Source organism: Lathyrus oleraceus, chromosome 1, assembly GCF_024323335.1.
Source record: "Lathyrus oleraceus cultivar Zhongwan6 chromosome 1, CAAS_Psat_ZW6_1.0, whole genome shotgun sequence".
NCBI classification, from domain to species: domain Eukaryota; kingdom Viridiplantae; phylum Streptophyta; class Magnoliopsida; order Fabales; family Fabaceae; genus Lathyrus; species Lathyrus oleraceus.
In genome coordinates this window covers 225,131,027-225,203,115 of record NC_066579.1, presented here as the reverse complement: position 1 = coordinate 225,203,115, position 72,089 = coordinate 225,131,027, and the positions used below count along the sequence as shown (strand labels likewise).

Below are 72,089 nucleotides of genomic sequence, written 5' to 3'. Positions count from 1 at the left end.
ACTTCTGAATGTTATTTCCTCCCCATGGACTTTCTCCATGTGGGGAAATGACATGATTGTCATGATAGAGCCACAAGTGTCCAACGGTCACAGGTTTATTCTCGTAGCAATTGATTACATCACCAAGTGGGTTGAAGCGGCGTCATATGCAAACGTGACCAGGCAGGTGGTTATGAAGTTTATCAAGAATCAACTCATATGCCTTTATGGTGTTCCAGACAAGATCATTACTGATAATGGATCTAACTTGAACAACAAGATGATGAAAGAGTTGTGTAGTGTGTTCAAGATTGCACATCATAATTCTTCTCCTTATAGACCCAAGATGAATGGGGTTGTTGAAGCTGCTAATAAGAATATTAAGAAGATTATCCAGAAGATGGTTGTTATGTACAAAGATTGGCATGAGATGCTGCCATTTGCCTTGCAGTGTTATCGTACATCCATTCGCACTTCAACAGGGGCAACTCCTTTCTCCCTTGTTTATGGCATGGAGGTTGTGCTCCCCGTGGAGGTTGAGATCCCATCAATGAGAGTCTTGATGGAAGCCAAGTTGGCTGAGGCTGAATGGGTTCAGAATCGTTATGACCAGTTGAATTTAATTGAAGAGAAGAGATTAACTGCCATGTGCCATGGTCAGTTGTATCAGCAAAGGATGAAGAAAGCCTTTGATAAGAAGGTCAAGCCTCGTGTGTTCAGAGAAGGTGACCTTGTGCTCAAGAAAGTTTTGTCTTTCGCGCCCGATTCCAAGGGCAAGTGGACTCCAAAATATGAAGGTCCATATGTTGTTAAGAGAGCCTTTTCAGGCGGTGCTTTGATATTTACAACTATGGATGCCGGGATTTCCTGCTCACTCTGCGGGAGATATCCCGCTAGATTGAGTACCTCACCCTGGGGCAATCTAGGCAAAAATTATGGATTTGGCAAGTAACTGCATCCTGACAAGACTGTGCTTTTCAGCTATCATCTATCAAAGAATCTCGCTCAGTCATCGTCAACTGAAGCTTCAAATACATCGGATTCAGAGTTGGTGGAGAAATGGTCATTATGTTCAATGTAGCCCTTTTCCAATATATATCACCAATTTCAAACTTGTAAAGATCAATGAAGTCTTGCCATTTGCAGACTACCATTCGATCAAATAAATTTGAGCCTTTATCCAATTCTTTGCACTCTTATTTGTTTCTATTCAAAAAATGTTTGCATGTTTTAATTGATAAATATCATTGTTTTAAATAAATAAAGTTTTTTTTATAAACTGTTTTTTTAAACAAAGTGAACATTCACAAGGACTGAAAGGATAATTGGGACATCTTCAGTGCTCTCCCAAGGATAGTATGATCTCCAAAAGGGTAAGACATTTGTTCATGTCCCTGGCATATTTGTATCCTCTTCATTATCTTTCAGGTTGTCTCCTTCGCGAGCGCAGAAGAAGGTTAAGCATCACCAAATTCCCCAGAGAGTCTGGAGTTTTGGTCCTGATTTGTTTAGAGAAGTATATCTCTAACCCCACCAGATCCCCTAAGATTCTGGAGTTTGACCTTAGTCTTCTAGCTCCCTAACGAGTCTGGATCTAGCATCTGTGTTATCAATTATATGGTTGTCATCCCTTGTGTGGATTGACCTAAAATCCCTTATAGATTGATAAATTGGCATGCTATCTCTTTTGAGGAAGTTGATTTTCCCGCATTCAGATTGGAAATCTCCCGCAGAGTGAGCAGGAAATCCCGGCATGAGTGAAATTTTCAACAAGTTTATTTGTAGCCTATCCCAGCGGATTCGCATACATTGATACCCAGCAGGTTTGCTTCCCATCCATCCTCAGCATGGTTGTTCATATTAGACTTCCCCAATTTGGTCGCCAGCAGGTTATCTCCAGCTGATCGCCTTTAGGTTGTCCCCAGTTTGATCACCAATAGTCTTCCCCCAGGAGAGTTGCCTGATCGGAGCCTGATTGTTGTTGCTTCCTCCTTCTCGGATGTTTTTCCCTCCTAGCAGAGCGGGTGATGAAAATGTTTACTTTTTGTCCCCAATGGAGTGTTGTTTCTCTTCCCCTCGGCAGAGTTTGTTTCTCCAGCATTAGGAGGAATTGTGTTGAAACTTCTGTCTGGTGGTTGTTCCCCACAGAGTTTCCTATCTTGTCCCGATAGATCCCCCAGTAGAGTTACTTCTACAATGGAATCTTATCCGTGTGGTTCCCCTAGCTGAGACTCTGCTTAATCCTAATTTGGCATTGAAACTTCTGAGGAAGATGTTTTCTCTCCTTCCCCAATGGAGTGACTGGTTCTCCTTCTCCACAGCAGAGACATTCCTTCTGTGATTAGGAGTGGATGATTTGTTTGATGTGCTTTTGTTTGGTGGTTGTTCCCCACAGAATTCCACATCACCTTCTGATAAGATTCCCCAGTAGATGACCCCTATGACTGATCTTATCCTTGTCTCTACGTACTATTGGAAGATCCCCGACTTTGGTGATTGTGATCCCTTGGCTTATTCCCAACAGCAGTCTCTGATTCTCGGTGATCCTGCTTGTTCCCCTAGCAGTGATCTTTATCCCTTTCAACGACTTCGCTCGTTTCTCAGCATTTGTCTCTTTTCCCCTACAGAGATTGGTGTTTCCTGGTATTGGTTGCTCCCCACCAGTTTGGATTTTCTCCTGTGGGCCTGGCTTTCTCTTTTGAGATGTAGTATCGGATGTCTGTCCATTGATTCTTGGACCTGGTTGTGTTAGATATGTCTGTTTGTCAGCATTAGTCATACATAAACCATGCATATACATGCATAATTATAACATTCAGATATTCATGTTGCATTCTTTGCCATATATCTTTATTTGTTGTCTCCTGCTATTTGGTGATATATATTTCCCCAAGCAGATGTTTGCGTCTGATCTCTCCATATAGAGTCAGCCCCATAGGCAGAAAGCGTCTATCCTTTCTTTCATATCCCCCACTGAGTTATGTCCTCGTGGATAATTGTTGCTTTAGTTCCCTCCCAGAACATGTACTGGGATGGAATTTCTCCCCTGAGTTTGTATCCTCATTGGGTTGAGTCTTGTTTCATTGTGTCTCTCTAGTTTGTTCCTAGATTTACTAACTCTTGTTATTTCCCCTGCACTTCCCCGTAGTTTAGATGAATGATTTCTCAGTAACCAGTAATTGTCCATCTTTTCCCCGACGGAGTTTCATGGCCTTCTACCCAATAACCGGTAGTTGTAAGTCCTATTTCTATGGTTTTCTACCCAGTAACCGGTAGTTGTAAACCCTATTTTATCCCCTTGCAGAGTTAACCCTTGATTTTGTTCATCCTAACCGATAACGGTTACTCTCTTCCATGGTTTTATACCCAGTAACCGGTAGATGTAATCCCCTCTTTGTTGGTTATCTTTATCCAATATTCGGTATCGATATTCCTTCGTTTTGAGTATACCACCCAGTAACCGGTGATATATCTCTTGGATAATTGCTCTGATCAAGCAATTTATCCCCAGCGAGTCATCTTTCATTTAGCCTTGTTTGGTAATGATTGTTTCTCCCCCCTTTTGATTGGTCATCATTTTATACCCAGTAGACGGTATCCCGATGTCCTTTCTTTTTGGTCGATTTATCCTTTATTAACCCAGTAACCGGTTGTGGATAATCTTCCATGCGAGTATGTTATCTACGTTCTGACGGTAATAGATAATATATCTCATGCGCTCTTCGGTCGAAGTCTTTTTCTTTCCCAGTCGAGTAAGATTCGTATCTCCTTATGGAATCGAATGCCCATCCTATAATCGAGTTTTCTTTTTCAGCCCTCCTTTCGGATGATGAGTGTCTTGGAAATATTCCCCAATTCACGCCTGGTTGGTCACCTATTATATGCCCAATAACCGGTATCCCTGTTGTTCCTTCCTTTTGCTCCCTATTATGACTTTTTGTCCCTTATGGAGTCAGATTTTCCTGAGTTGAAATATACCTCTTTAGGTGTTCCTCAGATGTTTTGGATGATTGATATCTCTCGCCCTTATACTGGTCTTAGATATTCTCTCTCCCCGAGCGTGTTGTTCTCTCACCCTTATACTGGTGTCTTTATCACATGTCTCTTTGAGCTTATTACCCAGTAACCGATAATACCTCATTTGTTTCTTCCTTCCTCAGCTGAGTCCTTTGTGGATGTTCCCAGCCTGAGTCCCTTGATGGATCTTCCCCATCTGAGTCTGGATTTTTATCCGAAGTATCCTTTATGGATAGTTTTGTTGTATTGGCATATTCCCTAATACATGCATCTTTGCGTCAGCTCGAGTCTTTCCATTGATTTATTTTCATGGAATCCCTTTGTGTCTCTCCGCAAATTTCAAGTCGCGACCTGCTCACGCATTTTATCTCCTTTCTTCCCCAGTAAAGTCCCTGGAGTCTCTGTCCCATTTATGAGTGTATTACTCATATGGATTTTCAGTTTCTCCTGATTTATTTTTCCTTTATGGACATATATCCCCACAGAGTATTAACTTTTGCATACATACATTTGCGTCATGAGGTCTCTTAGGGACCAAAATTCGACTCTTTGTTATTATTTAAGCCCATTCTACCTCGTCGAGACGAAGATTTTAACCTTCATATCTCCAGCTAGAATGACCTTAAATAGGGGCATTTGTAAGACCCTAATTTTGACCCTAAGATCCTTCATGGCATCATATCATTGCTCATTTGCATTTGCCTCAAGGATCATAGCATCTTGGCTCCTTAACCCTTGGGTGGGACTTGTGTGAGTTAGTTTGAGACCACCAAGCATGCTTGAATTGTATATTATTTCTTTTCTTATTTTTGTTTACTAACTAAAAGCACAAAAATATGTCACTAACTTGTTTGTTTTGTAGCTTGAGCAATTATAAGATCCAAGGCTCCTAGGAGGCCCCTATGCTCATTGATGTGGCTAGATGAAGTTAAAATCAAGCATGAAAATAGTTCACAAAGCTCTCAATCATCATATATGCCTCCCAAGTATCTTAATTTGTCAATTTGATCAAGATAAACCAAAGGGTTTGAGGATTGTTTCCCAACGAAACCCTAATTCAACTGTGCATTGACTGTGCCTTGCTCATGAAGCAACCTCAACCCATGATCAAATACAATCAAGGGAAGTTATTTCGTTCATCATTTTATGCATATTTGAGCCTATGTGAGTGTCCTCAATCATCAATTCATCAAGATTTGAAGTTTGGACTTGAGAAGTTGATCAGTCAATTCATCTGACTATTTTGAAATCCACTGAGACCTAACTTTTGATGTGTTTGTCAAATGAATATGACCCCAAGATAAACAATGTTCTTAAGACCCATATAAACAACATTCATGTTCATCAAAAATTTATTTGAAGCTTGGAAGTTCATCATTCATTTCAAAATATTATAGGTCATTTTGACTGAAACCCTAATTTTGGGTCAACTTCCCAAGGACCTAACTCCTTCATTTTTTATGCTTTTGAGGTGGGATCAAGTGAATTGGAAATTTTAAGATGTATACTTCAATTGTTATGTTGGACAAAATTTTATAATCCTAAAATAAATACATGTGATAATACAAAACAGTATAGGTCACTTTGGACCAAAGTCATTGAAATGTGAAAAAGTCCAACTTCAAGTGCCCATAACTTTCTCATCAAAAATCCAAATGATGAAACAGTTAAGTCCAAATTTATTTTCTTGAAAATATCTACAACTTTTATGTTGAAGGTTTTTGTCATTTGAGGCTTGCATCATTGAAACAGAAGGGCTTGAAGTTTGTCCATTTTGGCAAAATTTCCATATACATGTTTTGTACATTGAACTTCATGGCCAGTTTTCATAAATTTCCCAACTCCAAATAGATTTTTGTTCAACATACATTTGTTCCTCATTTCAAGACCTTTCCAACCATTACCCACATGGCTATGTTTCATTTTGGCAAAGTGCATTTTCGAAGAGGAGAAGATTTATGTTCATTTATGCATAACATGTTGAAACTTAGTGCACACTCCATTGCAATGCCATGTACACGTCCAAAACACTCCAATTACACTTCAGCTTGCATTTGCAATTGAGTTTGGGCCTCACATGCGCCTGTACAGGCCCATGCATGGAGGATCCAAACTCATGCACACATGATTTTTCCATTTGCTTGCATCAGCTTTCACTATAAATACATATGTCTGGATTCATTCAATTTCAACCTTAAGGCGCCTAACACTCTGCAGAATTGAAATCCTAACCTCCATTAAAAGGAATTTTGAGTTTTCTTCTTCAATTTTTCAGTTCATTTTTCAACTTCCTTGGTTGATCATTGAGCTTCAATTCCTAAGCCTAGCTACTTTGCCATCTCAAGATCACACTGCACCAAAGAATTGGAAGAGATCGTGCCTTGTAAAGCTGCACTTCAAAGGATGTTGTTCAAACTATTTTTGATTTGAAACTCCCTGGATCTTGGTCATTTCTTGTGTTTGTTGGTTCCTCTGAAGTCCTCATGTAAGAGGCAATTGATTTGTGCATTTAATTTCATGAATTGAGCAAACTCAGATTGAACTCCATAATTTTCTATCTCAGATTTATCCTTCTATGAGAGTCTAGAGTAGAAACCAATGGCACAGGGGTGATGTACATCACCCTAGCTTTCCAGTGATATGAGGATCGTGCGTTTTGGTGAGGTTTTCAAAACCTGCAACTCTGGCCGAAGCTGGCTTGCTCGCCGGATAAGACGGTGGTGTACACCACCGTCCCCCACGCGTGGATGCATCTGGACCATTGGATGTTGTTTCCAATTTGAATCCTAGCCTATGGATGTTATGACTTTATTAAATGCAACGTGTTTTCCTTTTGACTCTAGTCCATCGTGCGCGCGCGTCTCTCCACCATCTGATGTGCCATATCATTTAATATAAATCAGATCCAACGTGCCAGGATTTTTGCAATTTCTGGTTTATTTCATTTTATTTCAAAAAATTCATAACTCTTTCATTTTTAATCCAAAAAAAATGGGACCAATTGCATTATTTCCCTTTTTAATTCTAGTTTCTGAAAATTATTTTTAATATTTTTTATGAGCATTTAATATTTTTTTGTGAATTTTCTCTTTTCTGGTTATTTTTAATTCATTTTAAATAGTTTCCAATATTCAAAAAATGCAAAAATATTTTCTTAACATATTTGAATGATGATGAATCTATGAAAAATATTCTCATCAATTTCTTAATTGATTTGAGATTTATTTGAGATTTTAGTTCAATTATGTTATTTTTCTTCATTTTTAATTATTTAAAATTAGTTTCTGTTTTCAAAAAATGATGAAATTTTTTGTTAAACCTTGTTTGACCATATTGAACTTAGGGTGATCCATTTGGACTTTTCCAAGTTGATTTGAAATGGATTTGAAGTTTGACCTTTTTTTGTTTATTTTAATTTAAGTATTATTTTAATTCTCAAAAATACCAAAAATATTCTATTTGTTTCTTGACTTCTAAGCTTCATCTCACTTTTGTTTACCATTGATTGATGTTGATTCATTTCATGTTTGATCAATGTGTGTTGGCTATTTCATTTGAATTCCATTTATGTACATTATTATTCTTCTTCTTCATCATCTTTTTTCTTCTTGATCAATGAGTTAAAGATTGGTGGTTATCCATGACATATGAGAGGCTTAACCTTCCTTGGTTCAAATCAAATTCATCTGGATCAAAGATCAAGTGAATTGCTTTGCATTAAGGATAAGTTGCTTCTTGGTCAAGCAAAAAACCTAAATCAATACAAGATCATTCTTCTTTTCTTTTGGCATGGCAAGTTGTAGGAGTTTGGCTTACTAGTCATGGTCTCTAACTTGTGTTTGTTGCCTATAGTTTTAATGACCGACCTCAGATAGGTGTGACTACTATATTAGTCCACTTACGATTGCTTAACATAGCGCTAAATTACCTAATGGCACACTAACACTAACAACTAATGACTAACTTTTAATTCAAGTATTTAATTCTTGCAATTTACTTTTATGCAATTTAATTTCTTGCATATTAATTCATTTGTTTTTGCCCTTTGCTCACTTGAGCTCGTGTTTATGTTAATGCAATTTGCCTTTTGCTCACTTGAGCACATTATTGTGTATATACTATTGTGCTTGTTTTGTTTTGTTTATGTGAACCCAATGCAAATGGAGAAAGGACTTAGATTTTAGGACCTTATCTATGCTAATGGAGTTTGAGGGGAAAATAGGCCTCATGCCTTTAGAGTGCTAAAATTGTCAAAGAGCAACTAGGCCTCATGCCTTTAGAATGCTTAATCTGAAGATGAACATTGAAAGGATCCTAATTCTAAACTCACTCTTGTCCATTCTTTATTTGTATTGTGGAACTTTTTGATTTGTGTGTTCTTGTGTGCTAGGGATCCTAACTTGAGCCAATTAGAAGAACCATTGCCATGAGCATCCAAAGTGAGAGATACAAAAACCAATTGGAAGATTCCTAGGAGCTTGATTGTTATTTGCTTATTGCTTGCTAATTCCAAAGGATGGGAGCAACTTGGATCATCTTTATGATCTCAAGAAGGAAACTCCAATATGGTTTTATTTCTCTTCCTTCATCTTTGCATGTTTAGGACCTAGCCATTCTCTTCTTCTCTCCACTCTAAACCAAGCCAAACTTTTGTGCAAACATTAACATTGTCTTCAAAATTAGAAACCTAAGCACTATGCTTTTGATTTTCCAAACTCTTTTCATAACACTTATTTTGAATTGAATCCTTAAGTCAACTTTGACCTTATTTTGTGAATACTTTTCATTTGTAAATACAACTCACTCAATTGCTTTTATGGTTCCAATGACCATTTGTGTTAAGTCTTTTCATAAACATTAGTTATTAAGTTTGAGTTATCCTAGAGGTTGATATAATACTCACCTATATCCTTAGTGATGGACTATAAGACTTCCATGCTTATTATAGGGTTTGAAGGTGAGAAAAACAAGAAAGGGGGGGTTTGAATTGTTTGAAAAATAAGCGCTTTTGCAAAATGAAATCACACAATGATTTTATACTGGTTCGCTTATAACACAAAGCTACTCCAGTCCACCCGGCCAAGGTGATTTCGCCTTCAACAAGGACTTAATCCACTAATCTTGAAAGATTACAAACAACCCCTAAGAGAGAAGAAAATCTCTTAGTCCTCTCAAGTCTACAGACTACAAAGAGTCACTTGAGGAAATCAAATAAAAATTAGATACAAGATGTGTAATCTAGAGTGCTTCTAAGAAAGCAAATATTACAAACTTAAGAACAAATTTTTCACTTGATAAGCAAAAGCTTAGTGAAAATCTTTGAAGAACAAAGATGTTTTTCTTGAGCGTGATATGATTTCAGTATAGTTTTGGCTAGTGTTTTCATTGCTTTACTGAATGAGATTTCTTCTCTATTTATAGGAGTTGAAGTAGAGTTGAAGTAGCGTTGAATCTGTTGGATATTGAGATGTAGTTACGCCATTCCATTAATAGCTTCTGCAGTAGACTTTTTCTCTTAGAAGTGACTACTTACCACAATTAGTATCTTCTCTCTTGGAAGTGGAGATTAACGTCTCTTTCTAATTGAGGAAATCCATTTGCAGAACTTTAACTTGGCTTAAACGTTACTTCATCATGATTAACAATTCTGATTAGAGTCTTTGTGTATCTGGAGAAATCTGGCTTCTGATGTTATCTCTTGAAAGTTCAGATGGTGCTGAATAACTTCAGAATTTACAGAAGGCATTTGTTCAGAGTCAGAGCTTCTAGACTTTACTTCATGTTCAGATGCTTCTGATACTTTGTAGTTTTGTCCAGAGTCAGAGCTTCTTGAAACGAGATTCCACTTTAGATGCTTCTGATACTTGAGATTTTGCATCTGATCTTGTTTTGCACCTGATGACATCATCAGATTTATTTCTTCTTTCTTTAGAACCCTGCACACTTAGAAACTTTTCGTTAGGGTGCCATTTTTGGTTTCATCCTTTGTTATCATCAAAATCATGGAATCTGTTGTAGAACAATTTTTGTTCTTACAATCTCCCCCTTTTTGATGATGACAAAACAAATAAAATTATCAGATGAAACATGAAAAATATTAGATCAGATAGACAAAAGCTCCCCCTGAGTTAGTACTAGGGAGTTCAGACGTTCTTACCAGAGCTTTCCAAGCAATGAGATCTGAAAACATTCTGCAATTTCTTAATTTTAATGTTAGAGTTTTTAATCAAAGCTATTTATATCAGAGCTATTTTTACAATTGTTGCAGAATGCTTAAGGTTTTAGACATAATTTTCATCAGAGCTATTTAATAATTTCTCCCCCTTTTTGGCATAATCAAAAAGGCATAAAAATAAAAAGAATAATAAAGAGAAAAACACTTCATTAAAAAGCACAAAGGCAAACAACAGTCAAAACATTAGATTCAACAGAATATCAGAGCTAAAAAGAAAGACAGAAGCAAAAACACTTAGGCAAACAAACAAAAAATAAAACCTAAGTGCCTAAGGGTTTGGAGGTTGAGGAAGTCTCTGAAGCAACATGGCAAACATGTTCTGGATGTTTTCATTCAAAGCATCTTGTTTGTCCATCCTGGCACGAAGCTCATTCTGATCTTTCTTGATCTCTTGCTGATCTTGCTTGATCTCCTTCAGAGTGTTAAGAATCAGAGGGATCGCAGAGGAAGACTCCCCCTGAATCAGAGCTTGCTGAGCTTCAGCTTCAGCTGCAGCTTGGGCTTCTGCATCTGCCTTAGCCTTGGCTTCAGCTTCCTGAATCCTTAGAAGTTCTGCTTCCTTTGCCAGGCGTTCTTCTTCCAACCTCTTTGCTTCTTCTTCAGCTTCCCTGGCCAACCTTTCTTCCTCTAATCTCTTAGCCTCAGCTTCTCTAGCCAGTCTCTCTTGGAGTCTTTCCTCAGAGTCTCTGATGTAGCCATTTCTGACTTGTTCAGAGATACTCTTCAGCCTATAAGACTCAGAGGTCATCCAACTAATGACTCTGTTCCAGTGTGTCCTAACAGATTTAGGATCATCACTAACTTCAAAGTTTTTAGCCAGAGACTTGATCTTCTGGACTGAAGCTTCTGCAACCTGTATAATGGCCTCCTCAAGGGTAGGTATGGTAAGTTCAGGTTCAGGTTCAGGTGAATGAGGTGGAGAGTTTTGAGGGCTGAGATTTAGAGGTTGAGGTTCAGTTTGTTGAGGTTCAGATTGTTGAGGTTCAGATTCTGCTTGAAGTTCAGAATCTGCGTCTGGTTGAAGACTAGGAGATGAAGCATATAATGGATTTAGGTCTAAAGGGTCAGAGTCTGGTTCAGGTACAGCGGGAATAAATGGTGGAGTGATATTAGAGGTGAAGGGATCAGATGGTTGAGTTTCAGAGGGTAAGGTTGTTGTTTGTTGTGGTGGAAGTGAAGTTTGGAGGGGAGAGGTTACTTCAGATTGTCTTGAGGGTTGTGGAGCGAAATTTTTAGCATAAATTTCAGCTATTGTTGGGGAGTTTGGGTCAGAGTGTTCTTGATCAGAGGACTCATGATCAGAGAACTCTTGGTCAGAGGAAGGGGAAAGGTAAGGGGGTGATTCATATTCAGAGGATGAGGAAGAGCTGTGGTGATATAGTTGATTAGGGTCAGAGGTTGTTGTGAAATTACGAGCAATTTTTAGAACAGGTGGAGGTTGAGAGGTTCTGGTGATTGAGGGTGGTATTTCAGAGGTGGTATATATTGGTTGAGAGGAGAGAGGGTTAGAGGAAGCCATTATAGATTCAGAAGAGACAGGAGGAATAGACTTACCAGAAGAGACATTCAGAGGTGCTGAAGCTTTGGTGCCAGAGGTTTCTCCAAGTCTGGCTTTCTTTGCCTTCCTTGCTTCCTCAGCTATCTTCTTCTCAGAAAGACCTCTTTTGTATCTGACCAGATCTTCTACAGAGTCCAGACAGTCTTCAAGGCGGAAATCAGAAATATCAATGCCTTCATCCAGACGATCCTGAAGGTAGATAGCAATGGCATCTCTGGGTTCATTCTTGAAGAACCTTTCAAGGCCATGAGGCATCTTCCTCTGATCCTTCAGAGCTTCCCAGGTCACTTCCATAGTGGGCTTGACTCTGATGTCTTTGATGATTCCCATACTCCTCAGATTTTTGGCATTCAGAGGCTTTCCCACATCAATTGCCAGATCATCCATACATCTGGTCTTCTCCAGAGCATCTACCAGCCCATGCTCAATGAAGATGTCAGAGAGCAATCTACCCAGAGGAATGTAGGATCTGGGCTTCATGTTATTCCTGGTTTCTCTGACTGAATCCCTCAGATATCTGAAGAGGAGAACAGGGAGGTTGATCGGGATACCCTTCTGAATACAGTAGAGGATGCATTTCTGATCAGCATTTATGTAATCTGAAGAGTTGGAGGCTGGACGATGATGGATTGTTCCCAGAATAATCTTCAGCCAAACTCGGAGGTTCTGATGAAGCTCCTTGTTCTTAGATGGATTTCCTTCAACATTTGCTTTGAAGATTGTAGGGTTAATGACTTCTGTGATGCGCTTGGACCTTGGAGGAATGTTGTAAATCCTTTTACCTCCAGCTTTCTCCATGTTTAGCAAGGAAGCAATTGATGCTTCAGTGATGACAATCTTCACACCCAGAACAAAAGAAACAATGAACTGGTCATCAGCATCTGCACATCTCCAGAACTCTTTCACCAGAAGAGGATAGATTGGACCATACAATCTGTTGAAGTAGGTTTCCCAACCTTGCTTGTGAAGATCTTCAGTAAGATCAACACCATTTCTTCTTAAATTCTCAAAATCCACCAGTGATTCACACAGTACATCCAAACCTTCAAAGGGAGTTGAAAGGTTTATGTGTTGTTCACGTTCAAGAATGTGAGGTTCTTTGTAGACTGGGGTTGTGGTAACGTCTACAACCATGGGTGTTTGAGTGTTTGAGGTTTGGGGATTAGAAGCGGCTTCCATTTGTTGGGAGAAGTTAAAAACTTCTTGCTCTTGAGGATTCATGACTAAGATTGATGAAGAAGATGAAGAACTGAGAAAGTTGCAGAGAAAACTTCGAGAGAGGGTTTAGGGTTTAAGAGTGAGTGAGAGTGATAAGTGTGTGAAATGTGAGAAAAGTGTTTATATACCTAAGGGTAAAAACACATGCAAAACGACACATTTAATTGCGTTGGAACAGAACACAAGATTTGCACGCTAGGGGGGAAAAATGATTATAGCTAATAAATGAATGTCTAATCCCAACAGTAAGCACACTGCTCGAGGAGATTTCAAGCGTTCTGACCTTTGATTTCTTTTGACAGCTGTCTAGAAGTTCTAGGGTTAGACGCATGTTCCCCACGTGTTGATGTATCTGATCTTCAGGAATACCAAAGGATTTCTGAAGATTTCTAACTCAGATATCTTCTTAACTTGGTAGAAGTATCAGAGTCAGAGGCAGAAGTGTATTTGTTTTTATTAGAGTCTCATTTTACATGTTCAGAGCCAAATTTTACTCAGGGCAATTTTTAATGTTCAGATTTTCTAATATAAAACGAAATCTATCTTCAGCCAGAGGCTTAGTAAAGATATCTGCCCATTGATGTTCTGTATCAATGAACTTCAGCGTTACTATTCCTTTCTGAACATAGTCTCTAATAAAATGATGTTTAATTTCTATGTGTTTGGCTCTGGAATGTAGAATAGGATTCTTACTCAAACAAATAGCAGCAGTATTATCACAAAGGATAGGAATGTTACTCTCAAATATCTGAAGATCTTCTAGCTGATGCTTCATCCAGAGCATCTGAGTTGTGCACAGTGATGCTGAGATGTATTCTGCTTCTGCAGTTGATAGAGCGATAGTTGACTGTCTTTTGCTAGCCCAGGAGATTAGATTGTTTCCCAGAAGCTGGCAATTTCCAGATGTGCTTTTTCGTTCTATTCTATCTCCTGCATAATCTGCATCACAATAACCAGAAAGCCTATACTCTGATGTTTTCTCATACATCAGGCCCAGGTTAGGAGTTCCTTTCAGATACTTAAGAATTCTCTTAACAGCTGTTAAATGAGATTCTCTAGGATCTGATTGGAATCTGGCACAAAGACAAACGCTAAAGAGAATATCAGGACGAGTAGCAGTCAGATAGAGAAGAGAGCCTATCATACCTCGATAGAGCTTCTGACAAACCTTGTTGCTTACCTCTTCCTTTTCCAGAATGCAAGTTGGGTGCATAGGAGTCTTTGCAGAGTTGCATTCAGACATATCAAACTTCTTCAGAACATCTTTAATGTACTTGCTTTGATGAATGTACGTGACTTCTGGAGTTTGATTGATTTGAATTCCCAGAAAGAACTTTAGTTCTTGCATTAGACTCATTTCAAATTCTGCCTGCATTAACTTGGAAAATTCTTGGCAAACAGAGATATTAGCAGAACCAAAAATAATGTCATCAACATAAATTTGGCATATCATGAGATCATTTTCATGATTTTTACAGAAGAGTGTAGAATCAACTTTCCCTCTGATAAAATTTTGTTCCAGAAGAAAATTGCTCAGACGTTCATACCAAGCTCTGGGAGCTTGTTTAAGTCCATATAGAGATTTTTTAAGTTTGAAAACATGTTCTGGAAAGTTTGAATTTTCAAAACCAGGAGGTTGATTAACATACACTTCTTCTGAAATATAACCATTAAGAAATGCACTCTTGACATCCATTTGGTATAATTTGATAGAATGATTAATAGCAAAAGATACAAGAAGACGAATAGATTCTAACCTTGCGACTGGAGCAAAAGTTTCATTATAATCAATACCTTCTTGTTGACTATAACCTTGAGCTACCAGTCGAGCTTTGTTTCTGACAACTTCTCCTTTCTCGTTCAGTTTGTTTCTGAACACCCATCTGGTTCCAATGACATGAGTGCCTCTGGGTTTAGGAACGAGATCCCAGACATCATTCTTGGAGAATTGATCTAACTCTTCTTGCATAGCTGCCACCCAATCGTTATCTTGAAGAGCTTCATCACAGGACGTAGGCTCAATCAGAGACACTAGTCCCAGAGGAATATCTTCAGAAGTTCTGAAGGTAGATCTGGTTCTAACAGGTTCATCTTTGTTTCCCAAAATCAAATCTTCAGATACGTTGCTACGACTCTTGACTTTCCTTGGAATTTCTGGAGATTTAATTTCTTCAGAGTCTGGAGTGACAGTTGCTTCTGGAGTTTTCTCAGATTCTACCAGAGTGATCTCTAAATCTGCAAACTTTTCAACTAGCTTTGACTTTTCAGGGTCAAGCTTATCATCAAATCTAACATGAATTGATTCCTCCACAATTTTGGTTTCTGTGTTGTATACTCTGTAGCCTTTAGAGCGTTCTGAGTATCCTAACATAATACCTTTCTGTGCTTTGGAATCAAACTTGTTCAGATGTTCTTTAGTATTTAATATAAAGCAAATGCATCCAAAAGGATGAAAATATGAAATGTTGGGTTTTCTTCCCTTACACAGTTCATAGGGAGTCTTATCCAGAATAGGTCTAATAGAGATTCTATTCTGAATGTAACACGCTGTATTTACAGCTTCTGCCCAAAAGTGCTTTGCTACATTTGTTTCATTGATCATGGTTCTGGCCATTTCTTGGAGTGTCCTATTCTTCCTCTCTACAACTCCATTTTGTTGTGGAGTTCTAGGGCAGGAGAAATCATGGGATATTCCATTAGAATCAAATAGTTCTTCAAAATCTTTATTTTCAAATTCTCCACCATGATCACTTCTGACTCTAACAATTTTAGAGTCAAATTCTTTTTGCACTTTAGAACAGAAACTGGTGAATACAGAGTGAGACTCACTCTTGTGCCTTAGGAATTTTACCCATGTCCAGCGGCTGTAATCATCAACGATTACTAGTCCATACTTCTTTCCATTGACTGATGCTGTTTTCACAGGACCAAATAAGTCAATGTGAAGAAGCTCCAGAGGCTTGGAGGTAGAAACAACATTTTTCTTTTTAAAAGATGTTTTTGAAAACTTTCCTTTCTGACAAGCTTCACACAGAGCATCTGAAGAAAACTTCAGTTTAGGTAGGCCTCTGACTAACTCAAGTTGAGTTAGCTGAGAAAGTTTCCTCATGCTAATGTGGCCTAAGCGTATATGCCATACCCATTGCTCTTCGTGAACTGACATTAAACATTTAACATTTTGATCTTTTAAATCAGAAAGATTTATTTTATAAATGTTGTTTTTCCTCTTGCCTGTGAAAAGGACAGAGCCATCGTTCTGACTAATGGCTTTACACGTTTTTTGATTAAAGATTACATCATAACCGTTATCACTTAATTGACTTATGGATAACAAGTTATGCATTAATCCTTCTACATAAAGAACATCAGATATAGAGGGAAGAGTACCATTACCAATAGTTCCGGAGCCTCTGATCCTTCCTTTCTGATCTCCTCCGAAGCCTACAAAGCCAGCGTCTTTAAGTTCCAGGCTTTGGAACATAGACTTTCTTCCCGTCATATGTCGCGAGCATCCAGAGTCCAGGTACCATGACTGGTGTCTGAACTTTGCTGCATAGGATATCTGCAACATAGATAATCTTATCTTTCGGTACCCAGAATCTCTTGGGTCCTTTCAGATTAGTTTTCCCAGAGTTTCTTACAACTTTGGGTCTTCTAGCATTTTTAAATTTGTGTTCTTGTGTGTGTGTATAGTGGTATGAAAAAGGTGATTTAATTTGGTTACTGGTAGAAGTTTTATCAGAATCAGAATCATACCCAATTCCCCTTTTATTATTCTGACTTACTCCATAAATCATGGATGCCATAATACTCCTATCTATTCCACTCTTCAGAAACTTCTGAAAGGCTTCTTCATATTTATAAATAATTTCATTTGAAGTTTGTGGTGCTTGAGACAACGCTTCTTCTAATTTTAAGCTTTTTGTTTTAGCTCCATCTTTTCTAACGTTAAAGATTTGATTGTATCTTCATGTGCTAGAATTGTTGTCTCAAGTTCACTACATTCTTCAGATTTTGCTTTAAGAAGGCCTTTAATGCTTTTAACTTTTTGTTTTAATTTCTGAAGAGAGGTAAGAGTTTCTGATAAACATGATTCTAAGTCAGATCTAGAAAGTTCAGAAAATACCTCTTCAGATTCTTCATCTGAGCTGCTGGATGTGGTAGCCATAAATGCTACGTTGGCTTGTTCATCAGAGTCAGATTCTGATGATCCTGATTCACTATCGTCCCAGGTGGCCATTAATCCCTTCTTTGTTCTGAAGGCATTTTTCTTGAAGCTTTCTTTCTTAGAGTTATCTTTCTTCAGCTTGGGGCATTCATTTCTATAATGACCTGTTTCTTTACATTCAAAACAGGTAATATCTTTATTAGGTTTACCTTTTGAAGTTGACTCTGATCTATCCCCTCTGGGTCTTGATCTTCTGAAGTTGTTGTTGTTCCTTCTTTTCCAGAGTTGCTTAACTCTTCTGGTTAGTAAGGACAGTTCTTCTTCATCATCAGAGTCTTCAGGTTCAGAGTCGTCAGTATCTGCAGTTTCTGCCTGGAGAGCTTTGGTTCTGTCTGACTTCCGTCTTTCAGGTCTGGACTTCAGCGCCACTGACTTGTTCCTTTTCTGAGGCTCATCCTCCTCCAGTTCTATCTCATGGCTTCTGAGAGAACTAACAAGTTCTTCAAGGCTGATACTGTTCAGATCCTTTGATAACTTCAGAGCAGTAACCATAGGTCTCCATTTCTTTGGCAGACTTCTGACAATCTTCTTAACATGATCTGCAGTCGTGTATCCTTTGTCTAGCACTTTAAGACCTGCAATAAGAGTTTGGAATCTGGAAAACATAGCTTCTATAGCTTCGTCATCTTCCATCTTGAAGGCTTCATATTTCTGGATCAACGCCAGAGCCTTCGTCTCCTTGACTTGGGAGTTTCCTTCATGGGTCATCTTCAGAGAGTCAAGTATATCTTTAGCCGTCTCTCTGTTGGTGATCTTTTCGTATTCGTTGTATGATATAGCATTTAGAAGTATTGTTCTGGCCTTGTGATGATTTTTGAACTCACGTTTCTGATCTTCTGACATTTTGCTTCTGGGAACTTCAGCTCCATTTAAGGTTGGAGGTTTGTATCCATCTGTGACAATGTCCCAGAGGTCAGCATCATAACCCAGAAAGAAACTTTCGATTCTATCTTTCCAGTAATCAAACTTTTCTCCATCAAAAACAGGAGGCTTGGCATTGTAAGAATCTTTCTCATTTGAGTGGGCCATTTGTTTTTCTCGCACTGGATCTCTCTACACGGTTAAGTGTTTGATTTGAAAATCAATAACAGAGCCGGAGCTCTGATACCAATTGAAGGTGAGAAAAACAAGAAAGGGGGGGTTTGAATTGTTTGAAAAATAAGCGCTTTTGCAAAATGAAATCACACAATGATTTTATACTGGTTCGCTTATAACACAAAGCTACTCCAGTCCACCCGGCCAAGGTGATTTCGCCTTCAACAAGGACTTAATCCACTAATCTTGAAAGATTACAAACAACCCCTAAGAGAGAAGAAAATCTCTTAGTCCTCTCAAGTCTACAGACTACAAAGAGTCACTTGAGGAAATCAAATAAAAATTAGATACAAGATGTGTAATCTAGAGTGCTTCTAAGAAAGCAAATATTACAAACTTAAGAACAAATTTTTCACTTGATAAGCAAAAGCTTAGTGAAAATCTTTGAAGAACAAAGATGTTTTTCTTGAGCGTGATATGATTTCAGTATAGTTTTGGCTAGTGTTTTCATTGCTTTACTGAATGAGATTTCTTCTCTATTTATAGGAGTTGAAGTAGAGTTGAAGTAGCGTTGAATCTGTTGGATATTGAGATGTAGTTACGCCATTCCATTAATAGCTTCTGCAGTAGACTTTTTCTCTTAGAAGTGACTACTTACCACAATTAGTATCTTCTCTCTTGGAAGTGGAGATTAACGTCTCTTTCTAATTGAGGAAATCCATTTGCAGAACTTTAACTTGGCTTAAACGTTACTTCATCATGATTAACAATTCTGATTAGAGTCTTTGTGTATCTGGAGAAATCTGGCTTCTGATGTTATCTCTTGAAAGTTCAGATGGTGCTGAATAACTTCAGAATTTACAGAAGGCATTTGTTCAGAGTCAGAGCTTCTAGACTTTACTTCATGTTCAGATGCTTCTGATACTTTGTAGTTTTGTCCAGAGTCAGAGCTTCTTGAAACGAGATTCCACTTTAGATGCTTCTGATACTTGAGATTTTGCATCTGATCTTGTTTTGCACCTGATGACATCATCAGATTTATTTCTTCTTTCTTTAGAACCCTGCACACTTAGAAACTTTTCGTTAGGGTGCCATTTTTGGTTTCATCCTTTGTTATCATCAAAATCATGGAATCTGTTGTAGAACAATTTTTGTTCTTACAGGGTTAACCCCTCACTAGCATGTTGAAGCTCTCCTCACATGGTGGATTTGTGGTTTTAGGTTGAGTTTTCTCCCTTTGATAATAAAAGACCTTAAGGCTTTTGACCAATCAATTCACCAACTTCTTTTGAGATTTTTACCCCGAACTACGAGGTTTTAATCCTAATCTTTTTTAAGATGGTACGTAGGCAATGGGTTATCCATTCAAACACAAAATTGTAAATAACTTGTATATTCTTTTCTCACCTCCCCAATCCTGTTTGCACAAATATTTTTCACAAATACCAACCTACCTTACAACATTGGTAAAAAGGGCTCCCTTAGAGTACTAAGGATGTTTTGGGTGCTTAAAACCTTCCCATTGCATAACCAACCCCCTTACCCAGATCTCTGACATTTTTATTAGTTTTTTATTTGGTAAAACTTCTCGATTTTTGTTCGCTTTCTAACCTTTCCTTTGGATAAATAGAAGTGCGGTGGCGACTCGAATTGTATAACTTACTTTTGATTTAGTCAATAAATCTAAAGGTAACGAATACTCCGCTACACACTTGAGCATCCGGCTCTCTCCACCTTTGAGCGTATTCTTTGAATGACTCTTTCTCATTTATTGACATACCCTATAACTACATACGATCGAGTGTCATATCGAGAATGTATTTGTATTGACGAAGAAAAGCGTCAGCCAAATCTTTCCAACTCCGAATTCGACCTTGCTCCAAGCTCATGTACCATCTTAGAGATGTTCCACTCAAATTATCTTGGAAACAGCCTATGAGTAGCTTATCATTTTTAGTGTGTGCAACTATCTTTCTAAAATACATCACCAAATGACTTCTTGGGAAAGTCTGGCCTTTGTACTTTTCGAAATCAGAAGTTTTGAATTTGGCCGGGATGACCAAATTCGAAACCAATCCCATGCTCATGGATGCCGAGCCAAATATATTGTTATCCTCTATAGCCTTGACTTTATTCTCCAAAGTGCAAAGTCTTTTTGCAGCAGGATCTGGAAGAACTTTTGGTTTTGGTGGATCAGGTATGTAAAAAGCGTCATATTGGTCATCTTCTGCAACCTCAGACCCATGTTGAGTAGATGCATCAGAAAGCTCTATATGGTATTCATTTCCCACTAGTATATGAATAGGAACTCCCTTATCACGGGTAAAGTTATCATCTTGATTAAACAAGCCTGAGGTTCCCACCTGACTTGCAATCTTTTTGGCCTCATGATGACCAATGATATTTATCCTCATGATGACCTGATTGGCCTCAACTTGTTCCAACGTCATCGTGTAGTTGTTGTGTGTCTCGTATCGGTGTTGATTAGTCAGCATTATTAGACAAAGGGTAGAATATGGTGTAAGTTTTATATTTTTTGGTGAGTGATATGCATGGGGAGGCAAATGATATGCGTATTATTTTTAATTTTAGGGAATCCTTCGAATTCATTAATTATGTAATTATTCAGAAAGGTAAGAAATATCAAGACAAGATAATAACGAAGCAACTTAAACATAATTCATTCAAGTACATAATACAAAGGTCTAAAAGCCCAAAGTCAAGTACATCCCAAATTAGGCATAACAGCTGGGCGGGTCAGGGACGGTTTTTACTTCCTCAAACCCAAACCTGAATCCCCAAACAATCCCTGTTCCCCTTCCCAAATCCAAACGGGGATGGAGAATCAAAACCCAAAAACGTCCCAAATGGGTTCGGATTGGGTTCGAGTATCCCCGCCCCGCCACCATTCATTTAGTGAAATTGATTTTTTTAATAAAAATATTTATTTTTTCCAAAATAAAATTACATTAAAAATAATAAAATAAAACAATCTAAAGAAATTCCATATATACATTTCAAATATTTTAAATAATAAATTCAAATTAAAATATCACAACATTTACCACGTATTTAATATTCTAAATTATCAAAAATAAATAATAACGTACATAATAAAATAAATGGAGCGAGTTCGGAGGCGGGTTCAGGGTGGGTACTAGTGTCCCCATTACCTGACCCGTCCCCATATTTTATAATTGGGGAAAACCCAAACCCGAACCCAAACCCAGTCAAAGAGGGTTTTCCCCGTCAACTTCGGGGCAGGTTCAGGTGGGTACCTACGGGTACGAATTATGTTGTCATGCCTATCCCAAATAAAGAAAAGCATAAAAAATGAAAATCAGACTGCAGGCTTCCTTGCTTGGAGTTCTTCCAACTTCTTTTTGAATCTCCTGAACATTTCTCTATAGAGAAAAATGAAGTTGGCCACAACATAATGGGTATTGTCTTTACTCAATTCTTCCATTGCATCCCTTAGTTTCCATGGCATGTCTTTAACTTCCCAGTTGAAGAACTCTACCAACCCGTTGAGCTTTGCATGATACTTATCCATATCCCCTTGTAGAAAGTCAATGATTCTCTTCAAGGATTCATAATCTTTAATCACGTAGTCTCTTTCTTTCAACCATAGCGAACTATCTTGATACAGAGCCTCAAACTGGTTCTTCCAATAACTGATAGACTTCTTAGCATCCCTTACTTCTTGACACTTCTCCTCCCAAATTCTGGGTGTAACTCGAGAAACTTATGTAGCTATTTCTGTAAGTCGGCACTCTTATTATGCCCTTGCCTTTAAATGGAAGAGAGGAATAGTGAGCTCTTTTATCTGAGCTCCAAGTGTGTCTCTTATTGTTTTGTTATCCTTAGTAGCAAGATAACACCAATTCTCATTCTTTTGACATTCATTATGGGCCTGCTTCAATTTATCTTTAATGGTATCCAAACAATGGTCAGCTTGCTCTATATCCACTTTAACTTTCTTCCTTGTATGCTCTTCCTTGTTAACCTTTTCCTTATTTTCCTGAAGTTGTGCATTCTTCCGCTCGAGTTCCCATTTTATCTTATTTTTCTCATTCATTATTTTTTTAATATACAAGTGCAACTCTTCATTTTCCTTCCCCAATCTTACTATGGTAGCTCTGGGTTCTTTAGCTTCTTCAATAGGGATATGAGTGAGCTTAGGCTCGGGAAGAGGCACATGTGTCCTAATAATGAAAGGCATCTTAATCACCTCCACCTTTTCCCTTACCCATTGGATGTAAGGCTCTTTGGTTATCTCATTAATTTTTCCAAATTCATCTTTTCCTTTTCGGTTAAAACTTTTCCAGGTTTCTTAAATCCTTTTGAATATGCCGAAATTCTCAATCCCTAAGTCAAGTAGCAAAAAATCTTCCAAAGAACCCGCATCCGGAGGACCCTCCACTGGGTACCCAAGTTGTCTCACTGATGAAAATGGATTGGAATTGATACAACCCTGAGTTCCAATGAGTGGTAGGTTGGGAAAGTCCCCACAACTGAATATGATCTCCATGCTAACATACTCTCTAGAATACGAGGACAGATCACAAGATTGGAGTGATCCCAACCTTTGAGGCCAATTATCATCTTTCTGCTCCATAAAAGCTCATGTCTTTAGAAGATGTTCCAAAAACCACTGGTACAAAAGAGGAGCACAACAAGCAAAAATTCCCTTCTTCTTTGCATGTCTATAAATTAGGTGGTAGTAAACATCTGCCAAAAAGGTAGGCACAAGGTTCTCTGTGAGGAAGACATTGATGGCAGTCATGTCTATGAAACTATCCATATTTGGGAATACAATTATTCCATAAATAGCCAAGTAAATTGTATCATAACAAGCTTCCCAACTTTCTGAATTTAAGAGGGTATAATCTCTTTCCAGGAGAAACTTGAGTGAGAAACCTTTGGTATTTCCTTTGACTCCTAGATTGGAGGTAACTTCTTCCTTATCCATGTGAAGGGATTTAATAATGACTTCATGTTTCAAATAATCATCCGCCCTCATAAACAATGACTTATTCTTCATGGGAATTCTAACGAGACGCTCAAACTCTTCCAATATTGGTGTTAACTGGAAATCTTGGAATATGAAACACCTCAAGGATGTGCCATAGAATTAGGCCAAAGTCACTAGTATTGTATGGTCTACCTTTTGATTTAAAATGCCAATCAATTTTCCATAGTTCTTCCCAAAGTTGACTCTGTATACCAGATGCATTTGAGAAACCAAGTCACGTAGATTTCTCAAATCAGGCTCTTTGAACTTGAAAGAATAAGTGCTTATCTTGTTTGATTCCGTGCTTCTGAATCCCTGCAAGTTATTATTCTTAGATTCCCTAGAAACAAAAAATGTGAATTTTATGTTATGAATATGCAATGTTTCTATGCATCATTTCAGGATCACATGTATAGGTAATTTTAGAATATTGGCTATGATAACATGTATCTCTGATAATTGGAACCCCATGGGTAGGCACTAAAGTTGGTAGGTCCCCAGAGTCATGGATCTTTTTTTCGAATATCATTGCCATGATGAAGGCTCATATGACAATAATATCTCAAAATAATCTCGTCTGGGTGAGATTTTCGTATCGTCCCAATAAGGAATTCTCCTTGTGGGCCTCTACTACACAACCATCGAATCCAAGGTCCTAAAAAAGGTTCTCAGAGTCATAGATCGAGGTTGGAAATATTACTGTAAGGTAGTAATACGTCCAAGGGATCTCATATGATTGGGACTTTTGTATTAACCAAACAAGTCCGAAGTCTCATAGGTTAATACTACACAACCACCGGAGATGGAACATGTTTAAAAGGTCCCTAGAGTCATTGGTCTAACTTGAAAACATTATCACCGTGACGAAGGCTCGTCGAATAATAACATCTCCAAGAGAATCTACTCTAGGCGGCGTCTTCGTATCGTCCCAACAAGGAAGGCTCCTCGTGGGCCTCTACTACATAACCACCATCTTAATCCTATGGTTTTTCTCAGACTCGGGTAGAGAGCCTATCTCATAAAGCCAATAATCAGAGGGCCCCCAATAGCAAAATAAGAATCAGTTAATAAATCACAAAATAGAAATTACAAAGAGACAATAATAATATAATAAAGAAAACAAAAAAACAAATTTAACACTCAAATGCAAATTGAACTAAATTTGGTGTGACTCACTCTTTCTTGGAGCATAAGAATCCCCAGTAGAGTCGCCAGCTGTCGCATCTCGAAAAATATGATTCCTCACGATGGTCCCGGAAAAATGATTCGAAGAGAGTCGCCATCAGACTTTATTTATTCCAATCAAGGAATAGGAAAATATCAATAAACCCCTTTTAAAAATAGAATAATGTTCGTCGCAACCATATTTGGGTTCGAGAGTCGATTACGCAACGGGAAGGTATTAGCACCCCTCACGTCCGTTGTACTCAACGAGAACCTCTTAGTCTAATTTGAGATTTGAATGTTAGCTAATTTTATTTGTTTTCTTAGAGTAAATAAAAGATTGAAAAGAGAAAAGAACGGTAACCTCAAAAGTGGAAAGAGATGTTTTTTATTGGTGTGTTCGCCAAGATCTCGCAATCTGGTGCCTACGTATCCTTTTTGTCCACTAAGGAAATCAGAGCCTTCGTAGTTTGAGGAACTATGATTTGTTGGTGTCTTTTAATGAACAACTATTTAGATCGAATTCAAAAGGCTAAACATTGGCTTGTCTACTCTCGGTAGAGGCTTAAGCACTAGTTTGTTATGCGCGTTAGAAGGGATTGAACAATGTTCCTTTCGAAAAAGAGTTTTGATCACACGAGTGTGACAAGTTGGATTAATATTGGAAGTTTTATTTGAATGACGATTACTCGGATAGTCGAGTAAGGCAACTCGTATCCAAATAGTCGAGGAGAGGAATCGAAGGCTCTAGACCACCTCCCTTTTCATCCTTAATTGCAAAAGGATTTGATAATGGTTAAGGTGTTTTGAATGGATGAAGAATACTCGAATGGTCGAGTAAGGTAACTCGTATCCAAGTATTCGGGAAAGGGAATAAAAGGCTCTAGACCACTTTCTTTTTCATCTAAGTGATTATGAAAATAAGTTTGTATATGGTTGATGTATTTTAAATAAATAAAAAATGTTCGAATGATTGAGTAAGAGAACTCATATCCAAACATTTGAAGAGAGGAATCGAAGGCTCTAGACCATCTCTCTTTTCGTTTAAACTATTAAAAATGATTTAATTTAATCAGGTTATAAATTTTTAGAGACATGACAATTGTTTGAATAATCGAGATAGGTAACTCGTACTCAAACAATCGAGAAGAGGAGTTGAAGGCTCAAAACCATCCTCTTTTTCATTTCTAAATTGTATTCAAGTATGATTAGGGTGTATTAATTATGGTTTAATAAAATACTCGGAATTGAATAAAGGTTTGAATTTGCGTTTATGAATGAATTAAAGGTATGTTTGGTGAATCGGTCATTTAATCAATTAATCAAAATCTAATAGGTCTCAATGTAAGAAAGCCCAAGAGCAAGCTATGTGAGATTGATGGTGATGCTAAAAGCAGTCAACTTACAAAGATGTTGAAAATGGGCTCGACATTGAATCGAGAATCATTTAATTTTTAAATGGTTTAATGAGATTATAACGCTTGGGATGATTAACAAGTGGATATCATTATAAAAGTACAACTAAAAACATGACCTATATGAAACTAGAAATTGCACAAGTGAATTTAATCAAACAAACGTAAAATAATAACTCAAACAAATCCTACAAAAATAAATGAATAATTAACTAAATTAAATTTGCAATTAAGGAATTAATATATTAATTAAATAAATAACATAGATTATTTTTTGTAATATTAACATTCTCTTTTTTTTAAAAGAATATATATATATATATATATATATATATATATATATATATATATATATATATATATATATATATATATTATATATATATATATATATATATATATATATATATATATATATATATATATATATATATAATATAATATATATATATATATATATATATATATATATATATATATATATATATATATATATATATATATATATATATATATATATATATATATATATATATATATATATAACAAAAATAAAAGAGATAGAAAAAAAAACAAAGGGGTTTAGGCTTATAAACTGGACGCACCAATAGTAAATAATGGGGGTTCAAAGAGCCAGAGTCGTTACTAGACCCAAATTGGAGGCCCACCCCCAAGAAGGGTTCACTGGGCTCCCAGTCAAGTCCTGTTGACTTCAGGTTTGATCATGACCGTCAAACCTGACTTAGTCAATTGATCAAAAGGTGAAAATGCGTCGGAGCATGGTACCATCATGGGAATACACTACGCAGGAGTTGGGGGGAGTTATGAGAAATGTGACAAGTGTCCCAATGGTGGAGACACTTGTCACCACCGAGTTATCCTAGCCATAGCCCATTAAAACACCAATATCTCAACAAAATAAACATTTAATTAAAAACTTTCTCTCTCCTCACTCCAAAAATTGAAATCTTTCTGCAACCCTCCCTTTCTTTCTAATCAGCCTTCGTCGAAGAAGTAGCGGCGTGCGGAGACTATAATCGTTTTCTCTGACAGCTACCCCCCCAAACCATGACGAACTAAACACTAACCTAGCCTATTTTTGGCCAAGGATTCCGATTTCAACCTTAAAACACCCAAAAAAATATCGAAACACCCTAGATCGGAAGTTTCAAATGAAAACCCTAATTTACCCAAAACGTAATTAAATCCGAAAGCACACGCAAATCAAGCAATTAATAGAGGAACATGGATCAGAAAAAGGAGTTCTAAACAATAAGAACTTCAAAAAGGCGAGAAGAGCTTAAAAACTACCTAAGCGAGTCTGACGTGATTCCGACGACGACACGAAGGTACGTACTTTCTACTTTCAATCTCTTTAAATGCTTGACTCTTTGTTGTGTAATTCTGCTTCCTGTCTTCTTATTCTTTGTACTCCTTCTTGGTATGTTATTTGTTTGTTTGGAGTTTTAGCCTCACTCTAATTAGAGCTCTGATGTGAGCTCTAAAAGAGTTTGAGAAAGGAAGTTTTTTAGTGTGGGTCTAGGTAAAATTTAGCAGCGTTTTTATAGTGAACTTTTTTTATCCTCTCTGTATGAATGGAATGAAGTACCCTTTATAGTGTGAAGAGAGTGAGTATGAAAACATAAACTCATATGAGATTTTGGGATGATTCATGTGAATTTCATTTTAGAAATAAAAAATGAGTTGGTGGTTTTTTTGTGAATTAATCCCTTGTGAGAGTTTTGCAGCATCCCTGATTTTATGGAGAAATTCGTTTTCCCAGTTTTGTGTGGTCCCACTTTGTACTGTGAATTTGAAAATATATGTTTCTTTTTTCATGGTTGTTAGTGTAAGACCCCAATTTTGAACATAAGATCCCTCATGATATCTCATCATATACATTGGCTTTGGGATCACACCTTGGCCTCCTCCTTACCCCTCATTCATTGGGTTTACATTGGAAAAGATCCCCAAGCACATTTGATTGTATCATACTTTATTTTTCATTATTTAGTAACCAAAATACCAAAAAATATGTCAATGTATAGTTTGTTGCTTTTGTAGGTAGTGTGTGTGCTCACCTATGCTTCATCAAGCTCATATCTAGGGTTTAAGACCCTCAATGCAAGGAGACTAGTCAAGAGATGGTTCACATTGTCTTTAGGAATCATATAAGGATCCCTATGGTCTTCACATATCATTTTGATCAAGAATTCATCAAGAGTTTGAAGTTTGTTTGCCTTGGAAACCCTAATCCATTTGGGTATCTTGTGTGACTTCTTCAATACGTTTCTTCAACACTTGATAAAATATTTCAAGGTATACTTAATATTACATCATTTTATACATATATGATCCTCCATGAGTCCCAAAAATCAAGGGAATGTCAAGCTAGCAAGATGGTTCATGGTGGTTGACCAGAGAAAGTCAATTGGTCAAGACTGGGGTTCCCTAGACCCTATCTCCTACAATTTTTGTCATATGAAAATGCTTCCAAGATAAAAGTTACTAATAATGACATTCCAAACAACTTTCATGTTTAAGTCTAGAGCTAGTTTTTCTTGGAAAGCCATTTTTTATGATGAAAGATTATAGGTCATTTTGTCTGAACCCTAGTTAGGAGGTCAACTTCCCAAGACCATAAAAGTCATTTTTTATGATGAAAGATTATAGGTCATTTTGTCTGAACCCTAGTTAGGAGGTCAACTTCCCAAGACCATAACTTTCTCAATGTTTATGATATGAAAGCCATTCAAATTCCATGATCAAATTCAAGATGTATAATTCAACTTTTATTTTTGGAGGAAGTTCAAATTCAACTTTCAAATGCATGTGCCAAGAGGAAACATTATAGGTCATTTTGGGTCATTACGATTGAACAAGTGATTTTCCTCAACTTCTAAAATGCATAACTCCTTCATGCCAAATCTAAATGAGGTCAAATTTGTGACCAAACTGAAGAGGTTTGAAAGAGATACAACTTTTATGAAGGAACATTTTCCATTTGAAGCCCATAGCAAAAGTTATTCAAGGTGGAAGAAGTGAACATTTGATTTGGTACTTAGAAATTTTTCAAACATGTTTGATTTTCCAAACTTCCACCTCAAAATTCATCATGATCCAAACTTCAAATGAAAAAGTGTTCAACATGAAATTTGTTCCCCTTTATCTCACCTTTCCAAAAATCCAAAATCATCTCATCTGGATCAATATTGAAGGACTTGCACATGTGTGTGATGCATGGTACCATTTGGAAGATTCTCATGATCAAATTCATTTCAACATTGCATGGCTTAATGCATTGCTTTCAGGATGACCTATGCATTATTTTGGACCTTTTCTAATCATTCTTTGGGCTTTGTACACACCCATACTAGCTCATGAAGGAGATTATTATTTTTGGATTTTCAAATGGAAGTGTATGAAAAGCATATGAATTGGCTATAAATACAAGTGCAATGAGCTTAGAACTTCATGATCACCTTGCCCAAGCTTTGCCAGAAGAATCCAAAGCCTCCATTCCATAGAATTCTTGAAGATTTCAATTGAAATCAAGTTTGAATTTCACCTTCTGTTTTGAAATTCAAACTCCAAGAATTCATTACCCTTTTCATCTCAATTGATCACTACAAGCAAGACGAAGAGGAATCAAGCAAATCCAGATCAAGATCAAGTGAATTTGAAGCAACTCGAAGGTGAAAATTCAGAAACTTCATCTCTTCAATTCTCTCTTAATTCTTCACCATTCTTTGTGATTTTTGGTTTGCTGAAGTCTTGCCAATGTAGGCAACAAGATTGAGTTGCTTTGAGGTCAAATCGAAGCAACTCAGATCATGAACCTCAATTTTCAAAGCCATGTATCTTTCAATATACTTGGAATTGGAAGAAATAGGGGTCAAATTCGTACTCCTGAGCATTTTTTCTTCAAATTAGTGTACTCATTTTCCAGTTTTCATGAAGTTTTGGTTGGACCAGTCCGGTGGCCCTCACTGGAGAAGATAACCAGAGTTATGGCTCCGGTGATGTGTTGGCTTGACCTGAGCCATCTGATCTTTGTCCAACGTTTTAATCTGAGCCATTCTTCCTGATTACCATGCGTGTACACGCGTTGACTGCAGAACATGATGGAAGTGCGCGCTTGGTCATCAGATATGCCACCTAAATTAATGAGGGAGATCTGATAGGCCTTGTTTTTTTGTATTTTCTGATTTTTCATTTAATTTCTTTATTTTGTTTAATTCATAATAATTTCAGTTTTAATCCAAAAAATATGGGACTTTCACCAAAAATAAATAAATTTTTTCCTCTTTCATTTTATGAATTAAAATTATTTTTTGGATTAACTTTGATATTTTTCATGAATTGAATGTTTTTATGCATATTTTTAATTGTTTAAAAATACTTATGACTTTTCAAAAATCATGAAATTTTTTGTCTAAGGTCCTTTGACCTTGTTTCACCTAGGATAAACCTCTTGGCCATTTATTTAGTGTTTTGAAGAGATTTTAGGTTTTGACCAAATTAAATTGAATTTAAATGCATTTTTAATTTGATTTTTAATTGATTAATTGTGTAAAACTTATGTTGAGCCATTTTTATGGTCTTGTGATGTTTGACTATTTGTTTGGGCATTGGTCAAGGTTGATTTGACTTTTGTTGGATTAAAATCATTGGATTTTGGGGATTGATGAAATGTACTTTTCATCTCCCAAAATGAATGAATGATTTTAATTTGATAAAATTCCTCCCATGACCAATTTGTGGTTCTCTTATCTCCCCTCCCTTTTCATCTTCATTCCCATTCTTTCCCATCCCTTTCATTGACCAATGAAATCTCAATATCCTAAGGCTAATTAGTTCATCAATAACCTTATGTTAGATGAACCAATACAAGTAGGGATGAGATAGGTCCATCCACCTTGATCTTTTCTTTTAGTGTGTGGTATATTTTAGGAGTTTGATTCATTATACCAAATCTCTAACATGCATTAGCACCTAAAAGTAGGGATGAGATAGGTCCGGCCTCAGATAGTTGTGACTTCTACATAAGTCTAATTACGATTGCTTAACATAGAGCTAAATTTTATCCTAAAGGAATAGCATTCTGGTAAGTGAGATTGTAAGTCTCCCATCTTTCATGGTATTGTGTGGAAACTTGGCTTTTTTTCCTTCCTTTGGAAGATGTCTTGGTTCAAGGATCCATGCTTGTGAATAGATGGTTGAGTGTTCTCGAAAGAATGACTTAATCAATTGAAAAGCAAAACACCACTAACATATAATTAACCTTGACTAACATTTGACTAACTCTTATTAACTTTGCTTTACTTTCAAGTCATTTACTTTATGCAAATTAATTTTTAGTCATTTATCATTCATTGTCATTTACATATAATTTAACTTGTTTATGTTTATGCCATTTTCACTTTGCTCATTTGAGTCGTATATTGTGATTGTATATATTTGTTTGTGTACTTTGTTTGTGTTTGTGGTCTTAGGACCTTAAAATACTTAATAAATAACAAAAACCCTAAAAAATGTTTATGTGGACTGTTGGGTTTGATCTAAACTTTTGGACTTAGGATTAGGCAACACTCCATATGCAAAAGGACTTGGCCAATGCCAACATTTCTGAGACCAAGTTATTGTGATTTAAGTTTTCATCTTATGCAAGTATTGGGATCCACTTGAACTTATCTGCTACATGGTCTTGATATAACTGTTATTTTGATCTTGTGTCTAATGCTTTATTCTGAGTTAATCAAGGAGTATTTCATCTGATACATGAGAAGACAAAGAAGATTGTTAGCTATGGGATTTGCTTGCTTGGATGTGGCTATCTTTATTTGATGCCTTGATCTTCATGATATCTAATATTGCTAATTGCTTGCTGATTATTGCTTGATTCAAAGTCCAAAAGGAAACTGGGTTTTCTATATGACATTCTTGTCGTTTGGATTGCATCCCATTGGTTAGATCTTTTCAACTCTTAACTTTTAATTTTATGCTCAGGATTGGACTCTTCATATCCTCCCACTTCTTAAATTTCAAATCTCTTCCCCCTTTCAAAAACCTTCTTTGTTTGTGATTTCAAACTTGGACCTTATTTCAAATTAGAAACCTTGGCCTTATGCCATTGCATTTTTAAACTCTTTTCTTAAATCAAAATTGTAAATAAATCTAATCATATTGACTTAAAATTTCAAAAGACAAAAAGAACTAACACCCATTCAAACTTGTGGGCCCTTTGTGCCTCTTTTAACTCAAATTTTGATTAAAAGAAACTCACTCATTTTGAAATTGATACCACAAACTACGAGGTTTTGATCCCTCATTTTTATGTTGGTACGTAGGCACAAGTCCGAAGATCTTGTCAAACACAAAAAATATAATCAATGAGTTCTTTTCTCATCCCCACACTCTATTTTTCTCAAACATCATTTCATACCAAAACACATACACACATAAAAAAGGGCTCCCTAGGAGTACCTAGGACACTTTGGATGCTAACACCTTCTCTCTGTGTAACCAACCCCCTTACCTGTAATCTCTGGCATTTTATTAGTTTTAATTTGAAAACTCTTTATCTTTGGGTTTTGCTCGTACTTTTCCCTTTTCCTTTGGAAACGATAAAAGCGCGGTGGCGACTCTGGGTTTATTGACATAGCTTGGTGGTCATGAATTTACTGCTACTGTTAGTAAGTTCTTACAAATGTTTTTTATTTTTTATTTTGTGGTCCCCTTTTGTCATGTATGTATGTTCCACGGTTACCTCATCTGGAGTTGTTGCAAATGTGATGATACCAACTTTGGTTATATGGTCGCTTATTTAATATGTCGTAATACATGAAGGTACCATCTTGATTTATTTCATGTATTCTGTATGTACGTGTTGTACCATGATGCTTGAATGGTTATATACATATGTTCTCATGAATATGTATATGATATTTGGTCCCTTTACTTTATAACCTGCAGACTTTATGGAATTTTATCTAACTCATTATTTTCGTCTTTCTTCCTTGCATATACGGACGACTTGGAGCTTGAAGGAAAAATAAGGTTTGGCTTGATGCCAAAATGGGTGTGAAGGATTTGGACACATTAGAGCAGAATTCCCTACATATCTCAAGAAACAAAAAAGGGGTTGTTTGTCTCTTGGTTGGATGATGATAACTCTGAAAGTGAACCTGGGGATGAATCTTCTAAACATGTAACTGCTTTAACTGGAAGATATGATTCTGATGAAGATTCTTATGATGAAGAAGTATCTTATGATGAATTGGCTGCCTCTTATAAAGAAATGTGCATCAGAATTGAAGAAGTTTGTCAGTTGGGGGAAAAACAGAAGAAAATTATACCTCAATTGCAGGCTAAAAAAGAAAAAATATTTGTTTACTATCTCTGGTCTTTAAGATGAGGTGACCCTGTTGACTACTAAACTTGAGAACATGACAAAGTCTGTAAGAATGTTGAACAATGGTTCTAATGTGTTAGATGAATTTCTTCAAGTTGGAAAAGTGGCTGGAAACTTGAGAGGGATAGGCTTTAATTATCAATCTTTAAACAAACAAGGAGAAGCCCCTATGACAAACTTTGTTCCTCCAAAAAGGAAGTCTGAGCCTATGATGTCTAATCATTTGTCTTAACATCGTGCCATACATCAGAATACTCAAACTGGAGGCAAGCTATTGCGTTGGAGATGTCATTATTATGGAAAATTTGGTCATATAAATCCCTTCTGTTTCAAACTGTATTGCTATCCAAGGCGTCCAACACAACCTAGGGCTAATCAATTGGTGATTAAAACTAGAAAGGAGTGGAAAACCAAGGCTATCACCACTAGTCTTATAGCTCACACCTCTCTTAGAGCTTCATCTAGATAAGACTGGTACTTTGACAGTGGATGTCCTAAATATATCACAGGGGTCAAGAAGTTCTTGGTGGACATCAAGTCTTACTCCACCAGCTATGTCACTTTTGGTGATAGGGCTAAAGGTGAAATTAAAGGAGTTGGAAGACTAGCTTATACAAGACTCCCTAGTCTTTATGATGTTCTGCTTGTAAAAGGTCTGACTTATAATCTGATTAGTATCAGTAAGTTATGTGATCAAGGTCTTAAAGTTAATTTCACTAAGTCTAAATATTTGGTCACTAATGAGAAGAATGAAGTACTGGTGAGGGGAGTTAGGTCTAAGGATAATTGTTACTTATGGACACCTCAAGAAATTAATTATTCTTCCACATGCTTGTTGTCCAATGAAGATGAAGTCAAACCGTGGCACCAAAAACTTGGACATTTGCATCTGAAAGGCATGAAGAAGATTGTGTCTAAAGAAGCTATCAAAGGTATTCCTAAGATCAAGATTGAGGAAGCAAAAATCTGTGGTGAGTGTCAAATTGGAAATAAGACCAATATGTCACACCAGAAGATCCAGCATCTGAATACTTCAAAGGTTCTGGAACTTCTTCATATGGATTTAATGGGGGCCATGCATGTTGAGAGCCTTGGTGGGAAAAGGTATGCCTATGTTGTTGTTGATTATTTTTCAAGAATCACTTGGGTGAACTTCATTAATGAAAAATCAGATGTCTTTGAGGTTTTCAAAGATTTGTTTCAAAGACTTCAAAGAGATAAGGAAAATGGAATTGTTAGGATTAGAAGTGACCATGGCAAGGAATTTAAAAATAGCAAATTTGCTGAATTTTGCTCCTCTGAAGGTATTGGCCATGAGTTCTCTTCTCCCATCACCCTTCAATAAAATGGAGCTTTTGAGTGCAATAATAAGACTCTATAAGAATCAGCTAGAGTTATGCTTCATGCTAAGCATTTACCCTATCATTTTTGGGATAAAGCAATGAATATTGCTTGCTATATTCATAATAGGGTCACTGTGAGAACTGATACTGTAGATGTTTTTGATTGGCTGCATTTTATGTTAAAACAGTTACTGTACTTAGATGTCTTGACTGATGTCATGACATGCTTAAGTAGTATACTGCAGGATTAGCTAATACATGATTTACTGAATGTCAAACTGGATGTTATGACATTCATCCCTGACAGCAGATACTGAATTATAGACTAATCAGTTTTTCTGTTATAGTTCAGTATTTAGTTCAGGCTGATTTTCTGTTCTGTTATGACAGTCATTCATGACAGCATTCTCTGAATGTCAAACTGAATGTTATGACACTCATTCCTGACAGGCCAGTTAGTTTTTCTGTTATTTATCTCAAGCTGATTTTCAGGAAACTAACAGCAGGCTGATTTTCTGTTCTGTTATGACAGTCATTCAATACAGGACTTACTGAATGTGAAACTGGATGTTATGACATTCATTCCTGACAGCAGATACTGACTTATAGGCCAGTTAGTTTTTCTGGTATAGTTCAGTATTTATTACAGCTCAGTATTTATTTCAGACTAGTTTTCAGGAGAATAACAGAGTTAGCATATGGCCTATGTTCTGGACGTCAAACTGAATGTTGTGACATTCACTCCTGACAGCATATGCTAAAGTGTAGGCTAGTTATTTTTTCTGTTTCAGTATTTATCTCAGGCTGTTTTTCAGAAATCTAACAGCTGTGCTAAAATCCAGGAAACTAACAAAAAAGCTAAATTCAAGAGCCCTAACAAATAGCCTATTTGTTAGCACCCTAATATGTGGAAATTAGGTTAACTTGCTTAACCTTAATTTTAGGAACTAAAAGATTGAAGACCTTGATTGTAGCAGAAGTTTTCTGCTGGCTTTGTAACAGCAAAGGAGAAGTTTGCTGCGATTTCTGAAGGCCCAAATCCAGTTGGGTGTTTAGGTTATAAATAACAGATTGTAACCTAGGTTTCATGAGCCTCAAATAATGTAAAATTAGGGGTGTGTGTGAGGTAAACCTCCCAACCTGTGGGAAGGTTACCATGTGTTTCTCAGTGCTCGAAGGCATGAGATTATTTGTAACTCAAAGCATGTAGGTAAGAGTTTGTTATGGTCTTGAACGAAGCTGTGAAGCAAGTTCAAGTTGTTTAGCATTACATTGTATTTGTAGTGATAGGAATGGAAACTGGAGGTTTCTATCTAGGAGTTCCTAGGTATAGATTGCATTGGGTAGGGATTAAGTGAAGAGTTATAAACGGGGGAGTTTAACTCCGAATTAATACTGCTGATAGTGGATCTTCTTCCTGACTTGGTATGCCCCCAGAGTAGGTGATGTTGCACCGAACTGGGTTAACAATTACTTGTGCTTTTACCTTCTGCACGTTATAATTATGTCTGTTATAAAATAAGGTCAACCTGTAATGCTGTAACAGGTGATGTTCAAATCAATGTTGAGACATCATGCTGATAACTGTGCAGGCTCAACAGAAGTAAGTGCTATGTTTGATCTCTGCTGTGTCTTTGTACCAGATGGACAGAACTGGGTGTTCTTCCATTCTATGGTGATATAGTAGCAGATGTCGTGACATCTGTGAATGTGTGCATATCAGTACTGGGTTTTAATTTGTATAATTGTCTTGTTGTATTAGTAACAATGTTGGATCAGATGTCATTACTTGGAGTAGAACATCTGAACTCTGACTACACCAGAATTTCAGGTACTTCAACTACTCTCTATGAATTGTGGAAAGGGAGGAAACCTATTATCAAATACTTTCATGTGTTTGGAAGTAAATGTTACATTTTGGCTGATCATGAACAAAGAAGAAAGATGGATCCCAAGAGTGACTAAGGAATACTTCTGGGCTACTCTACAAACAACAACCTATAGAGTATTTAATTCCAGAACCAAAGTCATGATGGAATCTATTAATGTTTTGGTTGATGATTCAATCATAATGAAGGAAATTGATATCGAAGAAGATGTTGGAACATCATCTCAGATGAATGGTGCTCTAGAAGATGTACCAGACATTGAGTCCAATATTGAGTCTGTAGGTATAGAATCAGAGGTCAATTAAGCCAACGGGGTTCTTCTATCAGAATCCAGAAAGATCATTCTAAGGAGCTCATTATAGGGAATCTTAATGAGGGAGTAACCACTAGATCAAGAGGGGGTTGTATCCAATTCTTGCTTTGTCTCTAAGTTTGAACCTAAGAATGTGAAGGAGGCTTTAACTGATGAATTCTATATCAATGTTATACAAGAAAAATTGGGTCAATTCAAGAGGAATGAAGTATGGGACTTGGCTCCCAGGCCTGAAGGAACAAATGTCATTGGTACAAAATGGGTCTATAAGAATAAATCTGATGAAAAGGGAGTTTTCACCAGAAATAAGGCCAGACTTATGGCTCAAGGATACACTCAAATTAAAGGAGTAGATTTTGATGAGACCTATTCTCTAGTTGCCCGTCTTGAATCCATAAGACTGTTGTTAGGATGGAATGTATACTAAAGTTCAAACTATTTCAGATGGATGTGAAAAGTGCCTTTTTCAATGGGTACTTAAATGAAGAGGTGTATGTTGAACAACCCAAGGGGTTAATCGATCCTACTTTTCAAAATCATGTGTTCAAACTGAAGAAAGCTCTTTATGGGATAAACAAGCTCCTAGGGCTTGGTATGAAAGATTGGCATAGTTTCTTGTCAATAATGTCTACAGGAAATGAGGAATAGACAAGACCCTATTTGTTAAGGAGAAGAATGGCAAACTCATGATTTCTCAGATATATGTGTAGGTGTTTAATTGGCTGCATTATATGGTAAAACACTAATGTCTTGACTGATGTCATGACATGCATATGTGACTACTTTGTAGTTACTGCAGGACTAGCTAACACATGATTTATTGAATGTCAAACTGGACGTTGTGACATTCATACCTGTCAACAGATACTAAGGAATAGAACATCAGGAGTTCTGTTAGAACTTAGTATTCACTTGCAGTCTGGTTATCAAGGAAGAACCAGACCTGGCATAAGGCCTACTGACTGAATGTCAAACTGGATGTTGTGACATTCATCATTGACAGCAGCTACTGAAGATTGGGCAGAGTGGTGTTCTGCTATACTTCAGCATTTTACTTAGTTTGTTATTCAAGAGAATAACAGAACTAACTTAAGGCCAACTGTGTAAATGTTAAGTTGGACACTTTGACATTTACTAATGTAAGCTGGTACTGTAGTATGGTCATTTTGATCATGTACAGGTCAGCAGATTTGTACAGTCTGTTTTCTGGAAAAACAGACTCAGCATATGGACCTTGATGTCAAGCTGAATGTCGTGACATTCATTCCTGACAGCATATGCTAAATTGTAGGTTGTTCAGTTTTCTGTTACAGCTTTCTCAGGCTATTCTTTAGGAAGTCAACACCTTAGAGAAAATCCAGGAAATCAACAACCAAGCTACATTCAATGAACCTAACAAATAGCCTATTTGTTAGCAACCTAAATATTGAATTTGTGGGAACTTATGTGACCTAAAATTCAGGAAAATACAGGTGCAAAAGCCCAGGTGCTGCAATATAAAAAGGAAGGCATTCCTCCATTCAGTTTCAGGGATTTTGAGGCGTGAAGATTTAGTGTGTCCATCTTACTTCACTGCTGTATTTTTGTGAGTCTAGAATTAGACGTATCTTGTAAGGCAAGTCATTATCAAGTAGATGATTGCTTTGGCATAGGGTGTTCATTGAGTTGTAAGTGTTGTGTCACTCGAAGCTTTTAAGCGTGAGTGCTGTGTATCTTGGTTTAAGCTGTGAAGCATAACCAAGAGTTGTTTTTGAAGTGTGACTTCAAAGTGTTTTTAATATCACTGAGGTGATTGAGGGGGAGTGAGTAGGAACTCTGATCTTAGGTTAAGATTGAAATTGCATTGGGTAGGGATTAAGTGATAAGTTGTAAACGGGTGAGTTTAGCTTTGAATTGATACTACTAATAGTGGATTTCCTCCCTGGCTTGGTAGCCCCCAGATGTAGGTCATGTTGGACTGAACTGGGTGAACAATTACTTGTGTTATTTACTGCACTTACTGTTAAGTTCTGCATAATCCCTGTCTGTGCAGAATTGGATGTCATAACAACCAGTGTGACATCCAAAGTCTGATAACTAGAATTTCAATTGGTATCAGAGCAGGCACCCTGCCTGTGACGTTCTGGGTGAGATCTAGGGAAGTTACTTTCTAGTACCATGGACAAGGATTTAGGACACTCAAATAGACCACCCATGTTGGATGGCTCTAATTATGATGACTGGAAGCCTCGTATGATAGCCTTCTTAAGGTCTCTAGACAGCAAAGTCTGGAGAGCTGTCAACAAAGGATGGGAACATCCAATGAGGACAGGTGAAGATGGAGTCAGTGTGCAGATTCCTGAAGAAGAGTGGGACAAGGAGCAAGAGGCACTAGCTCTTGGAAATTCCAAGGCCTTGAATGCTTTGTTCAATGGAATCAGCAAGAACATCTTCAGACTAGTTCACCATTGTGAGCTAGCTAAGGAAGTTTGGGATACCCTCAAGGTAACTCATGAAGGTACTTCCAAGGTGAAGATGTCCAAACTTCAGATGCTGACAACCAAGTTTGAAAATCTGAAGATGAAGGAGGAAGAGACTATTCATGACTTTCACATGAATATTCTTGAAATTGCAAACACCTCTGGTGGACTAGGTGAGAAAATGACTGAAGAGAAACTTGTAAGAAAGATTCTCAGGTCCTTACCTAAGAGGTTTGCTATGAAGGTCACTGCCATAGAGGAGGCTCAGGACATCAGCAATATGAAGGTAGATGAGCTCATTGGTTCTCTCCAAACCTTTGAAATGGGCTTAGGTGAGTATGCTGAGAAGAAGAAAAGCATAGCCTTTATAACAAATGCTGAAGAGGAGTCAGAAGAAGGATATACAGGAGGTGATGAAAGTATATCAGAAGCCCTAGCCATGCTTGGGAGGCAATTCAACAAGTTCATGAAGAAGATTGATCAAAGAGGCAGACCTAATGTCAAGAACATCCCGTCTGACATTAAGAAAAGATCAACTTCTGAGGAGAAGTTCAACCATGGGAAGGGAATCCAGTGTCATGGCTGTGAAGGGTATGGACACGTCAGAGCTGAATGCCCTACTTACCTCAAATTGCAAAGTAAGGGGCTAGCTATCACATGGTCTGAAGGAGATTCTGAAAGTGAGTCTGAAGGAGAATCTGCCAAACATGTCACTGCACTAACCAGTGTGTGTGTCTCTGAAGATGACACAAGTGCAGATGAGCTGACAATTGATGAACTTGCTGCAGCATATAAGAAGCTGTGTACCACCAATGCAGAAGTGCGTGCACAAGGAGAAAAACAGAAGAAACTCATCAAGGAACTGGAAGATGAGAGACAGAAACAACTGTCTGCCATAGAGGGGCTAAAAGATGAGATAGCCCTGCTGACCTCCAAGCTGAACCAGATGACCAAATCCATCAGAATGATGAATAAGGGAACTGACACCTTGGAAGAAATTCTAAAGGTGGGTCAGCAATCTGGAACCAAATCTGGGCTAGGATTTGGAAAAAGAGCTGAACACAAACGCCCAAAGGCTAGAGTTCAGAAGTTCAAGCCGATGTCAAAGCCAATGTCTCAACATCGAGGAGCTAGGATGAATGATCATCAGAAGAGAATATACCTGAATTGGAGGTGTCACCACTGTGGCAGGCTTGGACATATAAAAGCCTTCTGCTACTGGATTCATGGCTTCCCTAACAGAGCCTCACATGTCAGACCTAAGCATAACACACGTAAGCGATGTGTTCCCATTAAGAAGCAACAATGGTATGCTAGGATAGCTCACACTGCCCTAAGGGCCTCTTCCAGAGAAGACTAGTACTTTGACAGTGGATGTTCAAGACATATGACTGGTATGGAAAATCTACTGGTAGACATTCAACCTCACACCACCAGCTATGTGACTTTTGATGATGGGGCCAAAGGAAAAATAAGAGGTGTGGGCACACTGGACTGTTCTGGAGTGCCAAAACTGAACAATGTGCTGTTAGTAAGAGGACTAACTGCAAACCTCATCAGCATAAGTCAGCTGTGTGATCAAGGGTTTCATGTTCAGTTCACTAAGGAGCTGTGCATCGTGACAAGTGGTGACAATCAGGAAGTTATGAGAGGAACCAGGTCCAAAGACAACTGCTACCTGTGGGAACCTGATCTCTCTAACTTTTCCACAACATGTTCCTCAGCCAAGGAAGAACAGGAGGTAAAGCTGTGGCATAGAAGACTTGGACATCTCCACTTACGGGGAATGAAGAAGATCATATCCAAGGAAGCAGTCAGAGGAATGCCAAAGCTTCTGATTGATGAAGGAAGAGTCTGTGGAGAATGCCAAGTGGGCAAGCAAACCAAGATGTCACACCCAAAGCTGGGACATTCCACAACCTCCAGAGTTCTGGAGCTGCTGCACATGGACCTAATGGGACCTATGCAGGTTGAAAGTCTTGGTGGGAAGAAGTATGCCTACGTGGTGGTTGATGACCATTCCAGATACACGTGGATAAGCTTCATCAGAGAGAAGTCAGATGCATTTGATGTCTTCAAAGATCTGTGCATAAGACTTCAAAGGGAAAAGGACAGTTGTGTGGTCCGGATTAGAAGTGATCATGGTACTGAATTCAAGAACTCCAAGTTTGATGAGTTCTGCTCGTCTGAAGGAATAAGCCATGAGTTCTCCTCACCTATAACTCCTCAGCAGAATGGAATAGTTGAAAGAAAAAATAGAACTATTCAAGAATCTGCCAGAGCAATGATTCATGCAAAGAAGCTCCCTATGCACTTTTGGGCTGAAGCAATGAATACCGCGTGCTATGTTCACAACAGAGTCACCTTGAGAAAAGGAACCTCCTCCACTCTGTATGAAATATGGAAGGGTAGAAAACCCACTGTGAAGTACTTTCATATTTTTGGAAGTAAATGCTACATCCTCACAGATCGTGAACAGAGAAGGAAGCTAGATCCCAAAAGTGATGAAGGCGTATTTCTGGGATACTCCACTAACAGCAGAGCCTATAGAGTGTTCAACTACAGGACCAATGTCCTGATGGAGTCCATAAATGTCATTGTGGATGATAAAGAGGAAGGAACCGATGTCATGGAGGATGTTGAAACATTCCTCGACAGTCAAATTGACAGTCCAGTCAAGCCTGAAGGAGTACAGGAACCTCCTCCTGATTGTGAAGTAGAGGCAACCACCAAAGTGCCATCTATCAGAATTCAGAAAGACCACCCTAAGGATCTTATCATAGGGGATCCCACCAGTGGTGTAACCACCAGGTCAAGAGGAATAAACTCAAATTCCTGCTTTGTTTCCAAGGTTGAACCAAAGAATGTGAAAGAAGCCCTGACTGATGAATACTGGATCATTGCCATGCAAGAGGAACTCGAGCAGTTCACAAGGCATGAAGTATGGGAGCTGGTTCCAAGACCTGAAGGGTCCAACATCATTGGTACCAAGTGGATCTACAAAAACAAATCTGATGAGAAAGGAGTAATTACTAGAAATAAAGCAAGACTAGTAGCTCAAGGATACACTCAAGTTGAAGGAGTAGACTTTGATGAGACATTTGCTCCTGTGGCTAGACTTGAGTCCATCAGATTGCTGTTGGGGGTAGCATGCATCCTAAAGTTTAAGCTATTCCAAATGGATGTGAAGAGTGCATTCTTGAATGGCTACCTGAATGAAGAAGTCTATGTGGAACAACCCAAAGGGCTCTGTGATCCTAACCAACCTGAGCATGTATACAAGTTGAAGAAAGCTTTGTATGGGTTGAAGCAAGCACCCAGAGCTTGGTATGAAAGGTTAACCGAATTTCTGACCTCAAATGGATACAGAAAGGGGGGCATAGATAAAACCTTGTTTGTGAAGGATGATGAAGGCAAAATCATGATAGCTCAAATCTATGTTGATGATATAGTCTTTGGTGGAATGTCAGAACAAATGGTTAACAAATTTGTTCACCAGATGCAGTCTGAGTTTGAAATGAGTCTAGTGGGAGAACTGACCTATTTCCTTGGAATGCAAGTAAACCAAATGGAGGACTCTATGTTTCTCTCCCAAAGCAAGTATGCCAAGAACATAGTTAAGAAGTTTGGTATGGACCATGCCAGGCACAAGAGGACTCCAGCTCCTACTCATCTGAAGTTAACCAAAGATGATGGAGGGCCTAGTGTGGATCAATGCCTGTACAGGAGCATGATAGGTAGTCTGCTGTATCTAACTGCTAGTAGACCTGATATCTCTTATGCAGTTGGAGTGTGTGCCAGATACCAAGCAGAGCCCAAGGTGAGTCACTTGAATCAAGTCAAAAGGATTCTCAAGTACATCAATGGGACATGTGACTATGGGATGCTGTACTCACATGGGTCTGAGCCTGTCCTAACTGGGTACTGTGATGCTGATTGGGCTGGAAGTGCTGATGACAGAAAAAGCACATCAGGTGGATGTTTCTTCTTAGGAGAAAACCTCATATCATGGTTCAGCAAGAAGCAGAATTGTGTCTCTCTGTCCACTGCAGAGGCTGAATACATAGCTGCTGGAAGCAGCTGCTCCCAATTGGTGTGGATGAAACAAATGCTCACTGAGTACAATGTCACTCAAAATGTCATGACATTGTTCTGTGATAATCTCAGTGCCATCAACATCTCCAAGAATCCCATCCAACACAGCAGGACCAAACATATTGACATTAGGCACCACTTCATCAGAGATCTGGTGGAAGACAAGGTGATCACTTTGGAACATGTAGCCACAGATCTTCAACTGGCTGACATATTTACAAAGGCTCTGGATGCTACTCAGTTTGAAAACTTAAGGAGCAAACTGGGAATATGTCTCTCTGAGACCTTATAGCAACCACTGATGTTTGGGATAAATTGTTTGATACCTCTGCCTATTGAACAATTTGTACTAGGCTATGATTGGTCAACAGATCATAGCTATGCTGCTTGCAACAAGGGTGGATACAAGAAGGTAAGGAGACACCCTACAGAGAGAAGGTCACTGTACCTGCAGGAGTTCAAGGATGTTGTTCATGCAGGAGTGGTTCTGGATGTCAGAAACAAAATCATGGCATCTGATATGGTGGTACCTACTGTTAAGCAAAAGTGGGTGATCACTTGATCGAAGCTGTGAAGCAAGATCAAGTGGATGTTAACTTGGTTGAAACTGTGAAGTAAAACCAAGTCTGGGACTCTGTCATTGTGCTCTGACAATGTTGTTGGCTTTGGCAACATTTGTGACTAAAAGGGGGAGTAATAACCATCCATCCCTGACAAACAGAGTAAGTCTCTACAACAGACTCTCATGACAGATCTGAAGATTCCCCCCCTGCAGCAGATATTGAAGTTTAGGTGCAACTTCTAATATGTGTGTGCTGCTAAGTGAAGTTTTTATTTAACTTCCATGTGTGTGAGTGTGCTGCCACTCTGAGTGTTTTTAGCTAGTATTATTTCCTGCTAGGTGAGTGTTTCCGCTGCTATGAACTCTGTTATGGGGATCAAAAGTGTTTTAGCCAAAAATTTGCCAAAGGGGGAGTTTGTAGGTGTTTAATTGGCTGCATTATATGGTAAAACACTAATGTCTTGACTGATGTCATGACATGCATATGTGACTACTTTGTAGTTACTGCAGGACTAGCTAACACAGGATTTATTGAATGTCAAACTGGACGTTGTGACATTCATACCTGTCAACAGATACTAAGGAATAGAACATCAGGAGTTCTGTTAGAACTTAGTATTCACTTGCAGTCTGGTTATCAAGGAAGAACCAGACCTGGCATAAGGCCTACTGACTGAATGTCAAACTGGATGTTGTGACATTCATCATTGACAGCAGCTACTGAAGATTGGGCAGAGTGGTGTTCTGCTATACTTCAGCATTTTACTTAGTTTGTTATTCAAGAGAATAACAGAACTAACTTAAGGCCAACTGTGTAAATGTTAAGTTGGACACTTTGACATTTACTAATGTAAGCTGGTACTGTAGTATGGTCATTTTGATCATGTACAGGTCAGCAGATTTGTACAGTCTGTTTTCTGGAAAAACAGACTCAGCATATGGACCTTGATGTCAAGCTGAATGTCGTGACATTCATTCCTGACAGCATATGCTAAATTGTAGGTTGTTCAGTTTTCTGTTACAACTTTCTCAGGCTATTCTTTAGGAAGTCAACAGCTTAGAGAAAATCCAGGAAATCAACAACCAAGCTACATTCAATGAACCTAACAAATAGCCTATTTGTTAGCAACCTAAATATTGAATTTGTGGGAACTTATGTGACCTAAAATTCAGGAAAATACAGGTGCAAAAGCCCAGGTGCTGCAATATAAAAAGGAAGGCATTCCTCCATTCAGTTTCAGAGATTTTGAGGCGTGAAGATTTAGTGTGTCCATCTTACTTCACTGCTGTATTTTTGTGAGTCTAGAATTAGACGTATCTTGTAAGGCAAGTCATTATCAAGTAGATGATTGCTTTGGCATAGGGTGTTCATTGAGTTGTAAGTGTTGTGTCACTCGAAGCTTTTAAGCGTGAGTGCTGTGTATCTTGGTTTAAGCTGTGAAGCATAACCAAGAGTTGTTTTTGAAGTGTGACTTCAAAGTGTTTTTAATATCACTGAGGTGATTGAGGGGGAGTGAGTAGGAACTCTGATCTTAGGTTAAGATTGAAATTGCATTGGGTAGGGATTAAGTGATAAGTTGTAAACGGGTGAGTTTAGCTTTGAATTGATACTACTAATAGTGGATTTCCTCCCTGGCTTGGTAGCCCCCAGATGTAGGTCATGTTGGACTGAACTGGGTGAACAATTACTTGTGTTATTTACTACACTTACTGTTAAGTTCTGCATAATCCCTGTCTGTGCAGAATTGGATGTCATAACAACCAGTGTGACATCCAAAGTCTGATAACTAGAATTTCAATATGTGTATGACATTGTGTTTGGTGGAATGTCAAGTGAGATGGTTCAACATTTTGTCAAGAAGATGCAATCTAAATTTGAGATGAGTCTTATTGGTGAATTAACCTATTTTCTTGGTCTTCAAATGAAGTAGATGGATGATTCTATCTTCATCTCTCGAAGTAAGTATGCCAAGAACATAATGAATAAGTTTGGTATGGAGAATGCTAGTTACAAGAGGACACCTGCACCTACTCATTTGAAGTTATCTAAAGATGAAAAAGGAGTTAATATGGATCAAAGTTTGTACAGGAGCATGATTGGTAGCCTGTTATACCTTACAACTAGCAGACCTGACATCACATTTGTTATAGGTGTTTGTGCAAGATATCAAGTTGAGCCCAAAATGAGTCACATCAATCAAGTGAAGAGATATCTAAAGTACATCAATGGTACAAATGACTATGGCATGTTATACTCTCATGGATCTAATTCCATACTTGTAGGGTACTGTGATGTAGATTTGGCAAGTATTGATGTGATAGGAAAAACACTTCAGGAGGTTGCTTCTTCTTAAGGAACAATCTTATATCTTGGTTCAGCAAGAAGCAAAAATGTGTGTCCTTATCCATTGCTAAGACTGAGTATATTGCAGCAAGAAGCAGCTGTTCTCAGTTGATTTGGAAGAAGCAAATGTTAAAAAAGAATAATGTCATACACAATGTCATGACATTATATTGTGACAACATGAGTGCTATAAATATCTCCAAAAAACCTATTCAACACAGCATGATAAAGTACATTGACATCCATAATCATTTTATCAAGGATCTTGTTAAAGACAAGGTTATTACCCTTGAGCATGTGGCCACTGAGAAGCAACTGGCTGATATTTTCACTAAGGCATTGAACACAAATCAATTTGAAAAACTAAGGGGTGAAATTGAAATTTTCATTTTTGAGGAATTATAACAATTATTTTTATTTAAGCGTGCAATAAAAACTTTCTCTTCCCTCCATGCATTGGTGCACGCTACTCAAAGGAAATCATTACAAAGTTTCCTCATTTGTTTTCAAACATGCTATATTATTATTTCCATATATTCCTTCGTTTTAGTTCATGCTATTCTCATAAATTTCCTCTTCTTTGTGCTTACCTATTTCCATATAAAATCCTCTTCCAAGCTATTTTCAAGATGTCGGAATAATCTACTTCAACGTCTCAAAGAATAACTCAGCTTCATCCCCTACGAAAGTTAGGGTTTCTTCCTCTACTACAATGGTGACCCCCTCCGAGATGATGTTTGATGTAGTTCCTTTGTCAATGATTCCATGCCATATCCCTGTTCAAAAGAAGGCAAGAACTTCATATGCAAAGAAGGCTAAGGTAACTGCTGTGAATAAGTCTCCCAAACCATATGTTGTTGTCAATAAAGCTCATTCTATGACAAGTCTTTATGTTGAACCTATTCAATATGCTAATGTTGAATATAATGTCAACACTTCTACTAAAGAGGCTATTGGGTCAAAAACTGTTAGTAAAGTGGAACCCTCTGGTTCATCTGTATCAGAAAAGGTAAACCCTAGTGTGAGTGAGGCTAAAAAAGTTTCCATTGATAGATGTATCTGAAGGTTAGTGTCAAATATTCTGAAGGAAGCTAGGTCTGGTGATGTGTCGGATGTTACAACATCATTGGCCCAAGCTGATCATCCAGCTGAAACCACCCATTAAAACCCTATTGGTGGTTGTGATAATAACTCCATCTCAAATGAGTCTGATAAAGCTAACCCTGTGTCTGTGACTATTGAGGAGAAGAAATATGTGTATGGTGAGGAGGAAAACCCTAGTAGAAGGAAAGAAAAATCCATTATCATTGTGAATGTTGATGAGTTGGACTCGAATGAAGAACCCATTGCTAAAAATCTGGCCACTGGCATTGCCAAGAGGCTGAATAATAGAAGAGGCAAGGTTGTGATAAATGAAGGCATGCCCTCTAAGATTGCCAAGAAGAAATATGTTGTTAGTCCCACCAAAAGCTGGAGAAAAGTTGTGGCTCCTACTAGGAACAGGAAGGAGATCTCTTCTAGTGAATCTGATTATGATGTTAAACATGATGTTCAGGACATCACCCCCACAAAAGAAACTAGTGGTGAAAAAGATACCTGTGAATATTCCTGAGGCGCCTTTAGATAATATCTCATTCCACTTTGTCGATAATGTGGAGAGATGGAGCTTGGACAAGATGCACTTGAGTGCAAGGAAGTTATGAAACTCATTGAACATGCAGGTTTGATGAAAAGTGTTACAAGCTTTGGAAAATACTATGAGGTGCTAGTGAAGGAACTTATTGTAAACATACCTGCTGACTGTGATGACAATAGAAGCAAGGAATTTAAAAAAGTTTTTGTGAGAGGAAAATGTGTGGAATTTTCACCTAATGTGATTAATAGGTATATGGGCATATGTGAAGATGAACAACCTGAGATAGAGGTGACTGACAACCAGGTTTGCAAAGAAAATACTGTAAAACAGGTTGTACAATGGCCTAGAAAAGGAAAGCTTCCAGTTGGAAAGCTAAGTGTAATGTATGAAATCCTTCACAGGATTGGTGCTTCTAACAGGGTTCCCACAAACCATACATCAACCATTACCACTGGATTAGGGAAGTTCATCTATGTAGTTGGTACCAAGACCAACTTTGATTTTGGAGATTATGTTTTTGAACAAACATTAAAGCATGCTAGTACTTGTGTAGTGAAGATGCCCATTGCATTTCCTTCACTTATATGTGGAATCATTCTCAGTTAACACCCAGGTATCCTGAATAGTGTTGACGCTAATAGCAAGAGGGAATCTCCTATTTATCTTCACTACAGGTTATTTGCAGGGACATATGTCCCAGATATTGTCTAGAGATCTGGCGAAGAGTCTACCAGTTCAACCTCCAAGGCTAGTCTGATTGTTAAATTAAAAGACACCTATAAAGCTTTGGATGATACTATCAAGACCTACACTGAAAGAAAGACCAGGCTTGAAAGACTGATCAAATCTTTGGCTGAAGAGAGTCCTGGTGAGAATGTGGCCGGTGATTATGAAGAAGGAGATGAGGAAGAAGAGGATGTTGTTGTTGGTGCTACCTCTACAGATGAATCATATGCTTCTGCTGACATCTGAGCTGCTTGTTTTTCTATTTGATTTTGTATGTTTTTTTTGTGGGCCTTTGCCCTGAATATTGCACCTTTGTGTCCCATGGTCTGTACCTCTAACTCACATGTTCTGCTACTGCTTTGCTCTATTATTTTGTTTCCGTTGAAGAATGTATGCTTGGTTCGTTGCCACTTTTCACCTTATCTGCACCGCCTGCCAAGTGTTCGTAAAAACGATGACACGTATTTGTGCATAACTCCAAGCTGTAGTAACCAACAATACATTGGCTCCCCCTAAGTTTTCAGTTTGATTTCGGCATATTGGACATTTCCAACCACAATAGTTACATGTTAACTCCATCTTGGAGGATGATACAACTATAGAAGTTGTTAGTTTCATATCTCAAGAAATCTGTAAGGATCATCCTGACCATATCGAAAACGGATTTGCCCTTGTATCCAACAAACTTATACGCACTGCAAGCGTTACCACAACAACATACGGAAGCAGAACAACGACTTTACAATCTCCAGGCTTCAAAACTCAATTCTGATCTCTCCGTTTCTAACACTAAAGGAACTCAGAGGTGCGATACGATATAAACAACAACTCAACATATTATTGACAACAATAACGTTTCCGCACTTGGTAACATTTTGAACTGAGGATATCATTATAAATTCAAACTTTTTATAACTTTCATACCTCTAACTCACATGTTCTGCTACTGCTTTGCTCTATTATTTTGTTGCCATTGAAGAATGTATGCTTGGTTTGTCATATTATTGCTAAAAAGGGGGAGTAGATAGTGTAGAGTTGTGGTCTTGAATATTTTTTATGCCTTGTGTTCTATGTGTGAAGGTTGTTTCTTTAAGGGGAGTATGTTTCCTGTGTCACAGAGGGAGTAGTTTCTGTGTTGCTGATCATGACATTCAGGGGGAGTTTGATCTGTTTGTGGTTAGGCTATTGTGTGTTTGCTGTGATGTCAGACAAAATGTCTTGACATTTTGTTTTAGAGAATTTCTTCTCTGAATGAGGCTTGGAGTTTGAGAGTTTATTTCTCTCTATGTGTTTTCTGTGAGGCTGGGTTTCTACTTATTTCTACTGCGTGTTCCTCTTATATGTCTTGGTGTTATACCAAGTGTTTGATTGTATGGTTGTGCCCTTGTGATTATTGCTGATGTTTTATCTTTTCTCCAACTATATGATGCAAATGTTGTTTTAGCCAAAAATTCCAAAGGGGGAGATTGTTTGGTCTGTGTTTTTCTGATTGATTATAATTTTTTTAAAACATGTATCTCAACAAGATGTTAAGCAAGATGTCTTGACATGTTGATCAGACATCTTTGCAGGTTTTATTTTACTTCTTGGAAGACTTATTTTATTATGAGATCATATATGTGTAGGATGATGTAATATGAAGTATCCCTTGAAATATTTGATCAATTGTTAAAGAAACTTGTCGAAGAAGTTACACAAGATATCCTAGATGAATTAGAGTTTCCAAGGCAAACAAACTTCAAATTCTTGATGATTTCTTGATCAAAATGGCATGTGAAGATCATGGGGATCCATATATGATGCTTAGAGCCAATGTGAACCATTTCTTGATTGAACTCCTTGCATTGGGGGTCTCAAACCCTAGATATAAGCTTGATAAAGCATGAGTGAGCACACACACTACCTACAAAAATAACAAACTATACATTGACATATTTTTGGTCTTGATTTGACATTCTGTGATATAGACTATTTGGAAAATATAAAAGAAATTTATTTTTAGACGGGATGCTTGACGATTACTCACTGGATGTGCTCGATTATAAGTCTAATTTGGAAATGGGTCCATGCTTAGGCTCTAGGTTTTGTTGTTTCTCTAGTTGACTGGGAGCAAGACCCATTATAATGGCTAGGCATTTATAAGTGGGTTGGACGGTCAACTTCCCTCCTTTGATTTGCGCTTTGTGCAGGTGGTCTTGCTTTTCTTTCTCCAGCTTGCTTCTCAAAAGTTTTGGTGTATCCTTCACTTTTGGTTGCTCGAGTGGTTGGTCTGGTTGGCTTGTGTTTTTTCTTTTTTGACAGAATTATTTTTTTAAATTGTTTTTGTCATTAATTTTTCTAGGTTTGTTCCTTGCTTAGCATTTCTGGTGTTTTATTTCTTTTGTATATTTTGTAAACTTTATTTCTTTTCTTAATTACATATCGTTTCTGTTTGGCTATTAAAAAAGCATTCTCACACTAAAACTAACTTTTATATTATTTTATTCAGATTTTTGTTATTTTATTTCATTTAAAAAAATTAATACTATATATTGTTGTAAATATAATATTCAATACACAATCTTACCAATAAATTTTGGGCTGTAAAGTGTCAAAATAACTTTTTGCCAAATATTTGTTAGCTAGGTAGAATTCTCTAGTTACCTTATTTGAGAATTAATTTAAAATATATTTATTTTCTCATATTTACGACAAATGTAAGAAATATTTTTGTTTTAGTTTAATGAATTCTATATAAACAACAATTAGGATTCTTCAAAATATTAAAAATCATTTGTCTCTCATCTTCCATGCTCCATTTCCCATTCTAATTGCACCAATCTCTTAAGGTGATACATGAATTTCTCTTCTCTTCCTCATATCTATTTCTTTTCTTTAACTTTTACATTTTCATATTCTCTTATGAAAATCATTATTGTCTTTTTTGGTTTTTTTTGTTGTTGTTGTCTTTAGGGTGCTCCTTTGAAGAAAGTTATAAGAAAGGTAATTTCCATAAATCTACAATAAGATCATCAAAACAATAATGATAGTTGATGAAATAATGATAGTTGATGTTTTGAAAATAATGGCAATTCTTCCGATGTTGGTTGTGTTTAAATGCTATACGTTTAAGAAAATAAAATATATTGAAAATTATGTGACATTTGTGTATTGAAAATTTATGTGACATTTGTGTGTAGTTCTTTTTTCATTTAACTTATGCTATCTACTCTTTTTTAAAAGTTTTTTTTCTTTTTAAAACTAGACATTTCGAGATTACTTTTTATTATAAAATTCATTTGTTAACCTTTAAATTTATATAAAAGTAAATGTATTAATATTGTTATTCTTTCAAAAAAGATTAATTTTGATGCACTTTAATTTTTTTAACCGTAATAAGATATATATAAATATAAAAGTGGGATACAAAAAGAAAAATTAGAAAAGAACGGTCACAAAAAGACAAAAGATGTACCAAAATTTATCGGATAAAAAAATAATACAACCAATAACAAAAATCGGAAAAAAAAAACACTAAAAAAAACTAAAACCCAAGTAGCAACTACAATGAGTCAAAATCAGAATAAAGTTAGAGGTCTCCAAATTAGACCAACATCAACCAAACCAATCTAATGAAACACTTTAAGTGCTAAGAAAAATCATCTCTATAAAGGCCATTTTAATTAAAGTTCTTTTTTTATCAATGGCCATAAGAAATAATGATTTTAATAATATAAAAATATTTTTATAAAATAATAAATAAGTATACTACTCTTATTATTAATTATGATTAATTATAATTTAACCCCCCTATTTTTACATACTTACGAAAATGAACTCCATTTAAAAATCACACAGTTTTTCTCACTTCCTTAAATTTATAAACTCAAAATTGATAGTATAATATATTGAAAATGACATGACATAAGATGTAACGATGTAAAATTTTAAAAAATTATGAAGATAAAAGAAAATTTTCCAAAAACTTCAGTTTGAATTTTAAAATTATTAGTCATATGTAAAAAGCTAATCCATTGAAATGATTCTAATCATTAGATTAAATATGTTCTATCAATAAATATATGTTACATCGCCAATTCTTTTAGTGAAAATTTGAGAAATATATGTTATATCAATAAAAACGGAGTGATTTTAAAATGTTAGACCAATTTCTATTAAACATGTACAGATAGGGGTCTGAAATGGTAATTAAGCTTATTAATTAAGATGTCAACTTATTATTATTATATTTAAAACTAAGTTAACATTTTGGATTTTAAAATATATTTAATAACTTAAAGCAAAGGTAATTATAATATTACTTTATGAAAACAATTGATTATTAATAAATAAAAAGAAATACATAAATGTAATTGATTTTGTTTGATATTACTTTCTACTTTAATATTTATTTTTGATTATTTTTTATTTATATTTTATTTATATAATTATTTTTTCTTTTTATTATTAATGTAATGAACAACATCAGCTAACATTTATTATATTTCTTTGACTAATTTTATTTTATGTTTGAAAAAAACTCAACCTTATAGTAATTATTTAGCTATTATTATTATTGTTATTATTATTATTATTATTATTATTTATTATTAGTAGTAATAGTAATATTATTATTATAGGAAATTATGTTTACAACTTGTAATTATAAGAAATTATTATTATTATTAATTTTAATTAAAGTTAACCAAGTGCAGCCCTAGTAATTACAACTTGTAAGCTGTGTCCTATCATGTCCAGTGTTGCTAAGGAAAATGAGGAATCTGAGGTATGTTATAATATTCTATATTATTAGATTTATCCATTTAGATCTCTATTCAATCAGATAAATTTAGTAATATTATTACATAATCATACAAATGAAGAAATATATATATATATATATATATATATATATATATATATATATATATATATATATATATATATATATATAGATATAGATATAGATATATATATATATATATATATATATATATATATATATATATATATATATATATATATATATATATATATATATATATATACTTTTTCTTTCCTAAACCGAACGTATTCAATTGATTTTAATTTTCTTTTTTAAATGTTTAGAAGAAAGCATACCTCGTTTTTGAACTTGAGGATGGTTCTATTGAAGAAGTAGAAGAAGAGGCTATATTCAAAGAAGTTAGTCGTCGAATATTAGAAGAACAAACTCCTGAGGAGATTTCTAGGATAATTGATTTGTGTGAAAATATCACAAAGGTATGTGATGATATTATTTTCTAAAAAGATTCTTTTTAGTCAAGGCAGTTTTAAGCTTTTTTTTTAAAGTTTGTGTAGGTTAATTGGAATTTAATCCTGGATAAATAAATAAAATTATATTTAGTCATTGTTTTAACGATGTCAGATGTGTTATAAAGTTTTATTTAATTATAATTATGTAAGTTTTATTTAATTTAATAATTTATCTTATATACTTTTAAAGACGATCATACTATTTTAATATATAAGTCGAAATGAGTTAAAATTGTATTTTTGGGTACTATGACGTTTGTAAAAGAAGTGGAGGACAAAAATATTTTTTGGATTGCAAATGGCTCTTGGGGAAGATCATTGATAGCTCTTGTAATTTGATTTGAATGTTTAATCCGGTTTGTTCGTTTTTAAAAAAAAATATTGATAGATCTTGCACCTTCACATATTAATATCATAATTCTATCATTTTAATTAATCAATAACGGATCGAAATTTTAACTTAATATAAAATGATTGTGACTATTTCTTCTTCTGTTGATGACTTGTAATCCTGCAGTCTTGTTGGCTTGAGGTCTAACATTTTCCACTTTAGTGTAGATATTGAATGGTGCTTTTCTAGAAATTTAATTTTTGTCTTATTAAATTTTGATAGTATAATTTTTTTATCTTGTTTTTTTGGTATTGCTTGTGTCCATATATATATATATATATATATATATATATATATATATATATATATATATATATATATATATATATATATATATATATATATATATATATATATATATATATATATATATATATATATATATATATATATATATATATATATATATATATATATATATATATATATATATATATATATATATATATATATATATATTTATTTATTTATTTATTTATTTTAATTTGTTAATATTATTTTTTCTTTTGAACAAAATACTTTGTCTGTTGACTTATATTTATGATGAGTTTTTCGCAGGAAAAGAAATTGGAGCCTGACACAAACAAAATTACTGATGATCCACGTATGAGACTTCTAAATAAATTACATGCTAAGAAAGAGAAAGAACTAAAAGAGAAGATGAACTTTAAGGTATGATATATTGCAATATTTTATTTCCATTAATATTTATGCACAAATAATATAATTCTTAAAAATGGTCACCTTGTGTAAAAAGTCAAATTAATGTTCATTAAAAAAATTGTCATTAATTAGTATGTCACCTATTAGTAAATAATAATAAACTTTCTTAGTTTTTTATATAAATAATTAAAAATTAAGTTCATGTGTCTAAGGATGATGAAGTAGTAAAGGAATCAAAGGAAGAACCTTCAGTTGATGACTTGCTTTCATTTATTAATGGAAATGATGAAGGAGGTATGTCTTTTGCTCTAACTATTTTTTCAAATTTTATTTATAAATTTTTTAATTTTATTTTTTAGTATATGAATTTATTTAATTTGTTAATAATGAGGTACAAGATTTTTGAAGTAAATTATTGCGATTTGAGAAGATAAATTTTTTTAACTTTGGATAATAAAATTTTGCAAGATGTTAAAAATATTTTGATATTTTTATAACTTTGGATAAAAATATTTGTTTTCAAAATTCACACAATTTTTCATTTAAAAATTTACTATCTCCTGTTAATAAGTCAAATTAATAAGACATTTATAAAATTTATAAAATAAGAATAAATAATATTTCACAAAATAAACATGTACCACACTTTATTATATATACTTAATTTGAGATGAAAGATTCAATTATTTCGTGGTTTATTTTATTGATATAAAAGGTGCTAGAAAAGCAAAGAAGAAAAAGAAAACCAAAAGAACAAAATGCCATTCTTCAAAGAATGCAAATGAAGATTCTAATGAGGTTAGACTCTACAAGTATTTTTTGGTCTTTGACATTAAATTTTGTTTTTAAAGTGTTATATTTTTTCATTGAAAATTTTAATTTTATGATGACATTTTTTTATTATGCCTAGAAATCTACTTCTCAAGATCATGCTACCACTCCCAAGGATGAGCTTAGTGAAGATGATTTTGATCCTGCATTGAAGGAAAAGCTTGATAGGTTAGATGCATTTTTTTTAACTTTACCTAATTACTTAAAAATTTGCTAAAACCTATGGATGTTTTTAATATGAACCTTAAATTTTTTTTGAATGAATGTTTATATGTATACTAAAATTATGAAAAGGATAGAGTTGTCAATCTAATTGTTGAACATATTTTTCTCTTTAATTTTCATTAATTAGTTATGTTTATTTTTATACAGGGAGGTGGAAGAATTTGCAAGAATATTAAATTTAGATCGGTCTGAAAGAATAAAAATGTTTAATTAATTTGGGACAAAATAAAAGACTTGTACCAATGAATAATATGTTGTAAACTTCTACAAACATAACAATGGTTCAATATGTGAATTTAAAGAAGGGATAGCTACTTAGAGTTTGGTATTTCGTCAATATCTTTTGATTGTGATAGTTTCGTATCACTTGCAATTAAATTGTCAAACTTATATTTTATAAGTTTTTTTTTTATTAAAATTGAGTATCCAATCAATTATAGAACCTTTCAAAGTATTCTACAAGAAAATCAAATCATTTTCGATTACAAACAAAAGCTTGATGAAATATTATTTTAAATTGTTTTGAACAGTATAAAAATTTGTTTAACATGTGAAAAACAAATGACCATCCCAACCACCTAAAAAATATATACCATAAAACCAACACTACCACACAGGTGAAAAACAAATGAGAAATCGATATTACAATACCTTTTAAAAAAAACAAGACATCTAAGTTGGGTCCAAGAAGACTTACGCTTAAATATGCTATTTCTCAAAGAAACTTATTAAAGAGAAATTGTCAAGAAAAGACGATCACTTTGGACGTAGCCCAACAAAATTAGATGCAAGACGTAGCATAGCTTGATACATCATATTCAAAGGAAGAAAAGAATAGAATTTAGCCTCAAGGAGGGAGCTATAAGCTTATTTAATCGAATAAACCAATCTTTCTCAATCCTTCACCACCAACAATTGGTCTCTGGCAAAAGAGTTACCCTCTGCAGAAACTGAAAAGATACATCCACAAACTTTTCCTACAAAAAAAAATAATCTTTTCCACTAACAATTCCACCTAACCAAACCCCCTTCAAGTACGACAACCTCAGTCACCTTTCTACCATGATGGAAACCTACAAGATAAAGCCTCTGAAACCTATATCTTATGGGAATAGCCCCCAGCTAAGGATCATCCCATAAGGAAGTAAGGAGACCAAACTTAACTTTCCTTTGATGACCCTCTAAAAACTAGTCTGAAGAGTCTCCTACTTTAGACCTCAAGAGAGATAGATATCATTTTTTCTCAAAGATGAGGTAGAGCAAAAGTTTTAAGACTAACCTCCATGAGAGAAAAAACAACCTAGACCCCATATCTTTCCAAAATGACATCCATCCATAGCCCAAAGGCAAGAGATATCAACCTTCAATCCAATTTACCAATCAATGCCAAATTTGAAAGTGAAGAAAACAAACAACCAATCTTTCTATTTGTGATTCTGTGTAATATACATGTAATCGTGGTTTTGATGATGACAAAAAGAAAAAAAATCAAAACTATCATAAGCATTATCAAGGAAGAAAAAATATATTAAAGTAAATAAAAAAGCAAGAAGTTTCTGATGTTTGGTGCTACAAAATAAAATGGAAGATTAAAATCAAAGGAATCAAAATTTACACAATCTCGCATGTGATCCTTTACCTTAGTTGCTTTTTATCTATTTAGAATCATTAGTTTGTAATATTAAGTTTGAGTAGCTCTCAATGTACTAAAGTAATGCACACACGTATACTTAAACTTTTTTTCTTTCTAAAACATTATTTATTTTCAAAATATTCTTAAGAATGATTTTGGCCAAAGACTAATTGATTATGAAGCTTATTTAATCAGTTAGGAAGGAAAATTTTCTCTAATCGATTAGGAAACTTCTTTAATCTATTATAGAGAAAAATTTCCAAATAACTGATTAATATTCCTTTTAATTGATTGCACTCTGAATCTGGAAAGTTCTTTCATAATTTGCTAAATCATAATAGATTAGAGTTGTAGTCTAATTGATTATGATGTTGTTCTGGCCCACATCATAGTTGTTAGTGGTACTCTTGAGAGGGAAAATTCTTGGGGACTATAATAGGTGGTATGGTTTAAGATCGAACAAATATATATTATGATGTGTTCTTTCTTTTCCCCCGTCTCTTTAATTTTTCATTTATTTATTCTTCTATGCTTTATATCTGCTTCACCTTTTTTCTTAAAATCAATTAAGTAAAATGAACCGTTTTATTAAAAGTTTGAAAATTTTAATCACAATTTACCCTTTTCTTATATTTTAAGTCACTTGGTCAACAAATGGCATCATAGTGTAAGTCTTGTTTCAATACTAGTCGTCTCAAGAGGAAGGACAACTTCAAACAATAATTTTAAGAATGGTCTTTCAATGAACAAACCTCCACCGTTTGAGTGTAAAAGATATATTTTGTGGAAATCTATAATAAAAAAAATTCTTAAAACTTTTTACTCTTAAAACGTAGAAATCTTAGGACCTAGGAAAAAAAAGTAAAAAAGTACCACACAATTTGAATGCCAAGTATTTGATAACTAGGTTATAAGTATTTTGAATATAATTATGTATTAAATTATAACACTGCAAAAGAAATGTGAGACACTCTTAAAATGATCTTTCAAGATATTACTGAGATCAAAAGGGAGACAATGGAGACATTACATCCAGAGTCTAAGATACCTAAAACTTTTGAAGAAAACCTTCAAGATTAACTCTCTCATAAGATTAACTCTCTAAAAACTCATGGTAGCCATTCCAAAAATTGTTTATCGAACAAAATATTTGGATTTTTAAACTGGTGTTAAAAATTTAGAGGAACCATAGTTTTAAAATATGAGGATCTATATTATGGAAATTTGGTTGTTTTATTTGATAAATTACAAGAAATCTTGCCTGAGCTAAAAGTATCATATGAAACTCAAATTCAAAGAAAAATATTTACTAAAATATAATATTCATAATTATAAAGAAGAGAACAAAAGAGTCTTCACAAAAGGAAATGACGAATCGACTCATATGATGAATTCAAATAAGATGATAGCAGTATAGACTCAACTGATTAATCAAAGCAAGATAATGAAGTTAACTTATGTCTTATTGTAGACTACAAAGAAGATGAGGTAAGGAAAGCTAAATGTGAATTTTCCTTTCATGAATTATTTTCTATATGTAAGAATCTTAATAAAAAAAACTAGAAAATTAAAAGATATCATATCCAGTTCTAAAAAATATATTACATCTCTTTAAAATGAAAATGATAAACTAATCGAGGAAATGCATCAACTTAGAAAACATGTTTTACGTGTTAATTATGTTTCTTTTCTGTCTAATAATATGGATAAGTATATAGATTGTGAGAATTGACCATAAAGTTGAATATCTACATGAAACCCTTGGTAAATTTATGAAAGGTCGAGATAGTTTAGATATGATTCTATATGATAAAAAAGGAACCTATAATAAAGTAGATATAGGTTATAAATATGATAATGATAATAATATCAAATCCTTTAATAAATCTTGTCATGATAAAAGAAATTTTAATCTTAAAATGTTTTAAGAGTACATATGGTAGTAAAATGATCATATTACTCATTATTGATATAAGAAAAATCATGAAATGAAATGGAACTCGTATGCTTCATCTCACCTCTTTTAAAAAGGACATGATTCTAATATGAATTATTCACACTCTACTAATGCAAGAGGAACCAAACAAATTTGGATACCAATGATTAAAAACTAAAGTTATATTGTAGGTACGTTTTTACAGCATCATGCTCCAATTAGTGAAATAATAGTAGTTGTTCAAAACATTCATCTATGAATTTTATCAAATTTCTATTATTTGTTCCAAAATAGGGAGGTGACACCTCCTAAAGAGATTCCTTAAAAGAGTTATCAGGAAGAGAGCTATAGAAAAAGAAGAATTTTTTTTTCTTCACACTAAAAAAGTTCAAAGAAATGTTATCTTTGAAAAAGAAAAAGTTAATGCTTCCCAAAATGAAAAAGAGAAAAAGGGTCACTTTAAATCATTGTGTGAATGTAAGCAAAAGGAAAGCCATTTGGTAAAAACAAATATAAGGAATTTCCTTATGTATTTCTAACAAATGTTAAATATATCTTAAATATTTAAATTAAAAATGTTTTAAATCTAATCACCAATAACTTTTTTAAGTATTTGCCAAAAAGTATAAAATAAAGCCTTTTCATTACATAAAAAGGGTGGAGCAAAAAGGAATTGAACTAAAGATCAAAGCAAGTCTAAAATGGCACAAGAAAATTATTTTCTCTCACTCTAATTGATTAAACTTTAGGGTTAATTATCAATTAGAACTATTCAAAGTTCAAAAAATACACCTTGTAATTGATTAGACCCTCTATAAAATCTATTATAATTTGAATCTTCATTATAATCGATTGTTAATGCTTTTTAACCGATTGCATTAAATTCATCTAATCAATTAGAGCAAGAAATGACGATCAAAACCTGTCTATAAAAGGCATGTTTTCCTTCATTACTTCTCTTTATAGTAAACAAATTATGCAAACTGCAATTCTCAGAAGCAAGCCCTAGCTCTCCTCAGATCTCAGCCAGCTAGAAAAAACGATTGAAAAGAGCATTATACAAAACCAAAAAGCACAAGCATGCAAAAGGTAAAGATATAAATAAAAATAAATGTTGTTTATAAACTGAGGCTATAAGGCTCGACAAAAATCTTACAGGTACAAATAAAAACAAAGAAAAGGGAAACAAAAGACCCTTAAACATCAACGCATGGCCTCGAAGCACCCGAGACACCTCCTTCATCCTCTGTAAAAACCTCTATGAAGGGATCCAACTAATCAGTAGTAACAGAAAGGTCAAGATAAAGTTCTTGCTCCTACAACAACATTTGATCCAAGACCCTATACACAACATCCACAGTCTATAGAAGGGATTCTTGAGATTTATGTCGTGCAACAACCACTTCCTCCTCGAGACCTCTCAAAGCATTTATCCGACCATTCATTTTCTTCCGAAGAACTTTCCGATCCGATTTGAACGCCCGACACACTTTTGTCGCTTCTTCAGAAGTCTTATTCCAATATTTCTCTCCCTCATCAAGAGAAGCCTTTAGCCTCGTTATCTGAGCAGTCAAAGTGGGCGGAAGACCATACTGATCTACCTCTTTCCATAAAGAGTCGGTAGACTCATCCTTTTCTCGTAGTTCAACCAACTCCTTCTCAGCTTCGGCATTTCCCCACTCCAGGGCCTCACGTTTCTCCCTTAACTCGTCCCACTCCCTTGAAAGGTCGCTAGAACCCAGTACATCCTTCTAACCAACACCTACCATAGAAACCAAGGGTCCGAACCTTAATAAGGTACGAGAAGCATATGCAAACACTACGCCAAAAACTGGAATAGACAGCGCCCCTTAGAGGGCGCTTTATTACAAAAGCGCACTCTAAAGTGAAGAGAAAAATAAGGAGCATACTATTGGAATAGACAGCGCACTTTAGAGGGCGCTTTTGTAACAAAGCGCACTCTAAAGTGAAGCGAAAAAATAATGAGGAAATGGAGGGACACCAATAGAGGACGCTTTATTGAAAGCGCCCTCTAAGGGTAACCTTAGAGGGCGCTTTTGAAAAAGTGCTCTCTATGTACATGTACATTTCCAGTTTAGAAGGCGCTTTTGGAAAGCCTTAGAGAGCGCTTTTAGAAGCGCCCTCTTAGGCCCCCTTTAGAGGGCGCTTTTGTAACAAAGCGCCCTCTAAAGTGAAGCCAAAAAAAAATAATGAGGAAATGGAGGGACAACAATAGAGGGCGCTTTAGTGAAAGCGCCCTCTAAGGTTACCCTTAGAGGGCGCTTTTAAAAAAGCGCTCTCTAAGTCCATGTACATTTCCAGTTTAGAAGGCGCTTTTGGAAAGCCTTAGAGAGCGCTTTCAGAAGCGCCCTCTTAGGCCCCCTTTAGAGGGCACTTTTTTTACAAAAGCGCCCTCTAAGGTCCCCTTTAGTAAACATTAAAATTATAACATATACTGCATGTCTCTTTATTTTCCCTCTCTACAAGCTATTTCCTTTACGTAACTGGGTTTTCTCTCTACTGCGTCCACCGTCTACTGCGATTACTCTCGTTCTCCGTTCGTTCTCCCTCCCTCACCGTCGTCGTCGCCGTCGCCTTTTTCTGCTGCTGCGTTCACGTTCACGTCCACCGTCACTGTTCACTTTCTTCTCCATCGTTACCGTCACCTTGAAGGTATTTCTCTTCTCCATCTTTACCGTTCACTTTCTTCATGTGTTTGATTAGGGCATTTTCTAAACTTAGTTTTACATTTTGTGCATTATGTTGATTAATGTTGTTTAGGGCAAACTGAGTTTTTTATTTCTGATTGAAAACTGATATCATTTGAAGTGTGTTTGAGCTTGTGCTTGGAAGTTTGATGATTATGGATGCAAGTTTGTTCATGTTCCAAACACCATAAGTTTGCATTGGTCTTTTGCATGCAGTAGGTGTGTGTGAGTTTGCATTGGTCTTTTGCATGCAGTAGGTCTTTTGCATGAGAAATGGAAGGTATATGAATGTGTTCACGTATTGAATCATTGTCTTACTTGGGTCTTATTGAATCATTTCTATATTACAGATAAAATGGCTAACCAAGATGATACCCATGACGCGAATGGATTACGTAACAATGTTGAAAAAGAAATCAAACGAGGATTGACGGTTATGAAGTCAATCATTCGTGCAAGAGACAAGGGTGTAAAATTTGAAGTACATTGGAGTGCTGAAGACCAACTAATTGAGCCTAACGGTTTAATGTTGGCAAGTTACATTGGTTTCCTTGTTCGACAACATATTCCGATTACATGTGATAATTGGAGAAGTCCGGACTTGAAGGTTGGCAAAGAAAAAATATGGTCGGAGATACAGGTACTTACCATATATTGTTATATGTTTTTTTTGTTGACTATTTGTTGACCATATATTGTTATAATATCACTTTATAATAACACACTCCATGTGTATGTTTTTTAGAGATCCTTTCACATCGATGAAAGCCGGCAAAAATATTGTATTCAATTGGCCGGAAAAAGACTCCGAGGATTTCGATACTTTTTGTCCAACAAATTTCTCAAGGATGAGGAAGGAAAATTTGTTGAAGCAGAACGGCCAATGAAGTATGCCGAGATTATTTCAGCCGATGAATGGAATAACTTTGTCGCCAAACGAAGAAACGAAAAATTCCATGTAATGTCTATTAATTATGGTATTATACAATTGTTAAGTTACTTGGTTCTAATATGCCTTAAACTTTTTTATCCAGGAAGTAAGCGACATAAATCGGAAAAGGGCATCAAAACCCGCGTATCCGTACAAAAAAGGGCGTACGGGATATGCACGGTTACAACAAAGAATTGTGAGTATATTCAAATGCTATGAGCTTATACATTGTCACAATATGTTATAATTGATGATCTTATAATCTAATTCAATGTGTAGCTAGCCGAGGAGAAAAGTGACGCAACATCTCTTCCGGAGCACGTATTATGGAAGGTTGCTCGGGTTGGGAAGGATGGGGCTGTCGTTGAAGCGGTCCAAACTGTTTATGACGAATGTGTAAGTATATGTAACATTATTTCTTTAATTATATCGAAAATTTTGTTAGACATATAATTCATTTTTAATCTCCTCTAATAATATTTCAGGAGACTTTATCCCAAACCGTACCTTCAACCGAGGTCCAGAATTGCAGGAGCGTACTTAGTCGAGTACTAAATGTTCCTGAGTATTCCGGTCGTGTGAGGGGTAAGGGTTTTGGTGTGACTCCGTCGTCATTTTATAAAAAACCAAAAACAAAAAATCCTACCAACAAAGAGGTGATGGAGACCTTGGCGGAGTTAAGGGCACAAGTACTCCAACTGCAAAACGAGAATGCAAGGTATAGAGAGGAAAGGTACGCCTCCGAGGCAAAAGATACTAGTGACCGAGCTAGTATCAATTGTCAACCGAAATTTCCCGAGGTAATTATATATGTTATTATGAAATTAAAATAGCACTTTTTTACTTGACACATATACACGTTAACAATAACATTTATTATTGGTTTAGGGCATTTCACCTTGTCAGCTGTATCTATCGTCACCAACTTATCGCATGGTTGGCAAGGGAAAAGTGCACAACACTTCGGGTGAATTACTTCACCATAATCCCCTCCCGGTGGGATATATGAAAGTTTCAGTTGACCTTGTATTAGATACCGACGCGCTTCTACCATTACCTGACGTTGTTTCAGAGACAACATTGATGCGAGAAGCAGTCGGATCCTTTGTTGGATGGCCGTCCGATCTAATTTTCCCAGATGCCGAGGTATATATGTTCTAAATGATTATGAATCTTTAGTATTCACATTTCAATTCAGCTACAATTATGATATTTAATCAATCCTTATTACATGGTAATGTTAGACTCCTACAAGACCCACGCATAAAGTTGGTAAAGGGATTTCAAGACGCATCGAGTCGGTTGCATCTCTAAAAGAGGTACAAATATATATACCTATTGAATTATATACGCAACGATTCTGTTGCATCACAAAAAGTCATGATTTAATTTATATGAATTTTTAGGTTCCCGGTCGAAAGTTGAAAAAAGCTGGTAACGATATTCCTCCAACGACGTCCGGGACAAAATCTCAAATTATGATGCGTCTTGAGAAAATGGTGAATGAGTCCGATATTATGCAAGGGGCCATTCGTACTATAGATTTTGATGAAGGTGTTTTCGGAGCTGCTCATTTCGAAATAATTGCAAAGGAGGACATGCAACAACTTTTTGAACACGACGAATTGGGCATCGCTGTCATTCATACATACATATGGTACTCCGATCAATCTATAATTTACTTAGTTGAACAATTTATTTACACATTTCAATGAGTAGTCTAATGTTTATTATGTTTCTATTTAAGGTATATGTATGTAACATTGCTGCGGGGAACTGAATTGTGTAACCGTTTCAATTTTATTGCTGCTTCCCGTATCAACGCAACGTTAATAACGAAAAATCCAACATCCGTAAAGAATGATCTAGTCGATAGATTCATGGCGGCCGGCGATAAGACTACACCCAGTTTGTATTTTTTACCGTTTAATTCTGGCAACGGGTTAGATTTTCTTTCTAATAATTTCATTCTAATCTATGTATATCTTTTACGTAGAAAATTTTCATTCATCTAAATTTTTGTTTTATTTTACAGTGGTCACTGGGTGTTGGTTGCTATGGATCTTTCGAGACTAATAGTGTATTATCTCGATTCGTTATCGGGTGATTGGAGTAAATATCCGAGTATGAAGAAGACGGTTGACGCGTAAGTGAAATTCCCCTAAATATTCGTGTGTATTTGTATATTTAATTATGTCTGTCAGATTGATCTCAATATACGTTTTTATTTTGTTAGGGCAATAATAAAATTTAGATCGAAAAAGAATTATCGCAATAGGAAGGACATTACCTGGATCAGAGTTCAGGTATATATTAAGTATCTTATTTTTGCTTATAATAGTGTTTGTTTTTTTGCTTATAATAGTGTTTGTAAGAAATTAACTATATATATATTGTTTGTTTTTCTGTGTAGTGTCCTCAGCAAAATAATTCGGTCGATTGCGGATTTTTTGTATTGAGATTTATGAGAGATATCATTGCGTTGAATCGTATAGACATCCCAAAAATGGTATGGAATAATAACTTAGGGTTTATTTTAATATTATCGGATATTTCATCTAATTTGTTACTAAATCATGAATATGTTTTATTCTCTTAATTGTAGTACTTTGAGGAATACAAATCTTACTCAAGAGCTCATTTGGATGAAATGAAGGATGAATTGTGTCAATTCATTGTTGATCAAAGAATCATATAGCTAGGTTGTATATTGTTGTACATATATGTATGGAATGTTGTTGTTGTATGCTGTTGTTGTATATATGTTGTATATTGTTGTTGTACTTTTACTAACTCATGAATATGTTGTTGTATATTGTTGATCAAAGAATCATATATTATGTTGTATATATGGAGGATTAATGTTGTATATAAATGGATTCATGTTGTATATATCAATGGATTAATGGTGTATAACATTGGATTAAAGGATGAAATCAATATGAATTTTACACTTTTGCAGCATGCGAACAGGTTACCAATTAAATATCCACTGTTTTTCAAACAAATTTTTTTAAAACAACTAACACTTTAGAGGGCGCTTTCTGTAGGAAGCGCCCTCTAAACATTTTACATTGACAACTTTAGAGGGCGCTTTATCCAGAAAGCGCCCTCTAAACACTTTACATTGACAACTTTAGAGGGCGCTTAACACTTTAGAGGGCGCTTTATGTAGGAAGCGCCCTCTAAACATTTTACATTGACAACTTTAGAGGGCGCTTTGTCCAGAAAGCGCCCTCTAAACACTTTACATTGACAACTTTAGAGGGCGCTTTTTCCAGAAAGCGCCCTCTAAACACTTTACATTGACAACTTTAGATGGCGCCTTTTCCAACAAGCGCCCTCTAAGGTGTCCCTTTATGGACCACTCCAGAGGGCGCTTTTTCTGAAAGCGCACTATAATGTGGCCCTTAAAGGGCCACTTTAGACAGCGCTTTCTCCAGGAAAACAAAGCGCTTTCTTTACCTATGCCAGCGTCACTTTAGAGGGCGCTTAAAAGCGCTGTTATAAGCCAAAATAAGCGCCCTCTTTTCCCTTATTTGGCGTAGTGAAAGAGACCACATCGGTCAGTCGCCAATAAGCTCTAGACAAAAGCCAAGTCCTTATTAGCCATGACATCAACAAATTCCTCTAGGGTGCTTGGTACCTGAGATAGAAGAATGGTAGGGAGCTAGAAGAAAGGAGTAAGAGCCTCCTGATCGACACCTTTTGAAAAGCAAGCCCGTTTGGAAGAACCCACTTCAATAGGAGTAGACAGGCTATCATCCTGACTTCTTTTGATAGGAGATGAAGAGGACAAAGGCTCACGAGTAGGAAAGCCATTTTCCGCAGTAATCAACTTCTCCACCACAAGGATTATACCCAAAGTAGTATTTGCATATACCTTCAGGACGGTCGGTATTCGGACATCCGGAGCAGAAGTAGTAGTAACACTAGGAGTCACTGGCACCTGGCCAGATAAGTTGATTGTAAGACCTAGTCCTTTAGAGAACGCGAGAGACTTCTACAACTGATCCATGTTATCTGCAAAGCACGGGGAACAGTTTAAAAATATAATTTTTTCTCGGATCCTCATCCCCACCAAAGTGAAAATGGATATATTTATGAGGACCAAAAACTTATTTAACCTTTTTTTTTTAAATTTTAGGGTTAAATAAGTTTTTGATCCTCATAAATATTTTCATTTTCAATTTTACTCCCTCAAAAAAGTTTCTTCAAAGAATGGTCCTCATAATATTTTTTATCCACACTTTTGGTCCCTCCAGTCAAAGTCCGTTAAAAGAAGTTAACGTGGCATGCCACATGGACTTTTCTGTGACTGGGCATACACATGGTAGTGCCAATGTGTCAATATGCTGATGTGACATATCACATGCCTAAAATCAACATTATTCATGTACCCAAAAAAATTATCAGCTAATCGGCAGCTAAAATCGTATCTTTCAGCTAGCCGAACTAATTACAAACATGAGTTAACATAGAAAGTAAAAAAATAGATCCGAGAATATGTTATGCAACAAATGTTACATGTTCTTGTCTACAATAATATTTTTCTAGTTCCCTAATAGTGTGTGAGTGAGTAAATAATGTATTTTGTTCAATTAGAATTTGTGACACTGTGCAGAATGTATCAAGAAATGCTTACATACTCAAATTATCATAGAGATGCAATAGAGTTTAGAGATTTCATGTATGTAGAAAGTAGCAGTTGTAAGTCTGAAATATATAAGTTTGATAGGTCAGCATAACATGATGCATGAATATAACTAAAAACAGCTCCACATAAATATTATAATTTTCCTTAATTAATTTTGGTAAAGATATAAATTGAAGCAGTGTTCACAAGTTGAATGAAACAGTTAATACAGAGCACTAAAGTTCATATTCAGTAATATTAATTTGTCCAACAAAATGGCATTCATAATAGTTTTTATTATTTTCTTCCAATCATGAATCAAGAACAAGAGAAAACCTTCTGGCGACGTAGATAGAAGCAACCTTATAAATCCATGTAATGCAAAATTCAAAATGTGAACTAGTGATTGAATATTTAATATTTGATACACTCAGTATGGTGCAGAAACAATTTTAGTGCATAACCGTGCATATGATAACTTCCATGGGTCCATAGTGTAATTAGAAAAGGCTTCACCAATGAAAATACACTAACTTTTTCACCAATTACTTTAGAGAGGGATTAATAGTAAGAATAGAAAAGATATTATTTTATAGTAGATATTATTTCAGCTATTACAATGGCAGTATGACCTTGAAAATATTCTATTCAACATGTAACAAAATGTAAGCATAGTAGTACTATGATAGGGGGTGGTTGACTAGATGCATGCTTATCCATGTTGAAGGCTTAATATAATCTATAATGTATTTACAATTGATCGTGTTTCAGCACTTGAAAATGTAATGAAATAAATAACCTATATTAAGATATGCACTAAGACTACATTTTTTAGAATCAGAATTCTTGCAATGTATTTGCTACAGATTAGCTACGATTTTAGCTGCCGATTAGCTACGAATTTTTTTAGGTTCATGAATAATGTTGACTTTAGCACGTGGTATGATATGTCAACGTCTTGACACGCTGATAGTGCCATGTGTATGTCCAATCACAAAAAAACTTATATGTGATGCGCCACGTCAGCTTTTGTTAACGGACTTTGGCAGGAAGGACCAAAAGTGTGGACGAAAAATATTAGGAAGATCATTTCTTAAAGGAAATATTTTGAGACTAAAAGTGAAAATGAAAATATTTATCAGGAACAAAAACTTATTTAATATTTTTCTTAATATTATTGTTATCAATGTGTAAGATATATTAGAAAATAGTCCATTTATTCTCATTCATACTGTAAATGATGAAGTGGTTAATAAAATTATATCTATTTAGACCATGGAAGAAAAAAAAATTCCAATGTAATTTGATAGCTACAAATTTAATAATAATTGCTTTGAATACTTAAGAGTTATTTTACTTATTTTAAATATGGCCACACTTCCATTCTTGTAATATTAAAAAAGACAAATAAGAACTAAATCAATTTAGAAGAAACAGTCTTTTAGAATTTGTTCCTAAACCTAAAAACTAATTTAGTAATTGGAACCAAATGAGTCTTTCATAATAAACTTGATGAAAATGGTTTTTTTATGGAAAAAAAAGGTTATCATCAACACGATGACATATATTTTGAAGAAACACATACTCTTGCATCTAGATTAGATGCCTTTGCTATGATTATTGTCTTATATTACATCATGGATTTTAAAAAAATCAAATGGAAGTAAAAAGTGCATGCCTAAACGTCAGCATCCAAGATGAAGTATAGATTGATCAACCCTGAATTTAACTACTTTACTTTTATAAATCATGTTTTCAAATTGAAAAACATTTGGTTTGATCGTTTGAGCAAATTTCCACATAAAATACAACTCTTTTCATTAAAAAATTTAAGCATGACATTCTTCTTTTTAAAATATACACGATATTATCTTTGGTACTAAAAATGAAACTTTATATAAGGGTATTTCTAACATAGTGCAAAAGAACTCTGAAGTGTCTAAGATGAGTGAGCTTCACAATTTTCTAGACCTTCAAATTCATCAAGGTAAAGAATGATTTTTCATAAATCAATTAATATATTGAAAATAACTTCTTAAAAGACTTGGGATGCAAAATGTTAAATAAATATCATATTTTAAGAGTGGATCATGTTACTTAAATAAATATGAGGAAGGAAAGTCTGTATAAAAAGTTTGTATAGAGGTCTTGATATCTTACTACAAATCTCAAAGAATTTTTTTTATCTTTGTTGTTAAACGCATTATGATCACCACTACAAATAATATATTTTATGATAATGATTTCACCCCACGTATTGAAAACCGAGGTATAATTCCTCGACGCACCCTATTTTTCTTATAAAAAATATAATTAATTTTGTCGGTTAAATTGAAAATTAAGGGGTAAACCTATTCAGTTTAAATGCTTCGAATCCCACCAACCTCATTTTATGTTTTTACCTTATTAAAAGTGACGCCTTCTTAAATATTTTATTTTTAATCTAAAAATATGTCATATTTCACTTCGGTTTTCTTTTAAACCGAGGTGAATATGTTCCTTATATATATATATATATATATATATATATATATATATATATATATATATATATATATATATCTTTAACTTGTAGCATTCAGTTTTATTTGTCTAAACAACATAAACATAACGCTAACGAAGATCCCTTTACAAAAGAGTCATAAACAAAGAGAACCATAAACACATATCATCTTCAATACAAAGATGTTATGTGTTTGGCACTCTCATTTCTTCTTCAGAAATCTAAAACATTTTCTTTTACTTCTTCTTCAAAGATATGGTACGTCAAACATCACTATTAATATTGTTGTCATATTGTTGTTGTTGTTGTTGTTGTTGTTGTTGTTGCGGTGGTGTTGTTGACATCTGACACTCTAAAGGTTTTCTTGTTGTTTTTGTTTTTGTTATTGATGTTGTTTTTTCAATATTTTTATTCTTGTTGTTGAGACTCTAAACCCTAGAGAATGCTTATTGACGTTGTTGTTCTCGATATTGTTGTTGATGTTGTTGATTTTGTTGTTGTTGTTGTTTAATGTAAGTTGTTGTTTTTGAGTTGAGTTTATTAAATATATATGTTTTATTTTAGTTGTTATTATTGTGTTTGAGTAGAGATTGATATTGATATTATATTTTTTGTGATTCTTTGTGCAACTCTCATATTATTTCGTCGAGTTTAGTTTATTATATCTAATGTCGATTGTTGTTTCATTAACCTCTATTGAATTAATGACCTAGTAAATTAATTTTGGAAATAATCATATGAAAAATTATGTTCTATTTGAAACTTATATTATACTGATTAATGATTTTCTAGTATTCTACAACTCATCATTCATCTCATACTGTTTTATCGTTAAAATCTCTACAATACTTATAATTTTCGTTCAACTTTCTTCCATATTTGTTCATTTTTCAAAGCATCAAATTTTATGCTTTCAAGAATGAACTAGTAGAAAAGGAAGTGTTGAATAAAGAACTTGAAACATTTGAGAGATTTTAACCATAAAACAACGTGAGATGAATGATGAATTGCAGGATACTTCAAAATCACCAATCAATGTACGTTGTTCTTCAAATATAACATAATTGTTCATATAATTATTTTCCTAACCAATTTTAAAAAGTTATAAGTTTAGTATACGATTTAGTGAAATAAGCAATCCACATTAGATTTAATAAACTCAATTGTTTTACTCCTCGGTCCTATAAGAGAAGCAAAGTGAAAATGTGGTATATTCGTCGGTGAAATGACAAAACTGAGACGACATGTGTTTTCACCATTTCATAATTTCAAAAAGGTTTCCATGGGGATCGAACCCATGACCTTTACACATGTCCGTTGATTTTTTTAAAACCGAGAGGTAAAATATGCATTTTTCATGACATCCTTCGTTACCTCACTTCTTTAACCGAGGTTAAATGCATTTCACATTTGAGGTTAAATATGTTTTTGTAGTAATTGATGTATTTTACTAGCACACAACATATGAGTTTATGGTATCCTAAAGGGATAGAGTAGACTTTTGTTAGGTACTCATATTCAAATTTTGCAATTTAAAAAATAGCTCTGAAAAATACTAGTGAAACTTGTCGTTTTCTTGATAACACATGTTTCTTGGCGTAGTGAAAACAAGCGCCATAAATCTCCCGAAAATATATGATATTTCACTCTTTAACTAAACACTTTGGGATTATACATTATTTTATTAGGGATAATGTTCAAAAGAAAAATTACT

General features: G+C 35.4%; 3 protein-coding genes across 3 annotated transcripts; all 3 read left to right on the top strand.

Moving 5' to 3' along the window:
- The first annotated feature begins 36,652 nt into the window (after positions 1-36,652).
- Positions 36,653-37,249, top strand: LOC127100901 (uncharacterized mitochondrial protein AtMg00820-like). Its single transcript, XM_051038211.1, has 2 exons — positions 36,653-36,805; positions 36,962-37,249. Exons 1-2 carry the CDS (start codon positions 36,653-36,655, stop codon positions 37,247-37,249), a joined length of 441 nt encoding a protein of 146 aa, XP_050894168.1.
- A 10,693-nt stretch (positions 37,250-47,942) lies between these two features.
- LOC127100891 (uncharacterized) lies at positions 47,943-48,890 on the top strand. Its single transcript, XM_051038200.1, has 2 exons — positions 47,943-48,467; positions 48,630-48,890. The coding sequence occupies exons 1-2, from the start codon at positions 47,943-47,945 to the stop codon at positions 48,888-48,890; spliced, it is 786 nt and encodes a 261-aa protein (XP_050894157.1).
- Positions 48,891-51,379: 2,489 nt separating this feature from the next.
- On the top strand, positions 51,380-56,324 carry LOC127115627 (SKP1-like protein 21). Its single transcript, XM_051047128.1, has 9 exons — positions 51,380-51,472; positions 51,597-51,626; positions 53,339-53,409; positions 53,733-53,885; positions 54,868-54,981; positions 55,185-55,266; positions 55,688-55,770; positions 55,883-55,971; positions 56,176-56,324. Exons 3-9 carry the CDS (start codon positions 53,374-53,376, stop codon positions 56,240-56,242), a joined length of 624 nt encoding a protein of 207 aa, XP_050903085.1. The 5' UTR covers positions 51,380-51,472; positions 51,597-51,626; positions 53,339-53,373; the 3' UTR covers positions 56,243-56,324.
- The last annotated feature ends 15,765 nt before the right edge of the window (positions 56,325-72,089 follow it).

Bases quoted from the DNA above. Each gene is read 5' to 3' on its own strand.
- LOC127115627 (XM_051047128.1), top strand. From the start codon at position 53,374: ATGTCCAGTGTTGCTAAGGAAAATGAGGAATCTGAG. The intron at 55,267-55,687 runs GTATGTCTTTTG...TTGATATAAAAG, and splicing joins TAATGGAAATGATGAAGGAG to GTGCTAGAAAAGCAAAGAAG. The intron at 55,972-56,175 runs GTTAGATGCATT...ATTTTTATACAG, and splicing joins TTGAAGGAAAAGCTTGATAG to GGAGGTGGAAGAATTTGCAA.
- LOC127100891 (XM_051038200.1), top strand. From the start codon at position 47,943: ATGGAGCTTGGACAAGATGCACTTGAGTGCAAGGAAGTTATGAAACTC. The intron at 48,468-48,629 runs GTAGTGAAGATG...GATATTGTCTAG, and splicing joins TAAAGCATGCTAGTACTTGT to AGATCTGGCGAAGAGTCTAC.
- LOC127100901 (XM_051038211.1), top strand. From the start codon at position 36,653: ATGGAATCTATTAATGTTTTGGTTGATGATTCAATCATAATGAAGGAA. The intron at 36,806-36,961 runs GTCAATTAAGCC...AAGAATGTGAAG, and splicing joins CTGTAGGTATAGAATCAGAG to GAGGCTTTAACTGATGAATT.